This window comes from Scylla paramamosain, chromosome 2, assembly GCF_035594125.1.
Source record: "Scylla paramamosain isolate STU-SP2022 chromosome 2, ASM3559412v1, whole genome shotgun sequence".
In the NCBI taxonomy this organism is placed as follows: domain Eukaryota; kingdom Metazoa; phylum Arthropoda; class Malacostraca; order Decapoda; family Portunidae; genus Scylla; species Scylla paramamosain.
In genome coordinates, this window is record NC_087152.1 from 24,997,459 (window position 1) to 25,069,547 (window position 72,089).

The 72,089-nt window shown below is 38.4% G+C and overlaps 2 protein-coding genes and 2 long non-coding RNA genes across 5 annotated transcripts; 3 read left to right on the forward strand and 1 right to left on the reverse strand.

Moving 5' to 3' along the window:
* Window positions 1-11,076: 11,076 nt before the first annotated feature.
* LOC135112072 (uncharacterized) lies at window positions 11,077-47,003 on the reverse strand. Its single transcript, XR_010274044.1, has 4 exons — window positions 45,178-47,003; window positions 25,020-25,129; window positions 20,408-20,497; window positions 11,077-11,213 (listed from the first exon to the last, which is right to left on the reverse strand). It is a non-coding gene; the product is annotated as an uncharacterized LOC135112072 (long non-coding RNA).
* Window positions 38,762-48,386, forward strand: LOC135112077 (uncharacterized). Its single transcript, XR_010274053.1, has 2 exons — window positions 38,762-40,741; window positions 47,062-48,386. It is a non-coding gene; the product is annotated as an uncharacterized LOC135112077 (long non-coding RNA).
* A 2,300-nt stretch (window positions 48,387-50,686) lies between these two features.
* LOC135112080 (uncharacterized) lies at window positions 50,687-56,435 on the forward strand. 2 transcript variants are annotated; one of them, XM_064026019.1, is made up of 2 exons: window positions 50,687-51,616; window positions 52,067-56,435. In XM_064026019.1, the coding sequence occupies exon 2, from the start codon at window positions 52,317-52,319 to the stop codon at window positions 52,932-52,934; it is 618 nt and encodes a 205-aa protein (XP_063882089.1). In that variant the 5' UTR covers window positions 50,687-51,616; window positions 52,067-52,316; the 3' UTR covers window positions 52,935-56,435. The 2 variants fall into 2 exon arrangements, with proteins under 2 accessions (XP_063882089.1, XP_063882078.1); XM_064026008.1 differs by having other exon boundaries at window positions 52,092-56,435.
* On the forward strand, window positions 52,934-53,575 carry LOC135107303 (uncharacterized). The gene is made up of 2 exons (XM_064017000.1): window positions 52,934-53,045; window positions 53,133-53,575. Exons 1-2 carry the CDS (start codon window positions 52,934-52,936, stop codon window positions 53,573-53,575), a joined length of 555 nt encoding a protein of 184 aa, XP_063873070.1.
* Window positions 56,436-72,089: the final 15,654 nt, after the last annotated feature.

Sequence of the window (72,089 nt, forward strand, 5' to 3'; positions counted from 1 at the left end):
CACTCATTATTGTCTTTGTCTTTTTGTAAGGGATGTATCTTCTAACTCCTTCATTGTAAATTTCACAAAACTTTGAGTACTGATCATTTTATATCCAGTTTTTCTCCCCAATTTATTGAATCAAAATATTTTCATAGTTCTTCCTAATCTCCTTTTTTATAATTAAGCTGTCTTTTTGGTTCATTCCATTCCATTCCATTGGTATTATGAATTTTTTTTTTACTTTGCATTTACTCCAGTCTATATCACTGTTAAAATCTCTAGTTAATATTATTCTTTTGGATTTGTCTTCTATATTTTGAAGCATAACTTTTATGGTTTCCTCAGTTAGGTCTTCTAACTCATTGTACTCTTCCATCTCCTAAACTCTTGTCCTTGGAGGCATATATATTGGTGCTATCATTATTTTTCCTCCTTTTGTTAATACCTCAATAGCTACTAATTCAACTTTGTTTGATATGTCACACTCAACTTTTTTTTACTTTTAAGTCTTTACTGTGTGTGTGTGTGTGTGTGTGTGTGTGTGTGTGTGTGTGTGTATACACATGTGCATTACCTAGTTGTATTTACCTAGTTGTAGTTTACAGGGCCTGAGCTATGCTCATCTGGTCCCATCTCCATATCTACACTTGTCCAGGTTTTCCTTTACCTTGTGCACACTCGTTGCCAATACTACATCTTCACTTAGCTTGTTCCAAACTTATATATTTCTCTGTGGGAAACTATATTTCTTTATGTTATTCAAGCATCTCCCTTTTCTTATTTTTTTTGCTGTAGTCTTATGTGTATCTGGTATTTTATACTTCTCATACCAGTAGTTTCTCATTATCAATTTTTTCACTCTATTCCACAATTTATAAATCATTATTAAATCTCCCTGTTCTCTTCTTTGTTCCATTGTTAGCAAATTCATTTCCTTTAACCTGTCTTCATATATTAATTCTTCCAGGTCTGGTGACCACAATGATTCAGCATATTCCAGCTTTGGTCTAATTATAGTGGTAATTATCTTTCTCATCATAAAGGGGGATTCACACTTGGCAATTCGCTGCTGAATTGTCAGCCGCCGCAAGCCACATTGGCCCACTTGCTAGACTTCTGGTGTCTGGCAGCTGGAATTGCCAGCCGTGCCAACAAGACTGACAGGTTGGTCTTGTCTAGCCATGCACTGCTTTGTTTACATTGTGTCCTTGGGAAGAGTTGTGGAAGATGTAGCGTCCAGAGGCAGAAAAGTTAATGCTGGAGCTAGTGAGGGACCAACATCATCTCTGGGACCTGAAACATGATATATATATATATATATATATATATATATATATATATATATATATATATATATATATATATATATATATATATATATATATATATATATATATATATATGAGTAGCAATCGCTACAGATGGAGCTAAGTTTTTAATAATTACCAATCTCTCTCCCGTACCTCTTGCTAGATAACTCAATGTAAGTGTCAGGCATTCACCAGGGGCCACTGCATCCCTCATGTGGGTATCATCCTTCTTGATAAGGGGAGTCACAAACTGCAGGAAACCATGGTACTGCTCCTTGTTGAGGTGTATCCACTGTCTCATGATGGTGTTTGGGTCTTTCATGCTCAGCTCAAGCCAGAGAGTGTAGTAGATACTTTTATTCAGCCAGGGACGTGTCCACAGATGTTTTCTTTTCCATTTTAGTTTCCAGTACACCAAAAGAAATGCAATTATCACTTCGGCATCACTGGAGGAAGACATCTTGCTGAGTTGTTGTTTGTTTATATTTATTTCCTGTCAACCAGCAGCCCCTTCCCAGCTGCCTGTATGAACATACATCCAGCTGGGAGGTTGTATTGCTAGCTTGTGGTGGGTGGCAATCCAGCAGTGAATTGCCAAGTGTGAACCTGCCTTAACTTTATCCATGTAGTGGAATGCTGTTCATTATTTCTCAGCATTTTATGTGTATCTCTGATGATCTTTTTTACATGTTTCTCAAACTGTTGACTATCCTTTCTCTTCCTGTACTTTTATTATTTCTTCATTTCCCATTTTATACATCCATTTTGGTCTCTTTTCGCTTTTTTCCCATTTCCATTACATGACATTTTTTCACATTAAATTTCATCTCCCATTACTTACTCCAGTCCCAGATTTTATTCAAGTCCTCTTGTAGAATTTCAGTCTTTGTTGTTTCTTATATGTCTTTGTAATTTTGCATCATTGGCAAACAAACTCATGTAACTCTTTACTCCTTCAGGCACATCATTTATGTAGATCAGGAAAAGTATTGGTGCCAGCACTGATCCTTGTTGTGCTCCACTATCTACTTTTCTCCATTTTGATTTCACATCTTTTACTACCATTCTTGTTTCTCTTCCCTTTAAGTAACTTCCCATCCAGTTTTTTTTTATTTTTCCATTTAATCCTCCTGTATTTTCTAACTTCCATAGTAACCAATTGTGGGGAACTTTGTCAAAAGCTTTTTTTTTATCTGAATACACACAGTTTACCCATCCATCCCTATGTTATATCAGTCACTCTTGAATAGAAGGTCATCAAATTTGTTGCATATGATTGCTTTTGTCTAAAAACATACTGTTTTTCTGTTGTTATATCATGTTTTTCTAGAAAGTTTGTCCACTGCCTCTTTATCACTTTTTCACAGATCTTACATACTATGCTTGTCATCAATACTGGTCTATAGTTTAGTGGTTCTTCTTTCTTTCCATTTTATAAATTGACACTATGTTTGCTCTCTTCCAGTCCTTGGGCACTCTTCCAATTGATAATGAACACTTTATTATATCATATACTGGTTTGATTAATTGTTTCCTGCACTCTTTTAAAATGAAACCTGCTATTCCATCTGGTCCTGTTGCTTTTCTTCCTTTCAGTTCCTTCATCATTTTATGAACTTCTTTGATTACTGTAATTTCCCACATTTTCTTTTTTGTTCTTCTCATCTTGTGGTTCTTTAAATTCTGATTCTTCTGTGAAAAATTTGCTGAAACTTTTTTGTTTTGCAATTCACTCTTGTCTTTTGGGTCTTCATATGTTTCATTTCCATCCTTCAATCTTTCTACGTTTTCTTTTTGTTTAATTTTTCCATTTATGAATTTGTAGAATAGTTTTGGTTCATCCTTGCACTTTTCAACTATATCTTTTCATATCCTTTCTCTTCCTCTCTCCTTATTTTCAAATATTAATTTCTTGCTATCATAAAATCTTTATTTTTTGGTTTGGATTTCATTTGATTTCTATCTTTTTTTTTTTTTTGGCACATTTTGCACTGAACCTCACCTGTTTTCCTTTACCTTTAGGTTTATATAGTGGGACCTACTTATTCACTCCTGTCTTATATAGTTCCATAAAAATGTCATATTTATTAATTTGCCCTTTTCAGCTTTTCCTAGTGCATTTCTTCCTAAAGTTTCTTAAGATCATCTATATTTGCTTTCCCATAGTTTCTCCCGTTTTCTTTGTATGATTCATCCTCTTCACTGACATCATTATCAGTCTCAATTTCTATCATTACTTGGTCACTTTTTCCCATGGGGCACACATATCTTAATTCTTTAGTTAAGTTGATTCCTTTTGTTAATATTAGGTAAAGTCTTGTTGGTTCATCATCTCCCGTATATCTTGTATTTTCAGTCACCCATTGCATCATTGTGTTTTCCATAGCTTCAGAAATCTTTCTCCCCATGCAGTCTCATTTCCTCCTGTGTGTGTGTGTGTGTGTGTGTGTGTGTGTGTGTGTGTGTATTTACCTAGTTGTGGTTTATGGGAGGGGAGTAATCTCATAGTATCCCATCTCTATATCTATCCAGTTTGGTCTTAAAAGCACTGACAGTTACAGAATTGACAATGTCTTCACTGAGTTCATTCCATTTGTTCACACTTCTGTGAGGAAAACTATATCTTTTGATATCTCTTCTACAGTTAACTTTCTTCAACTTCTTACTGTGTCCCCTTGTACTCTGTGTATCTAAATTTATAAAACATTCTTTGTTCACTTTTTCCATACCATTTATCATTCTATAGATGTTTATTAAATCCCCTCTCTCTCTTTCTCTCGTATTTTCAAGGCGTAGGAGTTTCCAACATTCTTAATCTCTTCATAGGTTGACTTAACTACGGAACCATCTTTGTACTCTTTCTAATTTTATAATATTCCTAATAATAATATAATAATATGAGGAGACCACACCACTGCCGCATATTCCAGTCTTAGTCTTATCATGGAAATCAACAACTTTTTTTATCATTCCTTCATCTAAATATGTGAATGCCATTCTTATTCTTTTTAACAAATTCATCATCCCTCCAGTAAATTTATCAATGTGTCTGTCCAGAACCAAGTTCTCAGTAACTGTTACTCCCAGATCCACTTCCTTTTTTGATTTCTGTAACTTCACACCACCCATCTCGTAATAATATTGTATTCTTTTCTTTCTCTTATGAACTCCATTACTTTACATTTACTTAAATTGAATTCCATTTGCCAAGCTTTACTCCATCTATTTATCTTATTTAAATCATCTTGCAGTACCATACAGTCATTTACATTTTCTACCCTTCTCATCAGCTTGGCATCATCTGCAAATAAGTTCATATAACTGTCTATTTCTTCATTTATATCATTCACATATATTACAAACATTATTGATCCCAACACTGACCCCTGTGGGACACCACTAGTTGCTTTCAGCCAGGATGAATTCTGGTCTTGTATTACAGTTCTCATCTTTCTATCATCCAGATAGTCATCCATCCACTCCAGCAGTCTTCCTCCAATTTTTCCATAATTTTATATCTTCCATAGCAATCTTCGGTATGGTACTTTGTCAGACAGTATCTTCAAGTTTAAATAGACACCATCCACCCATCTGTCTCTCTCCTGCACAATATTGATTACCCTTGAATAAAAGTACAATAAGTTTATGGAGTATTATCTTCCCCTCCTAAATCCAAATTGACAATTTACCAAAACTTTATTTTTTTCCAAGTGTTCCATCCATCTTTCCTTTATTGTTCTTTCACATATTTTTCCTACAAAACTAGTCAAGGACACTGGTCCATAATTTAATGGGTTTTCCTTATTTCCTCCTTTGAATATTGGTGTAATATTTGCTCTGTTCCAGTCTTTTGGTACTCTTTCCTGTGATAGTGATGTTACCACTAGATTGTGAATTTTATCAGGCAGTTGTTCTCTACATACCATCAATATCCAGTTTGATACTCCATCTGGACCAGTTGCTTTATTTACTTCAAATTCTTCCATCATCTTCAGTATTTTCTCATAATTGACTGGGACTGTACTTAGTATATTCCGCACCAACTTATCCCTTCCAGTATCAAACTCCCCTTCCACAGTAAATACTGATCTGAAACTATTGTTTATAACCTCTTCCATCCTCATAGATTTTTCCTTCAGCTTTCAATCTTGATACACCTTCCTTCTTCATCTTCCCATTAATATGTCTAAAGAACAGTTTGGGTTCATTTATACACTTATCTATTATATCTCTTTCATAGTTTCTTCTCTCCATTCTTATTATCTCAATGTACTTATTTCTAGCATTAATGTATTCCATCTGCTTTCAGTTTTTCTCTTCTTCCATCTGTTCCAAGCATTTAGCTTACAATTTCTAGCCTCTATGCATTTTGTATTGAACCATTCTTTACCCTTTCTACATCTTACTCCTCCTCTAGGTACAAATTTCTCCATAGCAGAATTATATACCCTTATTAATTAATCCCATTTTTTTCCGAACAACTTTTGTGTCTTCAAAGTGTTTCCAATCCACAGCAACTAAGTATTTTCTTAATTTTTCAAAGTCAGCTTTACTATATTTAAATCTTTTTACCTTGTAATTTTCATCAATTATTACATTTTCACTTTTCAAGTTAAATTCCATCAACACATGATCATTTTTACCTAAAGGGCTATCATAGTGTATAGTTTCAATAATTTCCATGTCCTTGGTAAAACACTAGATCAAGTCTTGATGGTTTATCTCATCCACCAAATCTGGTATCACAATCAACCCATTGAGTCATTAAGTTTTCCACTGCCCAGTTTAACAGTCTATTACTCCATAAATTTTCACTTCCAGTAGTTGTCAATGTCTCCCAATTTATCTCCTTACAGTTATAATCACCAACACTAACTATATCACTACTTTCCATCACTATCTTTTCAAGATCTTTTAACACATCTACCAACATCTCTTCTTGTTCTTTTTACCAAGCATTGGTCATAGGTGGGACATACATTCCTACATAATTCATTATCCTTCCATTTCCACTTGTAATCATCACTTGTAGAATTTCAGACTTGTCTTCACTTTTTATTACCCTTTCCACTTTAACACATTTTTTAGTTAGAATGATCACTCCCCCTCCTCCCTTGTCACTTCTATTTTTCATCCATAAATCATATTTATCATCACCAATGTCAGGAGTTCCCCATTCATTTTTCCATTTTGCCTCATAATACAGCAACATCCAGTACAGTTCTGTTTAATAACTCATTTAACTCCATCTTTGTTGACATTAATCCATTTACATTAGTATAACATACTTTACTTACTGTTTGATGTACCATTTCTTTATTCTCATATCTCTCTCTCTCTCTCCAGAAAACTTCTCCTCTTCTGTTCATTGTTAATATTTTTGTTTAGCCTCATTTACCAGCTCCTTTTGCCTCAACCTTTCAGTCTCATCCATATCCTTTTTTATCCATAAATTCCTATATTCTTCATCTCCAGATGACCTCCAAGACCCATTAATTACTACTTCTGCTTGTGCCTGTGTTGCAAACCTTATTCTTATGGGTCTCATTTTTTCTTCTTCATATTTCCCAATTCTATGGAACTCTTCCACTTGCTTTACTATCTGACTGTCCTCATCCATCACTTTCTTCAGTAACTTATTGAACAGGTTCTTTTCCTTTTTTCTCTTTGAATTCTGCCTACTATTTTCTCTTCCTTTATACCAAATAATTGCTTGTTTATATTTTTCTACAGTATCTCTCACCAATTTTTTCTCTTTAATAACATTTACCACTTTCTGTCTCAGGTTTTGTTTGTCATTTTCTTGTTCTATTATTTTCTTTTGTGATTCTTGAAATTTACATTCATTTAACCACGTATTTGGCATCATTTCCACTTCCTTTACACTTGCCTTCATTTCCTCATTTCCTTTTTGAACAGTTTCAACTTTTTCCTTTATTTGCTTCTTTAAACAGTCATTTTCCACCTTTAACTTCTCATTTTTATCTTCCATTTTCATCAACTTTGCTGTAATAGTCACCAACTCCTTACCTTTCTCCTGGTGTGCCTCCAGTGTCTTTATTCTCTCCAATGACTTATCCATCATATCTTCCATTTACCAAATTTTTCTACACTACATTCTATATATTAGTTCTCTTTCTTCACCTGTAAATCTTTTTTTCACCAGTAAATCTTTCTTCATCAGTAAAACCTTCAAAGGACCCCCATTCTTTTAGGGTGCTGCTCTCCGCCATTTTTGTCCAATATAAACAAACCAACCAAACTTTCCTAGAGATGGGATAACTATACTCGTGTACTGTTTCTCCCCTCCCTACTTACCACTAGATATTCCTGTGTCTTCACAACATATCTTGTTCCACCGTGAGCAATTTGTGTTTTTCAAACCTTCTATGTGCAAAGCACTAGGAAACACGTCCTGTCAGTTCTGCCGTCTCCGTGTGTGTGTGTGTGTGTGTGTATTTACCTAATTGTATTTACCTAGTTGTAGTTTATGGGAGGGGAGTAATCTCATAGTATCCCATCTCTATATCTATCCAGTTTGGTCTTAAAAGCATGGACAGTTATGGCATTGACAACATCTTCTGTGAGGAAAACTATACTTCTTGATGTCTCTTCTACAGTTAACTTTCTTCAACTTCTTACTGTGTCTCCTTGTACTCTGAGTGTCTAAAGTTATAAAACCTTCTTTGTCCACATTTTCCATACCATTGTGTGTGTGTGTGTGTGTGTGTGTGTGTGTTTAACCAGCGCTGAGCAAAAAAGTTGTTTTCCTCTGATTTTTATTTCTGGTCCAAATTTCACACTAGCTGTGACTTCAAAAGGAGAAGGAAATGGAAGTTGTGTCACGAAATATAAACATAACACAATAATGATGAAAGGAAAGTGGAAGTGTTGCAAAAAGCTGGACTGTGGTGTTTGTGTCTATCACCTGTGTGAAGCTTATGGCACAAGATCATCAGTTGGGTATGATGTAGACGAGCAGCAGGAAAAGTTGAAGCAGCTCTTTGCTGACAATGATTCAAAGAAACATATGCATACAAAAACAATGAAAGACAAAAAGATTACAGATCATGATTGAGTAATGACAGTGATGGCATGGATATATCTGATTTGATGATGAATAAGTTAAGGGATTTTATAGAGTTTGGTGTAGAACATCACTGAGTGTACTCAGGGATATTTGCAGAGATTCCAGAAGTGCCAAGGTATTTCATTGCTTGAGGTTTGTGGAGGAAAATAATTGGTGATTGAGGAGAATACATCAGCAAATTCATCAGGCTTGTTTTACATTTCCTGTATCATGATGCTTATGTTTAATTTACATATAGCTGTTTCATTTTATTTGAAAACATTCTTTGGCACACCATTTAGGTCTTTTCAGATGTATTGGGAAGTGTATTAGAGGTGTCAATGGATAAATTTTGGTTAATCTGGGAAAATAGCTAATTCAGGATGGTTCTGGAACCAAGTATGCTGAAGTATTGATGCTTAATCTGTATATGTAATAGTAGTAGTAGTAGTAGTGTCATTATTATTATTATTATTGTTAACATTATTTTATCTATTATCTGTTCATTCATATATCTAATGCTGGTTTTTAAGAGTTCCATTTAAAAGAGGTATCTTATTGCATTTTCTTGTCCTTCCATTCCTTTTTTTGCATTCTTTAGTCTCTCTCTCTCTCTCTCTCTCTCTCTCTCTCTCTCTCTCTCTCTCTCTCTCTCTCTCTCTCTCTCTCTCTCTCTCTCTCTCTCTCTCTCTCTCTCTTATATTCACTGCATCTATCATGATTGCATATTGTTTCTTTGTATTTATTTTTTTCTTTTTGTATTGCATTTTTTCTCAATCACAACAGCCAGAGTATCCCTTGATAATCAATCCCAAGAGTTATCTGCAAAAATACCCCAAAGAACAGCTGGTCTATTTAACACCTCACTGTCAAGAGGAGCTGCTGGTGTATGACCACAATGCTGTTTACATTATTGGTGGCATTGTTGACAAGTCCTCAGGAGAACCACTGACCCTCGCCAAGGCCAAGAGGGAGGGAGTCCGAATGCAGAAACTTCCATTGGATAGGTGAGTAGTGGAGATTTTAGTCTGGTTTTGCTATTTTATTAATTTCTCCTTTTCCTCCTCCTCCTCCTCCTCCTCTTTTAAATTATCCTCCTCCTCTTGTGTTAGGGTACAAGTGTTGGATGTGCTGCATCACTGACCTACATGTGTTGTTGTTCTGTCAGGACACATGCACTCATAGTTTCTGGAATTCATAACACTAGTCTTAACATAACATAGCATAAGAAGGCACATTCTCCCTTGCTATACCAAACACCACAACATAATGGTGTTCAGTCTCTCTCTCTCTCTCTCTCTCTCTCTCTCTCTCTCTCTCTCTCTCTCTCTCTCTCTCTCTCTCTCTCTCTCTCTCTCTCTCTCTCTCTCTCCCTGCTACTTTAAGGGTGACGGAAGAAAAGATGGCATAACTTATCATATATATGTATATTAGTACCATTACCAAATTACAAATAACTTATAACACAAATAGATCCTTAACATTAATCTAAGACAAAGACAAGTGGTAGAGACAAGCATGGAAAGTGATACTCTGAGCTGAACTTCAGATACAATACCACATAATACCACGTAAAACATTTCACTTTCAACTGTAAATGAGGCTGCATGTATAGGTGTTGCTCATATGTGCTCTGTAATAATAATAATAATAATAATAATAATAATAATAATAATAATAATAATAATGATAATAGTAATAATAATAATAATAATAATAATAATAAACGGTTTATTCTTTAGGCAGTTTACAAACGGAAAATGTACAGAGGGGGTGGGGAAACACTTAACATTAATCCTAAAGCTAAGTCTAATCTAGAAGCGAAATACTATTGATTGATGGCTCACACCATGGTGGGAATTGCACTGAGTCTGTACCGGTCCGTGCGCGGCACCTTTAGGGGCATTATCTTGTTGTTGTGCCTGGTGGCACAGACCGGGCAAGGCGTGTCAGGCGGCAGCATGTGTCTGAGACGTGGATGATGCAGAAGTCCCCTTCCAAACTTCTTCAGAGCCTCTCGGTGCCTGATGGATAGTCTGGACAGACTCAGGGTGGTCAGGGCTTCATCATAGGTGGTGTAGGCAGGGCCAAGGATGACCCTGCACACTCTCCAGCTATAGCTGTTAAGTGTGTGTGAGGTAGGAGGACCACGCTGGGGAGGCATACATGAGTTTGGGGAGGATGAAAGTGAGGTACACCCTCCTTAACTCCTCTGTCAGTGTCCCCAGCAACCTGAGTCTGCACAGCACATACAGCCTGTAGGTAGCGGATCTTATGGTGCTGGCGACATGCTGCTTCCAGGTCAGCTGGTTGTCCACTGTGACTCCAAGAAGCTTGACACATCAGACCACCCGGAGGGGAGTAAGGGGCCACTGTGAGCTGGAGAGGGGGCACTGGTACAGAGGAGGTACAGAAATGCATCACCACAGTTTTGCTGTGGTTGATGGTCATCCTGCTCTCCTCCGTCCACGTCTGCATTCGCTCCAAAATTACTTGCAGTGGCAAGTAGTCAGGGTTCTTGTTGGAGACTGTTATGCCCACGGTGCAGTCGTCCACATACTTCCAGCAATGGGGGGTGTCATTGAGGGCGTTGTTAATCATGTAAGTGTTGGTTCAGACACCGAGAGGTGAGAGTCCTTCACTGTGTGGGTTGAGACTGATTTGACAGGGTGTTGGGCTTTCTTGTAAGGCTCCTGAGTGAAGCCTAGCTACTTCATGTGGAAGTGATCGATGCCAAGTGATACAAAACACTTTAGGTGAGAGGAACCAAGGCCCCAAGTGAAGATAAATGAGACATAATGCATAACAGGAGTCCAGTGGATGTTAGAGTAGTTGGTTGTCACACCTCCACCCTGAAGATGACATAACAGCGTAGGTTAGAGTAGGAGTTGGGTAATCACACCCTTCAGAAATACTGTGGAAACACTTATTCATATAAACTAATCCCTATGAGAGTCAGTTAACGGCATTTGGCACACATCAACAGTGATGTGAGGCACAGTTTAGAGAATGTTATAAGCACTACCAACCCCATTTTGAGAAAATAACATCTGAAGATGAACATTGGTAATTTCATCCATAATAAAGATAAAGGAATGATATTTATTTTAATCTGTAAGTTTTAACTTTCAAATTTTTACAGAATTTTTCATGAAAATTGCAGGTTTTTTTTTTCTTTAGCAAGAACCAGAAGTACCTCTCCTAAATTTGGATTATTTATTTATTTATTTATTTATTTATTTATTTATTTACTTATTTATTTCCATCTCTACCAGTCATTAAAGCAATGCATTAAGGATAACTGTGCTTGTATTTCGATCATAATAATCGTAAAATATGAGTGGGGTGCCACAGGGATCAGTTTTAAGGTCATTATTATTATATTTAATATGCAGTAAACCCTTGTTATAGTGGATTTCCACATTTAACAGATATATATGGCCTACAGACCATTCATCGGATTTACTGGATACATGTCTGTAAATGAAGCAGAATGTCTTTTTATGTTTTTACGTAGGAGGGACACCAGCAAAGGGCAACAAAAATCCAATAAAAAAAAAAAAAAGCCTACTGAGATGCCAGTCCCCAAATAGGGTTTGAAGCAGTAACCAAAAATTGAAGTATGTTTTGAAACGTCCCTCTTGATGGAGTTCAAGTTATGAAGGTGGAAATACAGAAGCAGGCAGGGAGTTTCAGAGTTTACCAGAGAAAGAGAAGAATAATTGAGAACACTGATTAACTCTTGAATTAAAGAGGTGGACAGAATAGGGGTGAAAGAAAGAAGAAAATCTTGTGCAGCAAGGCCCCGGGAGGAGGGGAGGCATGTAGTTAGCAAGATCAGAAGAGCAGTTGGCATGAAAATAGTGGTAGAAGATAGCAATAGCTGCAACATTCCAGCAGTGAGAAAGAGGCTGAAGACAGTCAGTTAGAGGAGAGGAGTTGATGACACAACAAGCTTTAGATTCCACCCTGTCTAAAAGAGTAGTATGAGTGAAACCCCCCCAGACATGTGAAATATACTTCATATGTAGACAGATAAGGCCCTTGTACAGAGTTAGCAGCTGGGGGTTTAGAAAAACTGAAGATATCTCAGAATGCCTAACTTCATAGAAGCTGTTTTAGCTAAATATGAGATGTGAAGTTTCCAGTTTAAGTTATAAGAAAAGGACAGACCGAGGATGTTCAGTGTAGAAGAGGGGGCAGTTGAGTGTCTGAAGAAGAGGGGATAGTTATCTAGAAGGTTGTGTTGAGTTGACAGATGGAGGAATTGAGTTTTTGAGGCATTGAACAATACCAAGTTTGGTCTGCCCTAATCAGAAATTTTAGAGAGACCAGAAGTCAGGTGTTCTATGGCTTCCCTGTGTGAAATGTTTACTTCCTAAAGGGTTAGACATCAAGGAAAAGACATGGGAAAATGCAGGGTGGTATCATCAGCATAGGAGTGGATAGGAAAAGAAGTATGGTTTAGAAGATCATTGATGAATAATAGGAAGAGGAACACCACTGTTAATAGATTTTAAGAGAAGAATAGTGACTGTCTACCATATCAGCAATAGAATGGTCACAAAGGAAACTTGAGATGAAGTTCCAGAGGGAAGGATAGAGCCGTCAGATGGTAGTTTGGAAATCAAAGCTTTGTGCCAGACTCTATCAAAGGCTTTTGATATGTCCAAGGCAGCAGCAAAAGTTTCACCAAAATCTCTAAAAGAGGATGACCAAGACTTGGTAAGGAAAACCAGAAGATCACCAGTAGAGCGGCCTTGACGGAACCCATACTGGTGATCAGATAGAAAGTTGTGAAGTAGTGACATGTTTAAGAATCTTCCTGTTGAGGATAGATTCAAAAACTTTAGACAAGCAAAAAATTAAAACAATAGGACAGTAGTTTGAGGGATTAGGAACAGACTGAATGTAGGCAAACTTCCAGCAAGAAGGAAAGGTAGATGTTGACAGACAGAGTTGAAAGAGTTTGACTAGGCAAGGTGCAAGCATGGAGAAGCAGTTTTGGAGAACAATACGAGGGACCCCATCTGGTCCATAAGCTTTCCAAAGGTTTAGGCCAGTGAGGGCATGGAAAACATCATTGCGAAGAATTTTAATACGTGGCATGAAGTAGTCAGAGGGTGGAAGAAAGGGAAAAATAAGCCCTGAATCATTCAAATAGAGCTTTTAGCAAAGGATTGAGCAAAGATTTCAGCCTTAGAGATGGATGTGATAGCAGTGGTGCCATCTGGTTGAAATAAAGGAGGGAAAGAAGAAGCAAAGTTATTGGAGATGTTTTTTCACTAGATCTTGAAAGATTTTGACACTTTCTATTAATGAAGGAGTTTTTGGCTAGTTGGAGAACAGACTTGGCATGGTTCTGGGCAGAAATATAAAGTGCATGAGATTCTGATGATGGAAGGCTCAAGTACCTTTTGTGGGCCACCTCTCTATCATGTGTAGCATGAGAACAGGCTACGCTAAACCAAAGTTTGGAATTGGAAGGCTTAGGTCAAGAAAAAGAGTGAGAAATGTATACCTCCATGCCAGACACTATCTCCTCTGTTATGCACTCAGCATACAGAGATGGTTTCTGACATGGAAGCTGTAGTCATTCCAAGGAAAATCTGCAAAATACCTCCTTAAGTCCCCCCCAACTAGCAGAGGCAAAACACCAGAGGCACCTCCACTGAGGGGGATCCTGAGGAGGGATTGGAACAATAGGACAAGATACAGATATAAGGTTGTGATCGGAGGAGCCCAATGGAGAAGAGAGGGTAACAGCATAAGCAGAAGTATTAGAGGTTAGGAAAAGGTCTAGAATGTTGGGCCTATCTCCAAGACAGTCAGGAATACGAGTAGGGTGTTTTTTTTTTTTATGTAGGAAGGACACTGGCCAAGGGCAACAAAAATCTAATAAAAAAAATGCCCACTGAAATGCCAGTCCCATAAAAGGGTCAAAGCAGTGGTCAAAAATTGCTGAATAAGTGTCTTGAAACCTCCCTCTTGAAGGAATCCAAGTCATAGGAAGATGAAAATACAGAAGCAGGCAGGGAGTTCCAGAGTTTACCAGAGAAAGGGATGAATGATTGAGAATTCTGGTTAACTCTTGTGTTAGAGAGGTGGACAGAATAGGGGTGAGAGAAAGAAGAAAGTCTTGTGCAGCGAGGCCGCGGAAGGAGGGGAGGCATGCAGTTAGCAAGATCAGAAGAGCAGTTAGCATGAAAATAGCGGTAGAAGACAGCTAGATATGCAACATTGCGGCAGTGAGAGAGAGGCTGAAGACAGTCAGTTAGAGGAGAGGAGTTGATGAGACGAAAAGCTTTTTGATTCCACCCTGTCTAGAAGAGCAGTATGAGTGGAACCCGCCCAGACATGTGAAGCATACTCCATACCTGGATGGATAAGGCCCTTGTACAGAGTTAGCAGCTGGGGGGGTGAGAAAAACTGGCAGAGACGTCTCAGAACACCTAACTTCATAGAAGCTGTTTTAGCTAGAGATGAGATGTGAAGTTTCCAGTTCAGATTATAAGTAAAGGACAGACCGAGGATGTTCAGTGTAGAAGAGGGGGACAGTTGAGTGTCATTGAAGAAGAGGGGATAGTTGTCTGGAAGGTTGTGTCGAGTTGATAGATGGAGGAATTGAGTTTTTGAGGCATTGAACAATACCAAGTTTGCTCTGTCCCAATCAGAATTTTAGAAAGATCAGAAGTCAAGCGTTCTGTGGCTTTCCTGCGTGATATGCTTACCCCCTGAAGGGTTGGACATCTATGAAAAGACGTGGAAAAGTGCAGGGTGGTATCATCAGCGTAGGAGTGGATAGGACAAGAAGTTTGGTTTAGAAGATCATTAATGAATAATAAGAAGAGAGTGGGTGACAGGACAGAACCCTGAGGAACACCACTGTTAATAGATTTAGGAGAAGAACAGTGATCGTCTACCACAGCAGCAATAGAACGGTCAGAAAGGAAACTTGAGATGAAATTACAGAGAGAAGGATAGAAACCGTAGGAGGGTAGTTTGGAAATCTAAGCTTTGTGCCAGACACTATCAAAAGCTTTTGATATGTCCAAGGCAACAGCAAAAGTTTCATCAAAATCTCTAAAAGAGGATGACCAAGACTCAGTAAGGAAAGCCAGAAGATCACCAGTAGAGCGGCCTTGACAGAACCCATACTGGCGATCAGATAGAAGGTTGTGAAGTGATAGATGTTTGAGAATCTTTCTGTTGAGGATAGATTAAAAAACTTTAGATAGGCAGGAAATTAAAGCAATGGGACGGTGGTTTGATGGATTAGAACGGTCACCCTTTTTAGGAACAGGTTGAATGTAGGCAAACTTCCAGCAAGAAGGAAAGGTAGATGTTGACAGACAGAGCTGAAAGAGTTTGGCTAGGCAAGGTGCAAGCACAGAGGCACAGTTTTGGAGAACAATAGGAGGGACCCCATCAGGTCCATAAGCCTTCCGAGGGTTTAGGCCAGCGAGGGCATGGAAAACATCATTGCAAAGAATTTTAATACGTGGCATGAAGTAGTCAGAGGGTGGAGGAGAGGGAGGAACAAGCCCAGAATTGTCCAAGATAGAGTTTTCAGCAAAGGTTTGAGTGAAGAGTTCAGCTTTAGAAATAGATATGATAGCAGTGGTGCCATCTGGTTGAAGTAGAGGAGGGAAAGAAGAAGAAGCAAAGTTATTGGAGATATTTTTGGCTAGATGCCAGAAGTCACGAGGTGAGTTAGATCTTGAAAAGTTTTGACACTTTCTGTTGATGAAGGAGTTTTTGGCTAGTTGGAGAACAGACTTGGCATGGTTCCGGGCAGAAATATAAAGTGCATGAGACTCTGGTGATGGAAGGCTTAAGTACCTTTTGTGGGCCACCTCTCTATCATGTATAGCATGAGAACAAGCTGTGTTAATCCAAGGTTTAGAAGGTTTAGGACAAGAAAAAGAGTGAGGAATGTACGCCTCCATGCCAGACACTATCACCTCTGTTATGCGGTCAGCACACAAAGACAAGTCTCTGACATGGAAGCAGTAGTCATTCCAAGGAAAATCAGCAAAATACCTCCTCAGGTCCCCCCAACTAGCAGAGGCAAAACGCCAGAGGCACCTTCGCTTAGTGGGATCCTGAGGAGGGATTGGAGCGATAGGACAAGATAAAGATATGAGATTGTCATCGGAGGAGCCCAACGGAGAAGAAAGGGGGACAGCATAAGCAGAAGGATTAGAGGTCAGGAAAATGTCAAGAATGTTGGGCGTATCTCCAAGATGGTCAGGAATACGAGTAGGGTGTTGCACCAATTGCTCTAGGTTATGGAGGATAGCAAAGTTGTAGGCTAGTTCACCAGGATGGTCAGTGAAGGGAGAGGAAAGCCAAAGCTGGTGGTGAACATTGAAGTCTCCAAGAATGGAGATCTCTGCAAAAGGGAAGAGGGTCAGAATGTGCTCCACTTTGGGAGTTAAGTAGTCAAAGAATTTCTTATAATCAGAGGAGTTAGGTGAGAGGTATACAGCACAGATAAATTTAGTATGAGAGTGACTCTGTAGTTGTAGCCAGATGGTGGAAAACTAGGAAGATTCAAGAGCATGGGCACGAGAGCAGGTTAAGTCATTACACACATAAACGCAGCATCCAGCTTTGGATAAAAAATGAGGATAGAGAAAGTAGGAGGGAACAGAAAAGGGGCTACTGTCAGTTGCCTCAGACACCTTAGTTTCAGTGAGGAAAAGAAGATGAGGTTTAGAAGAGGAGAGGTGGTGTTCTACAGATTGAAAATTAGATCTTAGACCGTGAATGTTACAGAAGTTAATGAAGAAAAAGTTGAGGGGGGGTGTCAAGACACTTAGGGTCATCGACAGAAAGGCAGTCCGACCTGGGGACATTTATGGTCCCCTCCCCAGATGGGGACTCCGAGGCTGGTGTAGGAGTCGCCATGATGATTTTAAAATTTTTGAGTGAAGGGTGTGTGTGTTATTAGGTGCTTGTAGTTTTGTGTGGAGGAAGAGAGTTGTCTTTAGAGGGCAGGCTGTGACTGCCCCCTTGTGTTGTGAGACACAAAGGGAAACATTCAGTGAGGTCACAGCTGGGTTTAATGATAAGTTCACAGCACCCCCTGAACAGTGCTTTAGACCTCACTGGGAGTAATTATTGTTTCACCAGGTGTCTACTGCCTTCTCCAGTTGCACCAATTGCTGTAGGTCATGGTGAATAGCAAAGTTGAAGGCTAGTTCACCAGGATGGTCAGTGAAGGGAGAGGAAAGCCAAAGCTGGTGGTGAACATTAAAGTCTCCAAGAATGGAGATCCCTGCAAAAGGGGAGAGAATCAGAATGTCCTCCACTTTGGAAGTTTAATTGTCAGAGGAGTTAGATGAGAGGTATAGAGTACAAATAAATTTAGTATGGGAGTGACTCTGTAGTCATAGCCAATTGGTGGAAAACTTGGAAGATTCGAGAGCGTGGGCGCAAGAGCAGGTTGTCGTTAAGCACATAAATGCAACATCCAGCTTTGGATTGAAAATGAGGATAGAGTAAGTAAGAGGGAATAGAAAAGGGGCTACTGTCAGTTGCCCCAGATACCTGTGCTTTAGTGAGGAAAAGATGAAGTTTAGTAGAGTAGAGGTGGTGTTCAACAGATTGAAAATTAGATTTAAGACTGCAAATGTTGCAGAAGTTAGTGAAAAATAGTTAAGTGGGATGTCAAGACATTTAGAGTCGATACCATAAGAGCAGTCTGACCTGGGACATTTATGGTCCCCTCCCCAGATGGGGACTCCAAGGCTGGTGTAGGAGTCGCCATGATGATTTTGAATTTTGAGTGAAAGTTGTGTGTGTAATTAGGTGCTTGTAATTTTGTGTGAAGGAAGAGAGTTTTCTTTAGAGGGCAGGCTGTGACTGCCCCCTTGTGTTTAGAGAGACAAAGGGAAACATTCAGTGAGGTCATAGCTGGGTTACTGATGAGTACACAGCACCCCGTGGTCCAGTGCTTCAGACCTCACTGTGTGTAATAATTTCAGTAGTTGTTTAGTGCATCCTCCTCTCCCGTCCTATATATATATATATATATATATGTATATATATATATATATATATATATATATATATATATATATATATATATATATATATATATATATATATATATATATATATATACTCGTATATATATATATATATAGTGGAACCTTGGTTCTAGAACTTAATTTGTTTCAGAATGTTGTTCAAAATCTGAAATGTTAAAAAACTGAGACCACTTTCTCCATAGGAATCAATGTAAAATGGATTAGTCTGTTCCCAGACACCAGTCTACTCTGTATTAGCGGCTTATGACATATGCCCCCCACAGCCAAGATGGTTGATTCACAACATTTCCAGCTCGCAAATTATTTATTCAGAGAGAATGTATTGCATGAACTTAGTGACAGAACTCATCAGAAGATTCTCTTTGTCACCAATCTAGTGAGAGAAGCCTTACATAAGGATACAGAAAGGAACAACCCACTTACTGCCAAAATGAAGGTGATCATAACACTGCTGCTGGGAAAAAATAATGGAAAAATACAGTTGTGCAGTAGAGATGATGTTGTGGGGTCATTGAGAGATAAAACTCCTGAGCACCAAAAACTGTTTGTTTACATCGAGGCTTTTCAGTGGAATCACATTTAACTTATTTCAAAGATTGAGTTACTGTCTTACAAACTGTATCTTTCCTCCAATATATAGTATCAAGATATATATATATATATATATATATATATATATATATATATATATATATATATATATATATATATATATATATATATATATATATATATATATATATATATATATATATATATATATATATATATATTACAGTCAAAACCCAGAATCAGTCAAAACTAGTTTTAACTAGGTATTTTCAATGTGTTGGTGAACAACTAGTATTACCTAGGCAAAACTAGTTATACTTTAATGTGTTTGATATAACTAGAAATATCAAAGTTTAACTAGTTAAATCTAGTTTTATCTGATCGTGTAAGTTAAAACTAGATTCAACAACGGTACTGAATGTCAAAAGTAGGTGAGGGATATGACCACTCGTGTGAGTACCATTGCTCGTTTGAGTACCATTTTTGGGGAACTCAAACATAACATCCTCATCTAACCTAACCTAACCTAACCTAATGCTACTTATACATATAAATGTTTTCTCCGGCACTACACCAGTTTCACTTTTAGTCTAACCTAGTTAGGTTAGGTTAGGTTAGGTTAGGTTAGATGGGGATGTTATGTTTGAGTTCCCCAAAAATGGTACTCAAACGAGCAATGGTACTCAAACGAGTGGTCATATCCCTCACCTACTTTTGACTTTCAGTACCATTGTTGAATCTAGTTTTAACTTACACGATCAGATAAAACTAGATTTAACTAGTTAAACTTCGATATTTCTAGTTATATCAAACACATTAAAGTATAACTAGTTTTGCCTAGGTAATACTAGTTGTTCACCAACACATTGAAAATACCTAGTTAAAACTAGTTTTGACTGATTCCGGGTTTAGTTAAAACTAGTTTTGACTGATTCCGGGTTTTGACTAACATATATATATATATATATATATATATATATATATATATATATATATATATATATATATATATATATATATATATATATATATATATATATATATATATATATAAACTATAAATTAGTAATAAATAGCAGCTTTTGCTTTGTCTTTTCATAATTGAAATAAAGTAACTTTTTTCTAAAACTGAATTATGGTATCGCAACCGAAGCAATAACATGTTCAGAATTTTGTTCAAAAATTGATTTGTTTAAAAAGGGAGGTGTTCGGTAACCGAGGTTCCACTGTATATATATATATATATATATATATATATATATATATATATATATATATATATATATATATATATATATATATATATATATATATATTTGTAAGATTAAACGAATACTTACCAAGTGTGAAGTTTGATCGTAATTTCACGAACATTTTAACTGCGTCACTTAGGGATTAAATGAGATGCCTGTGCCACCTGCCACATAGGTACTTACCCTTCAAAACAATTTATGCACTTTGGGATGCAGTAAGGAACCAGATTGACTATCACCACTTTTGATGACCACTAGTGGTTTCCTGAACTTCTGTGGAAGAGACAAGGTGTTAGATACTGATACTGATGTGCAGGGAAATAGAAAATAATAATAATAAAAATAAATGAGTTAATAAATAAATAAAAATTGCTGAAAACAAGGTAATGAATGGGGAACATATCCTGTGTGATGTGTTGCTTAACCCACTGACTACTTCCATCACTGAGGGCTACATCAATGATCTTGACTTGGATTACTTAAAAGAAACTTATTTATGCTACTAATTGTCATGGAAACAAAGAATGTTTGTAAAACCAATAAACAGAGCCTGGAGAATATATGTTTGCTATCCCTGTTGTGCTGTAACATTTGTAGACTGACTGTTGGTGAGGGTAGGTGCACACCACAGCACTTTTTGGATACTGGAGGATCTCAAGTAAGGCACAAAAAAGGCTGCTTTCATAAGGAAAAATAAGGATTAAACCTGTTACTAAATTCCATTCATTCACTGGAAGGGGGAAGCTGGAATGAGCAAGCTGAGTGGACTAAGGTGAATGTGTAAGCTGAGTGTTGGTTGGCCATTGTCATTTATTCCCCATTCAGGTATTTCTTTGTTTTTACTGCATTTTACATTATGTTGCAATTCATATGGTCCATCATATTTCATGTATACTAAAAGATGATAAGCGCAATATTCCAGCCTATAAAGAATAAAGAATTAATGAACAAAATCTCTCAAAGAATGCATCATCAATGTTGCCAAGTATGTGAGTAGTACACAAGAATTTTCAATACATTCAAATAAAAATCTTGCACTATTGCAGTATTTTTATTATAATTCATTAATACTAAAAGACAATAATAATCAAAACACTCAAACTTACCATGTGAAATAAAGGAATAAAGAGCAAAACATATTTGTGAATGTTGTGGAAATTTCCACTATTGTGCATAATACCAATGCCTTATTGGTTTATGGTGTGATCTGTATATAAATTGTAAAGTTAAATTAGGGGATAATTAAGGTTAATTTAGTAAAAACTAAGTATTAGTTGCTTTTATAAATAAATTGGGAATTAGAGATATGGAGATGATTATAGGTAGCTATTGTTTTTGATATAGGAAGGAGCCCACGAGGAGTGGAACTGCCTGACTCGCAGCTGCCTTTCAAGTCATATCTACTCCACTTTGAATATTCACTAAGTTGCTAAGAACTTAGAACCCCGGAAACCTGCACAGCTACAAATAATCTGTCTTTGCTATGAAAACACAGTTAGCCACTGGCCTGGAATGCACAGTGACATCAACTCACCACCGACCACAGCCAGCCCAAACCACAGGTAAGTTATTGGTTATTTATGATTATATTTAGTTGTGTTTTCTGTGTTTGTGTGTTAGCTGGGAGACCATAGAGTGAGTGTAAAGGTCTAAAAAGTTCCCACAAATATAATTTACCACCAATGTTAGTATCAAGTATGTGACATGTAGCACTGTCACAACACAGCTGCCACAGGCAGTGCACCCTGCAAATAGTGCAGCTAACTACAAAGCAAGAAACCAAGTTCAAATCTTGGTCATGGCTTGGATTTTTCTGGGATGTCTGCCTGTTACTTGTTGGTTCACTCAGCTTTGAAATGGGCACCAGCCACCTGTGACTGGGAATGTGACGGCAATGGAGAAAAGGAAATGGCAGCCCTACTCCATATGCCATGGCCCAGGAAGGGTGGTGCTGCCTGCCCCATGCCAATGCTCACCAAAGTGTGGCCCACCTTCACTCTTTTACACCTATGGTGAATTAGCATATATGGGCTAATACCAGGTTACAGAATAAGATTTACCTTGATCTAGGCAGACATGGGATGAGGCTAAGTACCTATCAGTGCACAGGCACAGGACTAGACAGGGTACTTAGCTGGAGTTGGGAAGGGATGTCTGCCTGTAGTAGTAAGGTTAATAGGAGAAATGATGAACTGCAATGAACACTGGCTGGAGTCTAACTGCTTGAATGGGAGGAGTATAACTCTGATCGCTCCTCAAGTGTAACTGACTGGCATATGAAGCAAACTGAGAACAGTTTTGTTCCAGAAGCCCGGATTGACAAGAACTGGATCCTTGTTAGTCTATCCACTTGTTACAGTGGATAATTGAAATTATTACCCATCAACATGAAACCCTATTGGGACAATAGTTTCGACACCACTAATAAATGTAAACTTTGGGAAGGCAGTGTGTGCTGCCTGTGGCAGTTGTGTGGTGTCACGTACATGACACAAACATTGATTAGATTACATTCATTGAGAGATTTTGCTCATTAATCTTTTATTTTACATGATAGGCTTGAATATTTTTTTTTTGGCATTTATGAAATATGATAAAATGGTCCAATTATACAAGATTTTAATTAAAATGCAGTAAAATAATATACATCGGTGAGTTGTGAATACACAGAAGCAATCAATCACTAAGCTTGCAAGTACGGCTTGGCTCAAACAGCTTGTTTAGTTCAGATTTCAGTAGTTGAATTACAGTTACATGAACTCACAGAGTGCACTTAGTACCTTGATACATGGGGTCTCAGAACACTAGCTAAAGATGTTAGTGTCTTAAGATTTCAGTGTCAAAATAAGGCATCATGTGTATAAAAGAATGAGGAAAAACTTAATTCTTGAAACTGAAAAGCCAGAGTTTTTTGCTATGGAAAGCAAAAGACAAGAAATAACACATTTAGCATTCTTAAAGTTTATACAAGAATAGTCAACTGAATAATCAAACTAAATGAATTATATAAAAATCAAATTCCTTAAGATTTATGCACTAAATCTGTACTGTTAGCTCACAGAATAATATAGTTTCTACTTAACAACATTCCTTCAATATTACATACACTAATTCTTTAGAGAGAGATGATTATTTCCAAATTTTCTTAGAGATGCATGTCAACCTAAGATGACTCAGAAGCAACTCAGCTTTTGGCCAATGTCACTGGAGATGTTTACATTCAAGAAGCAGACAACAAGGGAAACCAACTAAGCAGTGGCTCTAGGCAACACTGACCAAGCTGGATTACTACTAGGCAAGAAGATGCCTGGAACCAATGTATGAGTGGCTGAGGTTGGAGACGGACACAAAACAGATCATTTACTGAATTTGTTGATGATGAAATTGGAAAGAACAGGGAAGAAAATGTTGAGGTGCATAATAGGTGTGATCACTCAGAAAACATCAACAAAATGGAAAAAGCAAGAATACCAGCAAGAGTGAAGTGCATTACAGAAGTGATAAGATGAAAATTAGATGTTTTGGTCATGCAGTAAGAAGAGATTGAAGATCAGGAAACAATCAAAAGAGTCTGGAGAAAACCAGTTGAAGGAAGAACATTGAAAGGAAGACAGAGTAAGATAGAGGGGTGGAATTACAGTAGAACTGCAAAAAATGGGAATCACAGATGAAGATGCAAAGAAGAGGAACAACTGAAGGAGATTCATACATGGCCTCAACCCCTTATTCTAGGGAATGGCCAAAGGAGAAAAGAAGACAGTGGTCTAACAGGAAAAACTCATGAGGAAGCAATTCATTATTAATGAGAGAGAGAGGAATTCAAGAACAAGTCTGCTGCTGCTGCTGCTGTTGTTTTTCTCTCTCTCTCTCTCTCTCTCTCTCTCTCTCTCTCTCTCTCTCTCTCTCTCTCTCTCTCTCTCTCTCTCTCTCTGGGAGAGAAAAAAAGAAAAAGATAAGTCCAAAATTCTTGAGACAGTATTAAAATTATTATTTTATTATTATCATCATCATCATCATCATCATTATTATTATTATTATTATTATTATTATTATTATCATTATTATTATTATTATTATTATTATTTTTGTTATTTGATTATGCACTTTCAAAGTACATAATAGAGCAGTTCCAAAAGGGCATAGGGTTAAATAGTTGAAATAGTGCTACAAAAGACCCAGAAAAAAAGACAAAAAGAACAATGACTGGAAATAAAGGAAGATATAAACATGAAAGTAAAGAAAGGGGTAATTCAAAATTGAAAATTAAATTTTTTAAAATTGTAAAAAGAAGAGAAATTAAAAAGTCAAAGTAAAAATTAGTGATGTAAATCAATCAAAATAAATTAGACAATAGTAAAAAAAAGAAAAAACTTTAAAGAGTAAAAGTTTAAAATTTGATAAACTAAAATCAATGAATGCAAAAAAATGATTGGAAGTGAAAAGGATATCCGAACCAGCGAACCACATACAAGTATAGTACCACAGAAACAAAGCACTCTGTCAGTTTGGTAAATTTGTCAGAGGAGGTACGTAGGTCTTCAGGCCATTCCTAAAAGCATTTATATTCTCAGTATTTATAAGATTAACAGATAAGTTGTTGAAAAGCCTTAGGCCAGCAGCAGAAAATGCATGGTTAGCCATGCTCAAGGCTGTGCATGGAATACTGAGGAACTCTATTGCAGCAGTGCACAGCTGACACTGGAGCATAGTAGTGAATTACACCCACACACAAAGATATCTGAGAGAGAGAGAGAGAGAGAGAGAGAGAGAGAGAGAGACCAAACTTTTCACTAACCTCTGTCTCCGTTGTATCTTTTTTAGTAACGCTTCTTCCTTTATTTGCTGGTTCCAAGGAGGTAACGAGCTTTCTGCGAGGCACATGGCGGAAGGCATGAGGCCAGTCACCTGTAAGAGATGATAAGGGAGTTAAAAGAAGAGGCTGAGAAAAAGAAAAAAGGAAGTACAGGGAGAAAGCAGGAATACAATATATATATATATATATATATATATATATATATATATATATATATATATATATATATATATATATATATATATATATATATATATATATATATATATATATATATATATATATATATATATGAAAGGGAAGAAGGGAAATGATAAGAGGGAATGGAAAAGAATTAAGAAAATACAGTAGCACTGGTATGTAAGACAATAATATGAAATAATAGGTTATAAATGCTATTACATATGAATCAGATATTTCTAATGAGTAGTTAAGATGTAAATGTCAATGTGCATGGAAGAAAAAGCCATGCATTGGGTTATATTGGTCCAGGTTAGCTAATGAAGCTAATGCAAAGAAACATTAAAGGCTTTACCTGAGAAAGTTGGGTTAAATATGTTTTATGTAGTCTGTGTTTATATTTGGCAGAAGAATCACTAATGCAATATTCATTGTGACACATGCAGAAAACATTAATTAAAATAGAGAGATCTACACAGTCTCACACTTGGCAATGAACTGGTGCCAGAGAAAACTCACTGAATGGAAATTCACAAAATTCAAATAGTCATACCACATGATTCAAACAATTTGAACAACTCCCAATTTGAACAGGGTTGGCGAACAAATTTTGTCTTCCAATTTGAACGTGGTCTTCCAATTCGAACAAATACACCCATTCAAGCAGTCAGTTCCTCTAGCATTTGTGCCCTTCCTTCCTTACCCTTCTCTCTCTCTCTCTCTCTCTCTCTCTCTCTCTCTCTCTCTCTCTCTCTCTCTCTCTCTCTCTCTTCCTTTTCATCTGGTCTCAAACCTCCCTCCCTGTCACCTCTCCTCACCCTTATCTGTCAGAGATAAGGCAAAAGGGAGTGATACCTTGCTCTCTCTCCCCCCTCATTCATTCTATGTCATTTTTGCTTCAGAGAGAGAGAGAGAGAGAGAGAGAGAGAGAGAGAGAGAGAGAGAGAGAGAGAGAGAGAGAGAGAGAGAGAGAAAGAAAGAAAGAAAGGAAGGAAGGAAGGAGGGAACATTTATCATTTTGAGGTGGGTATTTATTTACAATGGTATTTTGCATTAAATTTTAAGGTCATTGCTTTTGTATCTGACGTATAGGACAACCCACTTTTTTTTTTGCCTTTTTAGGATGATTCAAGTGTCATCTTATACACCAAAATATGTGGTATTTCATTTTTTTTTACATTTTTTTCTATAATTTATGTTATTTTCATTCAATGATAAGTTTAGTGCACAACATAAACCCATAAAAAAAGGGGGGATTTTCTACCTGAAATGGATGAATTTTTTTACATTAATTCGAATGGGATAAATTGCTTCTCAACTCAAACACCCTAAAAGAACCAATCAAGCTTGAATCATGAGGTACCACTGTAATTATATCAACAGGAAAATGTTAATTATTACCAGAACCTTCACAAAATCAACCTTTCTTTGCTAATTTGGTGGTTTGAAACTTAGGTTTCTAACAATCACCTGACATAAGACATAAAATTGAAATTATTTAGTAGAAAAAAGCTTTTAATTCTTGTCCTTTATTTTATCATAATTACTTTGACAGCTGCAGGGTAATTACCTTTAAGATTTTTCTTTTCTTTTTCTTTTCTTTTTTTTTTTATGTAGGAGGGGCACCAACCAAAGGCAACAAAACAGTAATAAAAAAAAGGCCCACAGAGGTGCCAGTCCCCAAATGGTGTCAAAATTGGTAGTCAAAAATTACAGGATAAGTGTCTTGAAAACTCCCTTTTGAAAGAGTTTAAGTCATAGGAAGGTGGAAATACAGAAGTAGGCAAGGAGTTCAAGACTACCAGAGAAAGGGATAAATAATTGAGGACACAGAAAAGGGGTTACTGTCAGGTGTCTGAGGCAACTGACAGTAACGCCTTTTCTGTCCCCTTCAATTTTTTCTATCGTCATTTTCAATCCAAAGCTGGATGTTGTGTCTATGTGCGCAATGACTTAACCTGCTCTCATGCCCAAGCTCTTGAATTTTCTGAGTTTTTCCACCATCTGGCTATGACTACAGTCACTCTCAAACTAAATTTATCTGTGCTGTATACCTCTCACTTAATTCCTCTGACTATAAGAAATTCTTTGAATACATAACTTCCAAAGTGGAGCACATTCTGACTCTCTTCCCTTTTGCAAAGATCTCCATTATTGGAGGCTTCAATGTTCACCACTAGCTTTGGCTTTTCTCTCCTTTCACTGACCATCCTGGTGAACTAGCCTTCAACTTTGCTATCCTTCATGACCTAGAGCAACTGGTGCAACACCCAACTTGTATTCCTGATCGTCTTGGAAATACAGTAAAATCCCTCTTATCCGGCATCAACAGGACCGCCGACATGCCGGATACTTGAATATTACCAGATACTTGAATAGAAGTGAAATTATGTTCACAATCACCACCCTACACTCACGCATCTTACCATAACAAAGATCAGCTGTAATAGAAGTGAAATTATGTCCACTATCACCATCCTACACTCATGCATCTTACCATAACAAAGATCAGCTGATCTTAATCAGCAGCTGATCTGATCAGCTGCTTAAGTGTAAGCACAACACGCTTCCTCTTTCTACAACTTTGGGCATGATGAAGGCGTCAGGCGATAATCAGTGCACACGCGGGACTGAGTCACTGAGTAAACACAGTGCAGTGGGCCGTGGCTGGCGCGAAGCAGTGCGCTCTGGGGAGGGGACAAAGTATGCCTCGCGCAGGAATTTTAATCAATTTTATGAGTACACATTGATTTTTTATTGATTTTAAGGCTTGGGGAAAAATGTGCCGGATACTTGAATGCCGGATGAGAGGGATTTTACTGTATCATCTTGCAGTCACGGTTAACCTGCCCCAAGGTAGAGTGCTTGTGCTTGGTGATAGTCAGGTTAGGCACTTAGATAGTGCGTTTTGTGTCAGAGACAGGAAGCGTAGGTCAAGGGTGTGTTTGCTGGGAGCGTGGGATAGGGAAGGTTGCTGATAGGCTAGACACTTGGAAAATTATTGGACCAAGCCCATTGTTTTTCTCAATGTGGGAGGGAATGACCTTGGTAAGGTCAGGAGTGAGGAGCTGTTCGGGAAGTTTTGACAGGTTCTAGAGAGGACTAGGGACAAGGGAGGGATTCCTGTGGTATGTGGAGTCTTGCCGAGGAGGGCGTTAATGGTGACTGGCTGTCCAGGCCTATTACAGTGAATTGCAGGCTCATGAATCATTGTAAGTAATGGATAGACATTCATCAACAATTGGGACCTCTTCTAGAGTAGGGATGCCTTGTAAATCCAGGATGGAGTGCATTTATCATGCCAGGGTGCCTGGGTTTAGGCCACAATACTCGAGTGGGAGGTAACTGGACTCCAGCGCTTTTTTCATCAGTCAGTAGGGAAGAAGAGGTTATGAGGTCAAAATGAAAGACAAATTAGTTAAATCTAGAAAGGTAACTAGCTCAGAGAAGGTAATAAATAGCTTAAGTGTTTACTATAAAAATTGTAGAAGTATTTTGAATAAAATAGACTTGGCGTGTGTAGAGAAACTTGATATCATTGCTTTAACAGAAACTTGATTAGATATGTCAGGGAAAGTATTTAATCCAGAGGTTAAGATAGATGGTTATACACTGTTCCATAAAGACAGGGAAAACAGGAGAGGAGGAGGCATCGCATTATACATTAGGGACACATTACAGTGTTGTACTAATAGTAGAATTAAAAAAGATAGCAAAACATAGTCGATATGGGTAGATATTAAGGAAGGACCACAGTCAGTAGAACTGGGAGTAGTATACATCCCACCAAACAGTACAAAGGAAATTAACATCTCACTGTGGCAGGAAATAGAGCAGAAAGGTACAGTGGACCCTTGAATAATGAACATAATTGGTTATATTGAGGGGTTCGTTAAAGGAAAAGTTCGTTTTGCAATCTTAAGAACTTATTTATCTTTTTATTTATCTTTGTCCTTGATGATGGTGCCAATGGTGCTCTTATTACGATCGTAAAGGCAACACAACTGGGTGATGGTTGCTCCTTCCTCATACTTCTTGATGATTTCCTTTTTCATAGCGACTGTAATAGGCTGTCTTGTCTTCTCCAACTTCTTTGTGCTGTCCATGTTGCTGAATGCTGTCTTGCTCACAAAATGCTGCTAAACAAAGCTAAACAAGGAGCAAACACTAAGAGCAGCCTCTTGCTTATGCTTATGGCGCAAGGAACTGGAGCAGTATTGTAAGGTCACTTTAACCAGTGGTGCCAGGTCTTGTTATGCTATTTTCACTAGTTCGTTATTGAGCTTTTAGTTTGTTTTGTAGGTTGCAATATTTCAACTATTTCAGTTTGTTACTGAGATTGTTCACAGTTCAAACCGTTCGTTAGTCAAGGGTCCACTGTACAGTCAGGTATGTGAGGAAGATTTTAATTTTAGGAATATCGACTGGAGCCTGATGGTGGGTAACGGAAGCAGAGGAATTTCTTAAGGTAATTCGGGATAATTTTTTTAAACAGGTAGTTGTAGAACCCACAAGGGGAAATAATATTCTAGATTTAATTCTTACTAACAGGGAGGAAGCAGTCATGCAGATAGAGATTGGAGGACAGCTAGGTAACAGTGACCATTGGGAAATTAGGTACAAATTAAAATGGGAGGAAACTTTTAGAAGCAAAAACACTAGTAAAATACCTGACTTTAAGAGAGCAGATTTTGAGGAATTAAAAAGGTACCTCCAAGGAGTTGACTGGCAATGGATACAGGGTGATGTTAGGTCCGGGACGAACTTGAGAGAGATAAGGCAGGATGAGAGAGGTGAGGTGAGGTGTGAGGGTGTAGGACAAGAGGAGGGAAGATGTGTCCAGAAGGGGCTGAGAAGGATGAGAGAGAGAGATATGTGTGGGTATGTTGCAGGGTCAGGTCATGCTGAGATGGGAGAGGTGAGGTCGAGGCGAGTAGATGAGGGAGTGGAGAGGAGAGGATGGAAGAAGTCGAGATGAGGGGATTAGGTGAAGTAAATGTAGATGAGTTGTATAAATATTTTGTAAATTGCATACAGGACAGTTAGCAAACATCCCGTACAGAGCAATAAGATCACAGAAAAATTACCCTAAATGGATGATTGTTAGGTTAAAACACTATACGAGTATAAGGCAGAAGAAAAGTATATATGAGATTAGAAGGCAGGGGAAAAGGTTTTAAGGCCACATTATAATGAAATAGTTAAAACAGTCAGGAGATTAACAAGGAAAGCTAAAAGCAATTATGAATTAAAGGTAGCCAGCCAGGCGAAGATGTATCCCAAGGGATTTTATCAGGTATGTAGGACGAAGAATAAGGAAACTATAGGTTCATTAAAGGCAGCAGATGGGGAGCTGGTTGGTTCTGGGGAGGAGATTAGTAAAATTCTGAATGAGTATTTTTTAACTGTCATCACCCAGAAAAACATGCAGGATATGCCAAATAGTAAACAGATGTTTAGAGCAGATGAGAATAAGAAGCTGACATATTTCCATAACGAAGGAGATAGTGGAACAGGAGATAGGCTAAAAAAGTTCAAGACACCAAGACCAGATGAAATATATCCCAGACTACTTAAGGAATGCAAAGAGATTATTAGTGAGCTGTTAGTTTCTGTCTTTAGGAAGTCACTTGGGTCAGGTGAGGTGCCGGTAATATGGAGGCAGGCTAAAGTAATACCCATCTTTAAGAAAGGAGATAAAACTTTAGCATCTAATTATAGACCTGTCAGCTTAACTTCTGTTGTAGGTAAAATAATGGAATCAGTAATAGCAAAGAGCATTAGGGAGCATTTACACAAACATAGCTTGATAAATCAGTCATAGCGTGGGAAGTCTTGCTTGACAAACTTGTTAAGTTTTTACAGTAAAGTGTATGAGGCAGTAGATAATGGTGATAGTTATGACATCTTATGTCTGGACTTTAGTAAAGTGTTTGACAAGGTACCCCATCAGAGGCTCTTGAGAAAGGTTAAGGCACATGGGATAGATGGGAAGGTGTTAGGCTGGATAAAGTCATGGCTTAGTGACAGGCGACAGAGAGTTGTAATAAACGGCTCTAAATCCAAGTGGGGTCATGTAATTAGTGGGGTGCCATGGGGATCAGTATTAGGGACATTGTTGTTTTTAATATATATCAGTGACTTGGATAGTGGAATTAGTAGTGATGTTAGTAAATTTGCAGATGATGACACAAAGATAGGTAGATTAATTAGGTGAGAATTAGGATTAATTGGAATTAATTAAGTCAGAATCTGCCTTGCAGGCAGATTTAGATAGGATGAATGAATGGACAGACAGATGGCAAATGTAGTTTAGTATCAACAAGTACAAAGTACTTAGCGTAAGTAGAGGAAACCCACACAGTTGGTACACAATAAACAATAAAACTCTGGTAGGTTCAGGGTATGAAAAAGATTTAGGAGTTATAGTTAGCTCTGAGTTCCGTCTAGGAAAGCAATGCATAGAGGCCAGAAACAGGGCAAATAGGGTATTAGGATTAATTTTTAGGAGTGTTAAAAGTAGAAGGCCCAAAATAATATTAAAATTATATGTGGCGCTGGTCAGACCTCATCTAGACTACAAAGTACAGTTCTGGTCGCCAAATTACAGGAAGGATATAGGTCTATTAGAATCAGTACAAAAGAGAATAACTAAAAGGATACAGAGGATGAGGAGTATTCCTTATGAGGTGAGTTTGAAGCTGTTAAATTTACATTCTTTAGAGAGACGTAGGTTAAGAGGGGACCTGATAGAAGTCTCAAGTGGTATAAAGGTTATAACAAGGGGGATATAAGCAAAATTCTTAGGATCAGCAACCAGGACAGAACAAGAAATAACGGGTTCAAACTTGAAAAATTTAGGTTTAAGAAAGAGATAGGAAGAAACTGATTCTCAAATAGAGTGGTAGATGAATGGAAGAAATTGATTCTCAAATAGAGTGGTAGATGAATGGAACAGACTCGGTAATCATGTTAGTGCTAAGACATTAGGGAGCTTTAAGAGAAGATTAGATGGGTTTATGGATGGGGATGATAGGTGGAAATAGGTAGGTATATTTCACACAGGGACTGCCACGTGTAAGCCTGGTGGCTTCTTGCAGCTTCCCTTATTTCTTATGTTCATATGCTCTTATATGCCCAACATTCTTGACCTTTTCTTAACCTCTAATCCTTCTACTTATGTTGTTACCCTATCTTCTCTGTTGGGCTCCTCCGATCACAGCCTCATATCTGTATCTTATCCTATCACTTCAATCCCTCCTCAGGATCTCACAGAGTGGAGGTGCCTCGGGCATTTTGTCTCTGCTAGTTGGGTGGGATCTGAGGAGGTATTATGCTGATTTTCCTTGGGATGTCTACTGCTTCTGTGTCTGAGACCCATCTCTGTGAGTTGAGCACAAAACAGAGGTGATAGTGTCTGGCATGGAGGTGTACACGTGGTGATAATTGCAACAATAAAACCACGACAACTATGATTAAGCGTGGTTGGTTTTTAAGACATTGGATGGTTTAGTTGAAGGTATCATATGGTTTGGGCATGTACATACATTAGTTGATCTTGGAGGGAAAGGATTGGCTCAGCTTCACTTGTCGAATGCTCCTCGTTACTGCCAGGTATGTATTGGTGGGTGTCTTGACAGTGTGGGCTTTCATCATGTATTAAGAGTTACTTGTAGAAGGATATATACTCATGTATTACAATTTTTGGGTTGTACTCTTTACAGATTCCTGCTAAATTTTGTGTTAATTAAAGCCAATCATTTGGTCAGATGTGTTTTACTACTAACATCATTTTAATCAACATAAGATAAGGCAATCAATGCCTGGAACTTCTACCTAATGGAAAGTCTGCTAAGACCAGAGAGGTTGTATGCAAACCCAAGATCACTGACAGCAGCACAGGAATGAAAACACTGTATACAAACTTTCAAGACTCATAGCAGTTCTACCTCAAGATAAAGTGAACAAGCTTGGACTCTTTACCAATTTTATGTCACTCAGAGTGTACGAAAGTATATCTGAGGGTGCAACTTATGATGATGCCTTAAGTACACTACAGGCTTTGTGTGTGAAACTAACGAATGAAGTATTTGTGCATCACTCACTGGCCACTCATCGCCAACAGCTGGGCGAGACTCTAGATGAGTACTTCCAGGTCCTTAAGATCATGAGTAAAGAGTGTAATTTTAAGGCTGTCACTGCGATTCAGCACTGTGAAGAGTATATCAGAGACTCCTTTATTAGTGGCCTGCAGTTGCCACTGATAAGGCAATGCCTATTGAAAAACAGTACTCTTGATCTGACTACTTTGTCTAACCAAGCACGAGCTCTCGACTCTGTATAGAGGAACTTAGAGTTTTACGGTGATGTTCCTTTGTTTTGTGTGATCAGTGCTGCTGTGGATAATACTATGTAACACCATTTTTGTCTTTGACAAGCAGGTGTTATTTTCCAACTCTTTTCATTGCAAAACAATAGAAAATGTTCATTATTCCTGTCAAACTTTGCTTTTTAGAATTATTTTTTGCCCCAAATATCTAAATTTTACCATTTTTCCACATGCTGTCACAGAGAACTTCTTTGCTCTTGTCTTGAATTGACCACATATGTAGCAAAATGCATTTGGAGGATGATTGCTGCCTCTTAATGCCATTTCATCTCTTGTGATGTGTTCTCAGGCAGCCAAAGCAGAACAGATTGGTGGTCTGCAAACCCCTACTTCTATATTGTCAAGCAGTACTCTAGAATATCCTTAGTCTTTCTAAAATGTGTTCCAGAATGTTCTCAATCTTTCTAGAATATTCTTGAACCTACTTTAGAATATTCTGAATCATTCTAGAAAATTCTTGTAGATTCTAGAAAATTCTTGATACTTCTACATATTTCTACTGTATTATAGAAAGTTTTAGAATATTCTGGAAATGTTTACATTGAATAGAATGTTCTAAAATGTTCTAGAAACTTCTAAAAGTGTCTAGCAGAACATTCTGGAAGATTTGAGAAAATTTCTGAAATGTATGCAAATTCTTCTTAATATGAGAAATCTTTTGCTAGAGCTGGTCAATTCAAGAATGATCTTATTAAAATTAAAAATCTTTGGAACACTTTATATTCTTTCTTTCACTGTTTTAACTTATTTACTACATTTCAAAAGCAATCAGATAAGCAACTGAGATTTTGCAAAGATCTTTACCTGACGTGAAAACCAACAGTAACCCATACTATAATAAAATAAGCAAAAAATGTAAATTAATTGTTCTAACCACAAAAGCAAAGTTTTAGGATCAAAATAAATTTTTTATATTTTGTTTAGATGGAAATAACTGGAAAATTATGGTTTGGAGCCAAGGACAAGATAAATGTGAAATTTTGTTACATAGTGTAATAACACTAATGGAGAGCCACAATCTATTACAGTAATGGCTGCTATAAATTCAAAGTATTTCTTTTGTGGTCTTTGACGCCACCCATGTTTGAAGTGTCCTGTTTGTGAATTGTTGTGCCATAAGTGCCAGAAAAAGGGTTGCATAGCTAAAGTGTATTGGAGCGCTCATGCTACTGGGGCTTTAGCTTCTATTGATTGTATGACATTGGTGACTGTAACATCAGCTGCTGCTACTCCTAATATATTGTCAAAAGCGGTGGCTAAAATTTTGACTGAAACAGATGGACTTATTGACAGTGGAAGCTCAGAGAGTTTTGTATATCGACATAGTTAAACTCCACTTATTAAAAGTGCAACAGTCTAAGCATGGCTTCTACTTCATTTTTGACTGAAACATCTGGTTTTTGCAGTGTGGACACAAAAGTGAATGGCCAGACCTATGAAAATGTGTGTCTGGCTGTTCTTCCACAACTCTGTTCTGATGTAATTCTAGGCCAAGACTTTCAGAAGCTGCACAATAGTGTTACTTTGACTTACAGTGGAAACTTGCCCCTACTCGTAATCTGTGGACTTAGAGAGCTGAATGTAGATCCTCCAGAACTATTTACTAACCTAAAGGCTGTCATCTTATTGTCTCTAAATCACAACACTACTGCACTGTATCTTCACAGAAAAGGAAGTGGAAAGCCTGTTAAAGGAAAGAATTATTGAGCACAGCAACTCTCCATAGCATGCACAAGTGATTGTGGTCAAAAATGAGTCCCATAAGAGATGCTTGGCCATAGATTACAGTGAAACAATCAGTAAGTTCACACTCCTTGATGGCTACCCACTGCCTTGGATAGATGAAACTGTGAACAAGATTGCACAGGATCATGTCTTCAGTACGACTGACCTATGCAGTGCTTATCATCAGGTAGCCATCAGAGAACAGGACAAGCCATGCACTGCCTTTGAGGCATGTGATAAACTGTATCAGTTTACTAGAGTTTTGTTTGGAGTTACAAATGGAGTGACTTGTTTCCAGAGAATTATGAATTCACTAATTAAAGAAGAAGGACTTGTTGGTACCTATGCCTACTTGGACAACATCACCATATGTGAAATGATGCAAGAGGAACATGATGCTAACCTTGGCAAATTCCTCAAGGCTGTCAAAAGAAAGAATATGATCTACAATGAAGAAAAGTGCCATTTTTTCAACTCGTAAGTTCCACATTCTGGGCTAAATGGTGGAGAAGGGAGTGATTTGTCCTGATCCCAAATGCTTCAAGCCTCTTCATGACTTAACAGTGCTGTGTGATAGAAAGTCACTACACTGTGCTCTTGACCCATTTGCATATTATTCATAGTGAATATATGATTATTCACACAAGATTTGTCCACTTATTGCCACTAATACCTTCCCTGTGATGGAGGAGGCAGAAGCAGAGATTCAGCAACTGAAGAGTGATATAGAATCATCAATGGTTTAGGCAATCAAAAAATCTGAGCCATTTCAGATGGAGATGTATGCTTCAGACACCGCTATTGCAGCTGTTCTCACCCAAGTTGGTTATCCCATTGCCTTCTATTCTTGAACTCTGCAAGGACCTGAGGGACACCATGCTGCTGTAGAGAAGGAGGCCTTGGCTATTATTGAAAGTGCCACTGGGGGCATTACTTGATCAGTAAGCACTTCTCTACTAAAACTGACCAATGTTTGATAAACAGTATAAGAACAAAATAAAAAAATGATAAAATTTTAAGGTGGAGGATGGAAATCTCTTGCTATGATTTTGATATATTGTACAGACCAGGCCGAGATAACATTGCTCCAGATATACTCTCCAGGAGTTACTGTGCCATGGCATGCCCTGATCAGCAGCCACTGTCTGCCATTCATGATGACTTGTGCCACCTTGATGTTACTCATTTGCTTCACTTTGTCAGGTCAAAGAATCTACCTTATTCTGTGGAAGATATCTGTAGAGTTGTTACCTCATGCAGGACATGTGCAGAGTGCAAACCTAACTTCTATCAACCTACAAGAATTCCTCTTATAAAAAAGCTACCCATCTATTCAAACAGCATTACATAGATTTTAAAGGACCCCTTCCAAGTACAGACAAGAATCAGTATTTCCTAATTATTATAGATGAATACTCTAGGTTCCCATTTGTATTCCCATGTTCTAATATGTTTACATTAACAGTTATCAATTGCCTTTCTCAAGTCTTCTCCATTTTTAGCATGCCATCTTATATTCATTCAGACAGGGGAGCATCATTCATGAGCAGAGAACTAAAAGATTTTCTCAAGTAAAGGTGTCGCTTGCAGCAGAACTACGAGTTATAATCCTCAAGGCAACAGGCAAGCAGTGAGGTTTAACAGGAGCATTTGGAAGACCATTACAACTGCTTTGGTATCCTGTGGCCTGCTGATCTAGTGGTGGCAAGTTGTCCTTCCTGAAGCCCTTCATTTAATTAATTCTTTGCTCTGCATGGCAACCAATGAGACCCCACATGAATGGCTCTTCAGGTACACTCGTCGGTCTTCCACTGGGACCTCTATTCCATCTTGGCTGTCCAGTCCTGGCATTGTCTTACTTAGGCATCACGTATGGCCCAGTAAGACTGATCTGCTGGTAGATGAGGTTAAACTCCTACAGGCAAATCCCCATTATGCTCCCATAAGGTACTCTGATGACAAGGAAGACATGGTAGCTACCAAACACTTAGTTCCTGCCAGTAGTGAACCTCATGTACAGCCAAATCCTGAAATGAGCAACTGGCCTACTCATTCTGTTGATTCTACAAATATGACTCTTCAGTATAGTTCTGTTCCTGAGGACACTTCAACTACTCCTCATCAACACAAATGCAGTGAGGATACTTCAGTACTAAGGCACTCAGGCAATATGAGACATCCTCCTACTTGCTTCGAGGTATCTTGGATATAATTTTGTAGAAGGTGGAGAAAGTGGTGATAATTGTAACAATAAAACCATGACAACTATGATTAAATGTGGTTGGTTGTTGAGGCACTGGATGGTTTAATAGAAGGTATCGTATGGTTTGGGCGTGTACATTCGTTAAGTGATCTGGGAGGGAAATGAGAGGCTCAGCTTCTCTCATTGACAGCTCCTCATTACTGCCAGGTGTGTATTAGCAGATGTCTTGACAGTGTGGGTTTTCTTCATGTATTAAGAGTTACTAGTGGAAGGATAATACTTGTGTATTACAATTTTGGGTTGTACTCTTTACAAACTCCTGTTACATTTTGTGTTGATTAATGCCAATCATTTGGTCAGATGTGTTTTACTACTCACATCATTACATTCCTCATTATCTCTCTCAACCTAAACCTTCCAAACCTTGGTTTAACAAGGCCTGTTCTCATGGAACAAGCACTGAATCATACAAAAGTTTTTCGCAAAGGTTTGAACGAAGAGTTCAGCTTTAGAAATAGATGAGATGGCAGTGGTGCCATCAGGTTAAACTAAAGGAGGGAAAGATGAAGTGAAGTTATTGGCGATATTTTTAGCTTAGTGCCAAAAATCATGAGGGGAGTTAGATCTTGAAAAATTTTTACACTTTCTATTAATGAATGATTTTTAACTAACTGGAGAATAGATGGCATGATTTTGAGAAGAAATATAAAGCACATGAAATTCAGGTGATGGAAGGGTCAAGTACCTTTTATGGGCCACCTCTCTATCATGTATACCATGAGAACGGTCTGTGTTAAACCAAGGTTTGGAAGGTCTAGGTTGAGAGAAAGAGTGAGGAATGTATGCCTCTATGCTAGACACTATCAACTCTGTATTGCATTCAGCACACAGGGATGGGTCTCTGACATGGAAGCAGTAGTTATTCCAAGGAAATCAACATAATAATTAGCAGAGGCAAAATGCCAGAAGCACCTCTGCTTAGGGGGATCCTGTGGAGGGATTGGAGTGATAGGACAAGATACAAATGTGAGATTGTGATCGGAGGAGCCCAACAGAGAAGATGGGGTGACAGCATAAGCAGAAGTATTAGAGGTTAGGAAAAGGTCTAGAATGTTGGGCATATTTCCAAGACAATCAGGAATACAAGTAGGGTGTTGCACCAATTGCTCTATTTCGTGGAGGATAGCAAAGTTAAAGGCTAGTTCACCAGGATGGTCAGTGAAGGGAGAGGAAAGCCAAAGCTGGTGGTGAACACTGAAGTCTCCAAGAATGGAGATCTTTGCAAAAGGGAAGAGAGTCAGCATGTGCTCCACTTTGGAAGTTAAGTGGTCAAAGAATTTCTTATAGTCAGAGGAGTTAGGTGTGTGTATGAGAGAGAGAGAGAGAGAGAGAGAGAGAGAGAGAGAGAGAGAGAGAGAGAGAGAGAGAGAGAGAGAGAGAGAGAGAGGTTAACATGTATTTCATCTTCCCTGTGCTTCACACCAGTCTGAAGGACTAAAAGAAGGGAATATTTGAGGCAGCATGATATCATTAGGAAATGCATCGCTATATTTAGTATTACAAGTGTCTTTCGTAAACCAAACTGTACTCTGGCATTCTGTAAGGGTTAGATAAAATGCAGTTGGAATGATGAGTGATTTCCCCATTCACACATCTGACTGTGGTGTAGTAAGGACTGAAGGGGTTAAGAAGAGTAAGCAAGATGACATAGTTTGGTTCGGTCTTTTTATAAACATTCATAGCTGCAAAGGAATAGTGAACACTAGTCTATTCTAAGATCTAGAGTGAGCTACAGTTGTCCAAATAAAACATTAAAGTGTATCCTGTATTAATCCCTCACCTTATAACTAAAACCTGTTAATTCTCCCTGTCAGGCAAATGTTTTAAAACTACAAATTTGTTTTTAATTTATCAGAATGGATATATCTTATACATATTTTTTTTTCAATCAGAACCATTTATAGACATTTTTTAAGGATGAGTATCATCATTTATCTCAAACCAAGTCTAGCAGAAATTGGTTAAATCTTTAGGATCACTGCATGTGAATGCAAGGAGTTACAGGTGGTCTGAGTCCCGCAGCAAAGTGTGCCAGATGTGTGACATGGGAGAGGATGAGACGGTGGAACATGTGGTGTTGGAGTGTGTGAAGTATGCTAGAGACAGGAATGAGATGATGCAAGTGATACTGACTGAGTTAGGGCATGATAGGAATGAAAGAGTGGAGAAGACAGGAAAGGAGTGGATGGTGTTGTTGCTGGGACTGTGTAGAGAGGCCAATGAAAGGATGATTAGAACATAAGAACATAAGAAATAAAGGAAGCTGCAAGAAGCGACCAGGCTTACACATGGCAGTCCCTGTATGAAATATACCTACCTATTTCCATCTATTATCCCCATCCATAAACTTGTCTAATCTTCTCTTAAAGCTCTCTAGTGTCCTAGCACTAACAACATGATTACTGAGTCCGTTCCACTCATCTACCACTCTATTTGAGAACCATTTTTTCCTATCTCCTTCCTAAACCTAAATTTTTCAAGCTTGAACCTGTTATTTTTTGTTCTAACCTGGTTGCTGATCCTAAGAATTTTGCCTACATCCACCTTGTTATAACCCTTATACCACTTACAGACTTCTATCAGGTCCCCTCTTAACCTACGTCTCTCTAAAGAATGTAAATTTAACAGCTTCAACCTCGCCTCGTAAGGAATACTCCTCATCCCCTGTATCCTTTTAGTCATTCTCCTCTGTACTGATTCTAATAGACCTATATATTTCCTGTAATGTGGGGACCAGAACTGCACAGCGTAGTCTAGATGAGGTCTGACCAGCGCCAAGTATAACTTTGAGGCGGTGAAAGAGTTTCTGGAGAGAATGTGGCGTGCCACATGTATGAACAATTAGGATAGAGGATGCTGTTCGTTTCTTTTTTTTCCCCCCTTCTACAGGAGTTGCTAGTCCAAAGGCCTGGCTCAGGAGTGATCCTGTGCCACCTGTACCATCAAGATCTTTGCTGACCAGACTTGAATCAACAATGAGACACTGGTTTCAGAGCCTGTTAAAGCACACAAACACTTTGAGGTGGTGGTGGTGGTGGGAGAGTGGGAGTACCTTCAGTCCTCTTCCCTCACCCACCAAGACTGAGGAGCAGTGAAGGCGTTTGGCTTTTCCTGTCTTCCATGCCCTCAGCTGTGACTCCTTGATAAGTATGAACTTTCATCATAGTTAATAATAAGAATTTTGCTAGGTGACTACAGGTGGTGAACTTAATCAAATAATCATGTGTTTGTAAGTAATTTTTGAGAGTAGTTTCTTTTCAACTCTGTAATCTAGGGTAAGAGTACTGTTAATGCTGAGTTATGCAGTGTAGATAATAAATGAATGTTGCTGTATTTGTTGTATTTGAATTTGTCAGTGATTTCCTCAATCCTGGAATTTATTTACTTTGAGATTTTGTTACGATCTGATAGTCCCTACGCTCATAACATTCTCATTCATGGTGAGTTGTAACACTGCCTACACAAAGATGGTATTATAAGCTGTCAAGGGTATATGCCTGATTATACTTGTCATTCTATACTCATTCTAAAATTGTCTCATTAGTTTACAGCATCTTTAAGTTGGAATTTGTTTGATAGGAATTACTGATATATTGTAGTTGCTAGATAATATTCATACACAAATCTAAAAAAGGGATTAATAAAATCTTGGATGTCACAAAGTTTTGCGCATTACCATCCCAAGTTTTGCACTGCTTTGACAAGTATAGGTCAAATGTTGGCATCACATGTTTACATACAGTAAACACCCCATAAGTTGGATCTCTCTCTCTCTCTCTCTCTCTCTCTCTCTCTCTCTCTCTCTCTCTCTCTCTCTCTCTCTCTCTCTCTCTCTCTCTCTCTGAATGTTAGAACAATCCTAAGGATTGCTAAAATAGAATGAGACTGACTGAGAATGAAAATGAAATTACATATATGACTGAGAATGAGTGAGAAATGATGAAGCAAAGATGACATAAAATGAATGAGTTGGAGAGAGAGAGCAAGGTATAACTCCCTAATCCCTTATCTCTGACAGATAATGGGGAGGGGAAGTGACAGGGAAAGAGGTCTGAGAAAAGATGAAAGAAAGAAGAGGAAAGGAAAAAAGGGAGGAAGGTACAAGTACCTGATAGGTGAGCAGCAGCTCACACAGGTGTGTCTTGCGAGTTTTAGTTTGTTATTCTGATTAAATTTTTATTAAAATTTCAGTGCTTGCACGAATGGCAAGTTCATCTTGCTACTTTTGATTCGTTATTCCGATTAGATATTTATCAAAATACCAGTGCTCGCATGAGTGGTGAGTTTGTTATGCCAGTTTTGGTTCATTATTCTGATTAAATACTTATTAAAAATTTCAGTGCATTATTGCAGTTGTACGTTATAATGACCGTGTATTGTCGTGTACCTTACTGTACAAGTCTTGTACAATGCTTGTGTTTAGATCTTCAAGTTTTGAGTGTTGTGTTATACTCTAAGTGCATAAATCATGTGTGATTATGATCCCTCCTTCCATCTCCTTTACATCAGCCCTCCATCTACTGGCAAAATTTACATACTACAAACTGATATTGCATACTGACACAATGATATTGCATACAGTATTGTACTGGGGAGAGGGGATGGATAGGTCACAATTCCACTATTTGTGAGGGCTCATTATTCCATCTTAGATGTTTTATTCTAATAGAAAGCAATTCTGGCTACCTAAAGGGAGGCAGGCTGTAAGGAATTGATATGAGGAGACATCAAGTCAGTCTTGACACAGGTCCATGGTCCTCAGAACTTCCATCATATAGGGTCACATTACTAAGGCCATTCAAGATTACTATTCGGGGACCACAGTGATCATAGGAGAATCTATTCTCCTAAAGAAAATGCATATTCTTATTTTACTTGTGCTTCAACAGTGGTCATATGTTTAGAAGACTGTGGAAGATTTGAACAGTGAAACCTTTATACAAGCATTCCAGTGATTTAAAATGACCAATTACTGACAATACCACTATCTAAAACTCAGAGGCTTGAGGCCACTGGCAGCAAACCCTTTTCTGTTTCTCTTACTCTCTTTCAATATCATTACAGAGCTGACTGTTGTTTCTATGTATGCAACAATACAATACAGAGCTAGCTGTTGTTTCTATGTATGCAACAATACAGTGTAATTGTACCCACACTCTTGTTTTCAGAACTTTCCATCTGGCAAAGACTTCATTGCCAGTCACTAAATTCATCTGTGTTGTGTATCTCTCAACAACACTATGTAGAATGTTTTGACCATTCAATTTGTAAAGTGGAACACATATTCAACCACTTACCACTTCTCCCTTACTGAAATTTCCAATGACTAGAGATTTCAATATTCACCGCCAGCTTTGCCATTGCCTTTCACTAACTAATCTGGTAAACATGGCTTTAGTTTTGCTATTCTATACAACCCAAAGCAATTAGTGCAGAACCTACTCACATTTTTTACTATCTTGCAGATGTGCCAACCAGTGCCAGCTCATGGCTAAAATTAGTGGGGATACTGCTTCAGAAAATTTTTAGCCATTGTTTTAATATGAAAAAGAAAATTTATACGGAAATTTGATAAAATCCTGAACAAAAGTTTTTCTTGCTTAATGTTGTGTAAAATTAAACAAACATATAAGAAGAAAATTTCTAAATACATATACAGTAGAACCTCAGTCACTAAATGTCTCCCTTTCCAAACAATTTGGTTTTTGAGCAAAAATTGTAACTCTTAATTGGTTCGAATACTGTATCATAATTTGGTTTTCAAACAAAGTTACTTGATTTCAAATACTACAAGACATAGCAAAACTTGCCATTTATTACTAATTTATAGTTTCTATAAATATTTGCTTCATTTTTGTATGTTTGGAGGAGCGACACAGAGGGTAAGACAGTAATTCAATCTTCAAAATAAGTTAAATATCATCCCATGGAAGAAGTTGAAGAACCTCAATGTAAACAAACAAGGTTTGCCACTCATGAGTAATCCTGAGTCTCCTGTGGCTCTCTCTATGACCCACAATACCATCACTACTGCACAACTACATTTTCTCAGTAGCTTTTCCCAGCAGCAAGGTGCCTAAGTGTTACGATCACCTTCAGTTTGGCGGTGAGTGGGTTGCTTCTCTCTGTGTCACTCTGTAAGGATTCCCTCATTTGATCAGTGACGAAGAGAATGCCTGCATGGTCTAAACAATATCTTTTAATGAGTTCTGTGTCATCAAGTTCATTCAGTACATCCTTTATGGATGAAAATTTCTAAGCTGGAGATGTTATGGAGTGTCCATCTTAGCAATGAGATCACTGGCCACTAAGACATGGTGGGTAGGTGCATCAGAACAGATTAACCTGTTTTATATTGATTCCTATGGGAAAAATAGTTTGGGTTTTTAACATTTTTGATTTTGAACAGTTCAAGAACCAAGGTTCCACTGTATAACATTAACTTACGAAAGTCAACACAGGTGTGCACACATAAAAGACTTCTCATCACTCATCTGTCAAATCTATACTAAAACCATTAATGTGTCAATGTACCCAAGGCCACTGTCTGTCTTGAGTTGTCATGTCAGATAATATCAGAGCTTTGCTCTCCCATGCAACTTGATCAAACTAGTTGGATGGCATGCTGATTGAGATTTTTATCCCCTTTTCTGGCACAGACTGTATTTTGACTAGCAATGGATGAGAAAGACAAGAAAGGGATATGATATGACTGGCACTGGATGAGAACAATAAGGAAGTGATATACTATGACCAGCATTGGTTGAGAATGGTAAGAAAGGGATATATTATGACTGGCACTGAATGAGAATGGTAAGGAGAAGAACTAAGTGTTCTTGTGTCACTTCTGCCAATATTCTTCCTCCTCCCAGTTTTTTACTCTAAACATGAGTTTTATTTGTCCAAATATGGAATACTGTTCCCAAATATAGGGAGGTTATCTAATTTTAGTTGACAGGTAATCTTGTGGATGCATCCTGTCATACCAGTACAAGACCATCTTGAACTCAGCAGAAGGCTGCTTGAAGACTGAAGTTCATTTGCTAGGCCCCAGTGTGTAAATTATCCTCTTAACTCTTTGATCTTAAGGTTGAAGGATCAATAATAGCTGGGGTAAATCTAATGGAGTGATATGCATTATATCACATGAAAACTATGAAGTTAGACCAAGAGCAAAAAATGATACATGATGTATATAATAATATTTTGAGTTGAGTCAGTCCACCAGTGAGCCTCCTTATCATCCAACTTAAAGACTGTGCTCCAGTAATTGTTTCATACATAGAACTGAATATTATTAAGTTAATACATAGAACAGGACAGTGGAAAAAAATCCTCTTATGCAACCCAAGCAGAACAATGGACACTAGCTGGCTGTCAACATTTCCTATCTTTTTTTTTAGGTTTATTATTATTTATTATTTTCTCCTTGAATCCATAATAGTTTTGCAGCTAGGTATTATAAGCTCTAGAGAGATGGTTAAGTCTCAGAATTTAAGATCACTATCCTATTATCATTTAATTTCCACAGAGGATATGAAAACAAGAGTGTATGAGCTTAATCTCAAATCATGCACACTCACCTGTCATCTTAAAGTCCAACATGATATTAATGATCTGGTTGAGTGTAAGGCACTTATTGCCAATCCCCCATGCCAAATACCTGCAACAAAAATACAGCACACACTTAATTTATTGTAAAATAAGTAAATATAGAGAATGGCCTCATTACGAAAGGGCATGGATAAACCAGTGTATACTGTTGGGTCTTTATGTGGAAGTATGTGGCCACAAGTTCCTGGGGTGCAGTAGGGTGGTCCATGAGACTATCCCATTCTATCAAGGGCAAGTAAGGCTAAGAGTGTGAATGATGTGTGTATGAGTGTGTGGTGCTTTGTCTGGGCCAACCTGTATGGATAGATAAACAGATATACTCTTACAAGTATGATCAGTTTGGTTCCTATCTGATACATGCATAAATGTGATGCAACCTTGAGGGCTTCTTTAGGAAGCTCTCTTGCATCTTGTTTGATAAGCAGACTGGATCAGATGCAGGAAAGGAATGGATCAATGTTATGGTGTAACAGGGATAAACCAGTTCTGTTGTCAGGTCCTCATGCACAGAGAACCACATAATGCTTGTATGACTGACTCTCATAAAAGTATGGTCAATGAAGATCTGTTTTCTCCTCTAAAAAGACTACGAAATGTGGCAGTGCTGGAGGAGAATTTCACTGGTTCCCAAAGTGATGATATTCAGGTGGAGACAAAGGACAATATTGTTCTAGCAGAAAAAAATACTGATTTGCTGTCAGGGATCATATCATTCTTCTTTATTCCATGTATTTAGTTAAAAAAAAACTTTCAATAGAAAATGTGAAAATCTTACTAGATCTAACTCCCCCTGTGACTTCTGGCATCAAGCCCAAAAAAAACATCTTCAACATTTCTTCTTTATCTTTCTCTGCTTCACTCTGATGGCACCATTACTATTTCATAAATTGCTAAATCTGAACTCCTCATTCAGACCTTTATTAAAAATTCAACCTTGGATGTTTCAGGGGATGTTCTCTTCCATCCTCTGACTATTCCATGCTTCTGGTTAAGAGTCTTGTTAATGATGTCCTTCATGCCATTGCTGGCCTGATTGGGTGCATCCTGTTGCACTCCACAACTATGCCTCTATGCTTACACCTTGCCTGGTCAAACTATATCAACTTTGTCATCTACCTTTCCTTCCTGCTATAAGTTACCTACATTTAGCCTGTTCCTAAAAAGGATAACCACTCCAATCCTTCAAACTACCATCCTATTGCTTTAATCTCCTGCCTCTTTTGTTTTTAATTTATCCTCAATAGGAAGATTCCTCAATATTTATCACTTTACTACCTCATATCTGATCACCAGTACATGTTGTGCTGTTGTGCTTGCCTGACTGGTTGGGGTGCAACAACAGGAGATGCCAAGACAGGTCATTGGGCTCATGTGAAACTAGACCATATTAATGTTTTAGAACTAAAAGCTATACTATTGGGCCTCAAATCTCTATGCAAGGATTGCAGGGATACACATATCTGCTTTCGATTGGACAACACCACTGCTGTTGCCTGTATAGACCGGGGTGGCAGCATTAAACCTAACCTGAATGCTGTAATAGAAAATATTTTTGATTGGGCTGAGTCAAGAGGGATTACATTGTCAGCAGAGTACATAAAGGGACTCCATAATGTAGAGGCAGACAGAGAATCCCGAGTAAAGAACTTAGATACTGAATGGATGTTACTACCCAAGGTCTTCAAGTTACTGTGCCAGACCTTTTATACACCAGATATTGACCTTTTTGCCAGTAGAATCAATGCCCAGCTACCCATTTATGTTTCCTGGAAGCCAGATCCTTCACCTATATATGTTAATGCGTTAACGCTCAGTTGGGCTGATGGGGAATTATATGCCTTTCCACCTTTCAGGATCATCAGCAAGGTACTGCAGAAGATACAGGAAGAGCAACAGCTATGACAATTCTCCCTCTTTGGCCAACCCAAGTATGGTTCCTGAAAGCCCTCCAACTGCTGGCAGAAACTCCTCTTCTGCTCCCTCGATATTCATTAATCCTGCCTCAATATCCCTCCCTTGTACACCCACAGGCCCAAAGGTTAATTCTAATAGCAACGATCTTATCGGGCATGCCTTCCAAAATCAAGGCCTTTCGCCAGAGGTTGCCGGATTTCTGCTTAACTAGTGGAGAAAGAGCACAAAATTACAATATGGGAAACATATCGAAAGATGGATGTCATTTTGTCTCAGCAGGGATATGGATCCATTTTCACCACCTGTAAATGTTTTGCTGGATTACCTATTCCTAGAATTTAAGAAAGAGAAAGCTCGAGGCTATAGCTCTATGAACATTATCCGGTCAGGCATCTCAACAGTAGACCTTATCAAAGGTCAGCCTGCAGGGAGGCACCTCTTAGTCAGTAGGTTCATGAAAGCAGTCTTCCAGGAGAAACCTTCCTTTGCTCGCCTTCAATCTACTTGGGACCCAGAATTGGTTTTAAATCACCTAAAGAGCCTAGGCCAGAATAAAGACTTGTCACTCATCCAGTTGTCGAGAAAATTAACAATGCTAATGTTACTGATATCTGGCCAACGTGGCCAAGTGTTACACTTAATGGACACCAGGAACATGAGTACCTCAGACTCCAGAATCTCTTTCCGAATAGGAGACCCTCTCAAAACATCTAGGCCAGGTTATCATATAGGAGACCCTCTCAAAACATCTAGGCCAGGTTATCATATGTCTGAACTAGTTTTTGAAGCATATGTACCAGACAGACGAGTATGTGTACACACCACTAGTTTACACTACCTTGACAGAACGAAAGAAAAAAAGGGGGAAAATTACCAGATTCTTTCTAACAACAAAACCATCCATAAAACTGGCATTGAGACACTTTACGACGCTGGACAAGAGATATCATGAAAGCTGCTGGTATAGATCTCACTATCTTTTCTCCTCATTCCACCAGGTCAGCTTCATCCAGTAAAGCAGCCCTGAAGCTACCACTGTCCACTATTTTGTCCACTGTAGGTTGGACCAATGAGTCAACTTTTGCAAAATATTACGAGACCATTAAACAAACTTTGTCGGTTTGCAAAAGCAGTGTTGTCATAAGTTTTTGGGTATGTCGGGTTTAACTACTTTGTCTTGTGTATAAGGTTATGCACTTTTATGAACAAATGTATCTCAGTTTCTCTGTAGTTGAGTCACTTGATTAAAGAAAATCTTTGGGAATGCCACGTTTTCTTATGCATACATAAGTGTTTCAGGTTATATACCTTTCCATGAATATATATATATATATATATATATATATATATATATATATATATATATATATATATATATATATATATATATATATATATATATATATATATATATATATATATATATATATATATATATATATATATATATATATATATATATATATATATATATATATATATATATATATATAAAATTTTTCTTGTAGGTTTGAGGAACCACTCTAAAGCTCTCATTGAATCCATTGTGACGCAGTTAAAATATTGTGAAATGAAACTGTAAGATTAAACGAATACTTACCAAGTGTGAAGATTGATCATAATTTCACGAACATTTTAACTGCGTCACTTAGGGATTAAATGCCCTCCCTTCACTTCCCTTCATTCAACACTGCTTTCACAGTGTTGAGTGTAGAAATCACTAGATGATTTATGTAGATATATTTATTAATGTTTAATGCTGCTTCCTCAAACCTACTCTCTAAAATGACTAGTAGGTACCTGGAAATAATGGAATACATGAAGGGTACATGACATGGTCAGTGTGTATGGGTGAATTGTACAAAAAGATGTTTTAGGAAGAATATTGTCATGTAAGAAATTAATTTAAATCAAGATTAAAGTTTTAAATATACTTTTAAATGTACATGAGAAATATGAAATGTATGAACATATAATTATTTTGTTTTATTGTACATTTAGCACCTAGTAACAATTATTCAGGACTGAATAGCTATTTTTATTATATTCAAAATAGACCTAAAAATTTTATTTATATGTTTTCAGTCTTAAAGCTAGAGAGAAATGTTTTTTTTTTAATTAAGCAGCCTAGAGGCTAAGGTATGCAGTATGTATTTCTCAAAAGCTCCCAGAAGAGTGCATGAGGCTGAATCTTAAGAAAATTAGTCACTCCACAGTAAGCTTTTCTTGGTTCACCTTATGTTTTGACAGTACAAGAGGGGAAGGAGTTGATGATGATCATAACTGCCATGTTTGTTAAAGATTCTTTAATCCATACATCTGTCATGGCCTGAATCTGGTTTCTGCTTTATATTTGTGAATATATTGACTTACTTATCTGACAAAACCCCTTCCTTCAGTGTAGTTTTTTTTAGATCAGATTCACTAATGTAACAGGGTTTCTGTATTTCCTGTTCATCTATCCAGTTATTTGCATCTAGAACTTCTTTGTGGAAGGGTTCCAGAGGCTCACATTAGGAAACACATTTTTTTTTAGTTAACTAAATTTCTGCTTACTGCAATAAGTACAAAAAAATTTCTGCTTGCTGCAACAACTACTAGAGAATTATGCTTATTGCAACAGGTACAGAAAATATTTCAACTTATTGCAACAGGTACAGAAAATATTTCAAAGTCTGGCTATCAATCCTCATAGTGAACATTTATTTGTTAATGAAATTCACTGAAAATATGAGGCAAAGACTAGCCAAGCAGTAATATTAACACATGCAGGCTGTTCACTTGAAGCAGCACAGTCACATACACATCTCCAAGGGATGTAAAAAGCAGGTAATGCACCATATTAAAGAGGACTTTTTAAGAGATAAAATGTATATACCTATCATAATTACTAAAATGTAACTTAAAAGATTTTCCTTACTTTGAAGTCCTGTTGACTTTTGGTAATCCTTGTATAATTCCTTCATTCTTAGGGAGCAGTCACATACTAAGAGTGGGAGGGCTCAGCCATACCGTAAATCAACCCATGGGTGATGTGACTGTGTCGTCTGCTTTGGGGTACTATCAACATGATGGGTGCATGGTGGGGGTGGACAGCAGCAGGAGGCGACATTGTTGCCATTTGGGAAAGGGTCCCAATATGGACCTTCTTCATATATTTTATGGACTAATCCAGTGTTTTACTTAGATATTATAGTAGCAAATGAATTATGATTTGTTGGAATATATATCTGATAAGTTATGAAAGAGCAAATTTAACTCAAATGTTCTTATAGTTTATGAAAGACTTTGTTTATTATGGTTATAAGCCCATGGAAACATCAGTTGGCTCAACTGCTGGTTGTCTACACTTCCCTGTTTCATAGGCCATTGTGCTGATTTTTGCAGTTATCCTTGTTCATGCTTGCTTTTTCAGCTGGAATATCCTCTTGTTTATCATCTTATTGTTCTGTTGTGAGCTCCACCAGTAGTTCCTTATCACCACACCAATTTGAACATTTATCCAATTGACTCATATTAAGAAAGGCATAATCAGTTGAAAAAATCTGGTCACAAAAGTGGTGTGACAGCAGCCTGTGGCTTTACTGGATAGTTGGGAGAGAGTGGTGTGGTGACACACATGGGATTAACAAAGTTCAAATACAGCACCAGGCAGCCAGCTGCATTATTTACATTGTGTTTATGATTATGCTAATGTATTTGTTATTCAATCTATCATTACATGTATTATTATACATTACACTATTGTAACTTCAGTATGTATAAAATGCTTTAATTATGAAGTTTTCCATATGTATATGTCTGCCAGGGTTATCAACTTAGCTCACAAGCATCCCCAAGGAAGAAAAGGGAGTGGGTTCATTTGTGGTACCCAGTGGCTGGAGATCCCCATCAAAGGGAAGGGGAAGATGGTAAGGTTGATTTATAGTACAGCTGTCACCCCCCAAGGAAGCTTAATTCTCAAGGAACACAAAGCCTTAACTAAAGCTCTGATCCCACTATAGTACTGCCACCTTTAGACCATTTCCCTAATTAGCAGAGAATGGATAGACTTAATGGGAAATTAAATCATTCTTCTTACTCAATTCTTGGGACATGCAATTAGAGAAGGGCAAGAGCAGAACATTTTGCAAGAATATAATGGAAAAAAAAAGTTTTGTGGGTACATCTGTGTATGAAAATTTACTATTCCAAAGTAACAAATTTACAATTTCTCATATTCATTTCTTCTTCCCATTTAATACTCAGGGATAAAAATATTCCAAGTTTGATGGAACTGATGCCTTTGATCAGTTGCTGGGACACATGCAAAGGCAACACAAACTTACGATTGCCAAGGAAAATACATCTTTTCCCTTAGATTTCTCCAAAGTACCACACAGTACTGTTTCCATCCCTTAGAATGCTTCAATGTATTTTCAGTGGGAATGGAGAGGCCACCTAAATTCCACATCTAGTCTTTTGCTTCACTGCTTCTGTCTAACATCTAACAAGGTATCAATACTGTTTGACATTCATCAGGTTCAAAAATTCTTCTGTATGTACAATTAATTATATAGAAAAGATTATTATCTTAACAGTCTGATGTTATATGTCACTATATCTTCAAATTTAGTCAGGAACTGAAGTCAAGAGCTAATCTGAGTTTTAATTTGACCTTATGTTGTAATGTTGTTTTAACTCATCCCTTCAGTGCAGCATCCTTGAAAAGAACAGCAGTTTGGCAGTGACTAAAAACAAACTCTCAAAATCTTATTAATATGCTTTTCTTTGATAGTTAATTGTCCAGTCATCACATTCAAGTTTTACCTTTAAATTCTAGATTTTTTTGTTTTGTATTTCATTACAGTCATTACCCGTTTTATCAACTCACTGCATTATTTGCATAGGGTTTCAAGATTTGTATATTTATATCTAGTATGGTATTTGTTATATATGCTCAAGGTGTGAATCAACCTCATCCAACCAGAACACTCAACTTTCTCTTCAACCTCAACAACTGGTGACCCCTGGACAAGAAACTACTCTTCAGCAATGGAAGAAGATACCAAGCCCAGCAATGCAAAACCAACTGTTTCCACCGTCACAGTGAAGCTGTCACCCTTCTGCGCCAGTGAGGCTGCATCATGGTTTCGGCAAGCAGAAGTTCAGTTCCGACTGAGGAAAGTTACAAGCCCTCAAACCAAGGCCGACTATGTACTGGAAGCCATCCCTGAGACAATTTTTCCTCACATCACAGCATGGCTGGACAACCAGGACAAAGATGTCATCGACGACGACCTCAAGCAGTATCTCCTTCAAAGAGTTCACGATCTCCGTCAGCGCCTGGCTCCGACATCTTCTAAATCTTCGTCTAACACCTCTGGGAGACACCACAGCACATGCAGCATGGAATGAGATGCAAGCTCTAGCTACACTACTTGAACATGACTCTACTACTGACAAACCACAGCGGGTAGACTTGCTGTGGGAGCTGTGGCTGCAACGTCTTCCCTCATCTGTGAGAGCTGCCCTACACGAAGCTGATGACTGCCCCGTGGAAGAGCTCATAAATAAGGTGGACAATCTTATCAATACCGCAAAAGCGTCCTGTGCCCCCGACACTATCTGCCCTGCCTTAGTTGACAACCTGCCCAACACCAATGCTGCCAGGCCACCTGTTTGCAAGTGGCTGCCCGACAACCAGACGTGCAACTGCAAACCAGGAGTTTCCAGCCAACATGGACAGCATGGACTGTGCTACTACCATCACAAATTCGGAGCTGGAGCTTGCAAATGCACCCCAGGTTGCCAGTGGCCAAAAAACTGTTAATGAGGCCACCACTGACCACAGCAGTGGCCTCTTCGGACCCCAAGCCTGGGAATATCAATGCGCTTGCTTTACCAGCCTCTGGTTTCTTCATCACAGACATCTTATCTGGCCGTAAGTTTCTGGTGGACACAGGCACTTTTTGTTTCCTGTTTCCAGTCACAGCAGAGGACAGAAACTGCCCTTTGACACACTGATTAGACATCAAGCTCATCGCAGCCAATGGAAGTACAATTCCCACCTACAGCACCCGCACCATCCCTATCCAAGCAGCCGAACGCAGCTTTTCTTGGGATTTCGTCATCACTGATGTCAAGACGCCTCTCCTAGGAGTGGATTTCCTGAGTCATTATGGATTGCTCATTGATGTTGCCAACCATAAATTGCTGGATGTAGCAACATTCCGCTCAGCTCCTCTTGGCTCCCACTGCCGACACACAGAAATCTGTTCATTGAGAATAGATATCCCTTACGACATGCTCAGACAAAAATTCCCTGAAGTATTCTGCCTAGAACTCCATCAGCAGCATGGTCACTCATCAAAACATGGAATTTTCCACTACATCAAAACAACGGACCCCCCAGTTCATTCCAAGTTTAGACAGCTATCCCCTGAAAAACTTCAAGCAGAAAAACAAGCTTAAGCCGACATGGAACAAATGGGCATATGTCAGAAAGCCTCAAGTCCATGGGCATCTCCTCTTCACCTCGTCAAGAAAGCTGATGGCACCTGGCAGCCCTGTAGCGACACTACAGGCAACTTAATCTTTTTACAGAACCAGATCACTGGCAATTCCCAACATGGCAGACCTTATCTCCAATCGACATGGGGCCAAGATTTTCTCCAAGCTTGATCTCCTGAAAGGGTATTTTCAAGTTCCAGTTTACCTCAAAGACATACCCAAGACAGCAGTCATCACACCCTTTGGGACTTGCACATTCAATTACTCCACTTTTGGTCTTCAAAATTCAGGGGCAACCTTTCAGCACCTAATAGATGGCATCCTCAGAGACCTTCCCTTCTGCACCTGCTACGTGGACAACATACTGATCTTCTCCAAGAACTCAGAGGAACATCTCCAACATCTCCGAACTGTTCTGCAGCAACTACAGGACAATGGCCTGTTTGTGCATCAGAACAAATGCCAGTTTGGCGCTACATCAGTGGAATTCCTTGGACACCAGATATCGTCCACCAGTGTCTCCCCCCTTTTGGGTAAGGTGCATGCTGTTTCAAAATTTCCTTGTCCCACCACCATCAAAGGACTCCAAGAATTCATTGGTATAGTAAACTACTACCATTGCTTCCTGCTGAACATTGCCCAGATCATGGAACTGCTCTACAGTTCTCTCGTTGGCAAACCAAAAGAGCTGGAATGGGGACCAAAACAGGAATGAGCCTTCAAGGACACAAAGGCCGCCCTCACCTCAGCTACAACTCTTTCCTTCCTGTGCCCCAGCACTCCTCTTACACTGACCACAGATGCGAGTTCTGTTGCTGTTGGAGCAGTCATCGAGTAGACCATCAAGGGTACGACACAACCACTGGGATTCTTCAGCTGGGAACTCTGGCAAGCAGAAACAAGATATAGCAAATTCGACCATGAACTACTGGCTGTCTACCTCGCTGTTCACCACTTCAAACACCTCCTAGAAGGAATCCCATTCACCATTCGTACGGACCATCGCATACTGGTTCTTGCTTTCTCCAAACAGGGTGATGCTTGGTCAGACCAACAATGGCCAGCACCTCTCCAGCATTGCTGAGTTCAATTGCACCATTGAATACACCCCAGGAAAGATGAATCTGGTGGCCAATGCCCTCTCAAGAGTGGAAATAAACTCAGTCTACCTCGGAATCAACTATGAAGAGATAGCAACTGCTCAAGAGAATGACCCTGAGACTGCAGCCTACCGCACTGACATAACGAGTCTGCGATGGGAGGATGTTGCCTTCGGAGACAGGGGCCATACCATCCTCTGTGATGTTAGCACCGGTTGTCCGCGACTTCTCATCCCGGAGCCCAAACACAGCAAAATCTTCAATGTTGTCCATGGTTTGCCACACCTATCTGGATACTCAACTGCCCATCTCATAAAGGAGAAATTCATTTGGCACAGAATGAATAAGAACATAAGGCAATGGGCCCAATGCTGCATTACCTGCCAGACAAGTAAAGTTGGCTGCCACACTGAGTTGGGGATAGGAGACTTCCACCAGCCCAAGTGTCATTTTGGACATTCACGTCAACATGGGTGGCCCCCTTCCACCATCAGATGCCTCACAGTACCTCTTCACCACTACAGAGTGTTCCACACACTGGCCAAAAGCAATACCCATGACAAATGCTACCGCACGAGATTGCGCTGAGGCCCTCTTACATGGATGGATCAGCTGCTTTGGTGTTCCAGACGACATTACTTCTGACTGGGGCCCTGCCTTCATCTCTCAGCTGTGGACGTCCCTGGGAGAGTTGATGGGGACAAACATCCATTGCACCACGGCCTACAATCCAGCAACCAACAGCATGGTGGAGCGGACCCACCGCACCCTAAAAGCTGTGCTGATGGCACACTGTACCTGACCAGATTGGAAGGCCCAACTACCCTGGGTCCTCCTTGGGATGCGGTCATCACCGAAGGAGGGACTGCATTTTTCCCCGGCCGAGATGGTTTTTGGAGAAGCTCTTGTTGTTCCAGGAGAATTCTTTCCATCATCCAATACAGCCGTTGATGACAACAATCTCGCCAGACTACGGCACACCGTGGGGAAGTACCAGTCATGTGTCCAAACACACAAGACATCGCCTCCATGATACTTCCCCAAATCACTAAACTCCTCTAAGTACGTCTTCGTAAGGTACAACGCTTACAAACCACCCCTCACTTGCCCTTACTGGGGACCCTACGCCGCCCTAGAATGTAACTCCGTAGGCATTTTGCATCAGTATAGCCAGAGGCAGTGACTGGGTGTCAATCAACCACTTAAAACCTGCCTACCTTGAGGAAGAGGATTCCACGCCTATATTGCCACTTGTTGACAACCCAACTTCTACCTCACACCACCTGAGTGCATGTCCTCCTGCACCATCCCCTAAAGATGGACCTTGCCCCACCTCGTCCCGCACTGGACGGCTCATCCAACAGCCTGACCGTCTTGACCTCTGACCAGGCAGGGACTCTCTTGTTGGGGGAGTATTTGTAATGCTGTTTTAAGTCATCCCTTCAGTACAGCATCCTCGAAGAGAACAGAACAGTTTGGCAGTGACTAAAAACAAACTCACAAAATCTCATTAATATGCTTTTTCCTTGATAGTTAATTGTCCACTCATCCCATTCAAGTTTTACCTTTATATTCTAGATTTTTTTGTTTTGTATTTCATTACAGTCATTACCCATATTATTCACTCACTGCATTATTTGCATAGGTTTCAAGATTTGTATATTTATATTTGGTATTTGTTACATATGCTCAAGGTGCGAATAAACCTCGTCCAACCGGAACATCAACTTTCTCTTCAACCTCAACAGTGTCAAAGAGGTGTCATTCATCCAACTCATAACTAAGATGTGGGAACTGAACAAAGATCAGTCAAGCCAGAGCATCTGAAGTGCTGTCTAGTTAAAGTATCAACCAGTCCTCTGTAGTGATGTGCACATGAGGTGAACCACACATTTTTCATGCTGTTCTTACATTCCCTGCAAATTTTACAAGACAAGATTTAGCAATAAACATCTTTAAAATGAAGAGTAACTGAAACATTTCAGCAATTAAAAGGATTTATGCACCTGATATACATATACTGCATTAAGGACAGCTTCTTGTGGGAGTAGGTCTACAATGGAATGTGTGTAAATGCTTGCTGCATTTACTTTTTCTCCTTCAAAATAATGTTACTGAGGCTCTTCAAAAAATGCAATGAATCATAAGAAAAATGGATCCATTCACTATTGACAGCAAACAATGTCATGCCAAGACTGAAAGAGGAACAATGCATTCTGTCTTGGTCAGAAAGTGCAGTTACTCTAATTTCATTGCCTTGAACTTGATGAACATGTCATGATTTTCACTCTCTGTAAATATCAGTCCTTCCCACATAAGAAAAAAAAAACCTGAAAAACATTTTCACTTCTCACTAGCTCTTTAATCACAAACAAAAATGCATGATTCTCAAGTTTCCAACTCTTCAAATTCTTCCTTCCAATAATGAGATCAAACAACTGGTCAAAACTGAACGAATCTTTAATGATACTCATTACATGACGTACACTGCCACAAAGAAACTTCCTCTACAGGACTGCGAGAGTTTGTCGTTCCTGCTAACAAAATGTTTCTGAATGAGAATTGCAGTACTTAATCCTTTTAGGATTGTATTGACATATACAGTCTGAGTTACGAGGTAATGAGTTACAAATATTCAGAGATGCGAAGTCTATTCATAAAGTGAAATTGAGCTCTCGATATTGTTCCCTTTGCTAACCAAAAGTTCAAATTTGACACTGTGCACCATATTTACCTAGTATACCACTTTGCCACTACCCACACAGCACAGCAGCATAGCAAAGGTGCCCACCACCCAAGGACACAGACCCTGTAGCAGTTTATTTTGAGATGCTAGTTTAAAATATAAATTTAATTTAGAAACTTATCATATTGCACCGCAGTGAGTCTGGCTTGAGATTCCACAGCATAGGGATCTCCACCAGTCAGCTTCTGAGAGGCATAGGGATGGGAGTGTTGCACTGCATGGCACAGAAAGCCTGTTCCATTACATTAAGTCCCCGAATAGGCAAACATACCTGTTTTATTCTTTCAGCCAGCCATATTAATAAATTATATAAATAAAAGCAAGTATACTCCAAAAAGAGAGGGAGAAAGGAAAAAATGTGCATGAGAGAGAGAGAGAGAGAGAGAGAGAGAGAGAGAGAGAATGTCTCATAACTCATGGCTACACCTACTGGACTTTGGCTACACCCACTCTAAAGTCCACCAATAGGCAAACAAATTTGTCCTATGCTTTCCAACAGCCATCTTAATTAATAACATGAATAAAGGTATGTATAACCCAAAAAGGAGAGAGAGAGAGAGAGAGAGAGAGAGAGAGAGAGAGAGAGAGAGAGAGAGAGAGAGAGAGGCGTCTTATTTTAACCCGGGTCGTATGCCTGGCATGTTCAAGTCTTGCGTTTGGCAGAAGCCTCAAGCCTGTCACCACTCAGTATTATCACATCACCCATAAGAAAAGGTGTTTTCTCTCTCTCTCTCTCTCTCTCTCTCTCTCTCTCTCTCTCTCTCTCTCTCTCTCTCTCTCTCTCTCTCTCTCTCTCTCTGTTATCAAGCAAGCAAGCATTACATTGTTTGCAGAACATTGATACTGAAACGTATCTTGCTTGTAATTGTAACTCAAACACCCTCTGTACTGCTAAAGCAAACCTCCTCCTCGTCTTCTTCCTCCAGTATCTTAAAACTTTTAACTCTCATACTGATCAAAGCATGTCATGGATGGCCATTACCACATTTGCCAGCACATTAGACATGCTTTTTTTTCTTGAAAAAAGTATCTAATAATTACCCTGCGTCTAATACAGCCATAATACAGCTACCTAGGCCTGTATAACTGGGTTTATAGCTGTGGAATTGAAACAGTAGTACACTAAGCAAAAACATTGTAAAGTATAATATTACTACTAATAAAATTCTCTCTCTCTCTCTCTCTCTCTCTCTCTCTCTCTCTCTCTCTCTCTCTCTCTCTCTCTCTCTCTCTCTCTCTCTCTCTCTCTCTCTCTCTCTCTCTCTCTCCTCCCCCTTTCCTCTCCCTTGTCCCTTATCTCTGACATATAAGGAGAAGGGGAGGTCATAGGGTGGGAGATTTGAGACAAGACAAAAGAGGAAAGGACATAATCCAGGGAAGGAGAGTACATGAGTTAAGGAAGTTGAGGAAGGGTGAAGGAGGGTGATGGGAGGATAAGGAGAAAGTAGAAAGAATACATATAAGCAGCAAGTGAGAAGTGAGTGAAGAATTAGAGAGAGAGAGGAAGTATTGAGAAATTTTCTCTCTCTTTCTCTCTGTAGACACCATTACATCTATAAGGGATCAGGATGACAAACGACCCAAACGACTTGCTTTAATGCAGTTAACCTGTAGTGACAATTTGACATCAGCATGAGGAATATTGAAACACAATAAAACATTCACATGCAATTAAGGCACAGAAGCATCATAAAGAGATAACATTCCATCATAATAAAGTGCAATATAATAACCAAAATACATAATGGTTTATGCCTTAACAAGCATTCAGCATAAAAGAAAGTAAATGCAATACATGTATAATAATTCTTAGTGTATTTTAACATGTAGCAGTTACTTAGCTAATTAACCACAACTCAACACTTACGACTATGAGAGTCAGCATTTGAGGATCTATGGTTTATGGAAAAAGTCACAACACCTCTCTCTCTGATGACTGGGCACAATCTACTCCCTTCTGAGGCTGATGGACCAGATATGTGACCCCAGATGACCCATTCCTCTACAGAGTCAGCAGAATCCCTCCATGTCTTATCTACCCTACGCACCATGTCACCAACTTTACCATGTAAACACAACCCTCACTACTGCTCTACAGCTAAGCTCTCCACAGCTAGTTCCTCTCACACAACTTCACTTCTGCAACCAACTACTATATTTGATTCAATTTCCTTAATCTCTCACCACCAGCCTCACAGGACCCTGTGAGGCGACACAACTGGCAACTACTCTCTCTCTCTCTCTCACACACACACACACACATAAAGAAGAGAGAGAGAGAGAGAGAGAGAGAGAGAGAGAGAGAGAGAGAGAGAGAGAGAGAGAGAGAGAGAGAGAGAGAATGGGGGTGGATGGGTGGGCAGGTGGGATGGATGAAAGGAGGGAAGGGGGAGGGCACACACACATGGTGTGCACAGTGCAATGCATCACATCAGATGTGAGGGCAAAACACACTCTTTTAAAGATTTTGGTGAAACTTTTGATGCTGCTGTCTCAGACATATCAAAAGCTTCCAATAGAGTCTGGCACAAAGCTTTGATTTCCAAACTACCCTTTTACAGCTTTTATCCTTCTCTCTGTAACTTCATCTCAAGTTTCCTTTCTGACCATTCTATGACTGTTATGGTCAATGGTCACTGTTCTTCTAAATAGTTCAGGCAAGGAAGCCACATAACACCTAACTTCTGATCTCTCTAACATTTCTGACTGGGGCAGAGAAAACTTAGTATTATTCAATGCCTCAAAAACTCAGTTCCTCCATCTATCATCTCAACACAACCTTCCAGACAACTATCCCTTCTTCAGTGACACTCAACTGTACCCCTCTTCTACTTCTTCTGTTTTTTTACTTGTAGTCTAAACTTGAAACTCCACATCTCATCTCTTGCTAAAACAGCTTCTATTAAGTTAGGTGTTCTGTCATCTCTGCCACCTTTCCTTCCCCAAGCTGCTAACTCTATATAGGGGCCTTATATGTCCATGTATGGAGTTTGCTTCACATGTATGGGGGAGGGGGGGGATTCCACTCATACTGCTCTTTTAGACTTTTTTTTTTCCCATTAAATTTAACATGAAAATTTTTCCCTACAAAACATCCTGTAAAATAGGGGTACATCTTACGTAGAGGTGCATCTAATACGCCAGCAAATATGGTAGATAAAACATTACAGCATCCTAGGAGGCAGAAAATGTTGCTCTGTCAGAACTATTGTTTCAACAGAGAAATTAATGATGATGGGTAATAATTTCAATTGAAGTATAACAATCTCCTATAATGACTCAATGAACCAGTGAGGGTTCAGTTCTAGTGGATTTGGATTTCTGGAACAAAACTGTTCTCAGTTTTCTTCACATTCTGCAAGTCAGTCATATTCAAGAAGTGGTCAGATATACATACCCTGCTCTCTCATTCCAGTTAGATCCCAGCCAGCACTCACTTTGCATCAACGCTCCTTCCCAACCCACTACCACCTTGGTGGATATTCTAGCCAAACTCCAGCAAAGTACTCTGTTTAGCTACCTGTGTGTCCGCCTAACCAAAGGTTCTATAACCTGGCCTTAGCCTGTGTGTGCTAAGTTGTCAAACTGGTCATTCAAACTGAATCCTCATTGGTGATTTAACTTGTGCTTGCCATACGTGTCTGCATGTTGCTAAAGCATCACAGAAAATGGCAACCACACATGGATGACTTAAGGTGATATGGCTGACAATGCTGTGGTAGTTCAACACTTCACACCACAGTAATCTAACCCCCTAGTAACAACCTGTCTTGTTATATATCACTCCTTAAACTTAAAATGGAGGATCTTAAGAAACCAAAACAAATGAGAGAGGAGCTCAAGGCTGGCATCACCACTCTCACCAAGGATCCTGAAAAAATCATTCATGCCACTGACACACATGAAGCAGTCTGGGAAAACAACTATTATGAACATCCTAGCCAAAATTCAGACCAATAATGAAAAGAATCTATGAATTATTAGATCCAACCACTCAGCAGAAAACAATGGTGGATATATTACATGATGATGAAATAAATGAAATCCTCACCAAACTAGAGGACACTCAGGAAAAAACCAAACCAGAAAAGTAAGGAAACCCATTCAAACTGCTCAAACTTAATTTACCTTCCTTTAATGGCAATCTGATCAAGTGGGTCAAGTTCAGGGTACTATATGAGTGCTCCATTCATCAAAACAATGATTTAATATCTATCCAAAAGGGCCAGCTGGAGGGAGAGACAGCACAACTGATATCAGGTTTCAAACTTGAAGCCTCAAACTATGAACCAGCCATCCAACTACTTAAAAGACAATTATGGCAGGAAAGAGGCTTAAGTATGCCCTGGTGACCAAACTAGCTAGCCTGCAAAAACCTAATCATGATATCACTAGCATCAAACAATTTACAGCAAGATATGAAAGCCTATATATAAGTCACTAATTGCACACAATATTAGTAGAGAAGAAATATGTTCCAAATTCCCCATAAATGATCTTCCAGCCGCTATAAGGGAAAACATAAAAAAGGTGCTGGAAGAAAATGTGTTGAACATTGAGGAAACTTTGGACTGTCTGAGAAATGAAATATTTACTCTTAAAAATAATCTATCTATTGTTGAGGAGGTACATTAGATAGCTATAAAATAGGGAAGAAAAGCCTAAAATTCAATGTAAACTGTGCCAGAAATAAAATCATCCATGGCTTAAATGTCCCGAATATGGAAATCATGACACAAAAAGAGCTCAGCAATTAAGACTATGCAATGGATGTCTAGAACCTGGACATTGTACAAAAGGCTGCATAAACCCCAACATTAAAAACTGCAAGTACTGTGAGAAAAATACTACCATGCCCTCTGTGTAAAATAGGGTTGCCATACGTCCAGATTTTCCCGAACATATCCGGAAATCAGATAACGAAATCTGCATCCAGGGGGATTTTTGAAAATCCCTCAAATGTCCGGAATTTCACCTTCCATCATTACTAACTGTTAAAAAATCACATTTATTAAATTTCCTTGGGTTGAAACGATGGGAGAGAGAGAGAGAGAGTTCACTGAGTGGCAGCTGCTTTGGTTTGGTTTTGGTCAAGACTCTGATGTGTATGGGTCCTGTATGAAGTTGGTGCTCGCAGCCTTCCCAACACCGCCTCACTTGACGTCGCGCTTGCGCCCCAGTCTTTCACCAGCTCTGATAGGGGTCAGTTTGGATTACTGTTTGCAGCTTTGTGACCTTGTCATTACAACTATTACTTGTTCTTGTCAAGATGCCCAAATGAAAGTGTAAATTCACTGCAGAGATGCAAAACAAACTCCTGTGCTTCAAAAAGGGCAGGGATGAGTGGGAAGCCGAGTGTTTGGTGTGTGTAAACCAGGAACATTTGTCTCACTGGCACATAAAGGCATTAATGACTTACAGTCACATGTGAGCTCTGAGAAACATAAGAGAGCAGTGCAAGAAGAGGGTTCATTAATGAAGATGACACATTATTTTGTTAAACCAGGAAGTGAAGCTGAATTCAAGATTATCAGCCATATGCAAAGGTAAATAAGTTGAGTTTCTTTTAATTAATTTACATGTTTTCCAGTATCATATCAGGACCATAATCAGGTGTTAGTGAAGGTGTCTGGAATTTTGATAGTTCATATATGGCAACCCTAGTGTAAAAAACCTAAGGCAACAAATACAACAGAAACAGAGGCCAAACCAAGGGAGACAACAACATTAACTTTAACAACTCCCAAGGAAAGAACTATCTTACCAACCTTAATGTTACCCCTCAGAGGAAAAAGAGGAAAGATTACAAGATTAAGGGCCTTATTAAATCAGTGCTCACAAAAGACCTTTGTTCTACAGTCCCCATTAGCCAAATTAAAATATAAATTGATAGGCAAAGAGAATGGCTAACAAATAGTCCCAAACTACAAGATCAACTTGAAATTGACAATGTTATATAAAAAAAAACAGAACCTAGTTAAGGTTTTAGGATTAATCTGGAAACCAGGTACAGACACACTTTCAAAATCAGTGATTCTAAGGATCCAGATAAGATAACAAAAAGATCATGCTTACATATGGTGTCAAGAATTTGATCCATTATGCCTACTACTCCTTGTGACAAGTTAAGAACATTTTTACAAGGCCTGTGTAAACTAAAAACATCATGAGACCAAACCCTACCTAATGAACCTCGTGATCAATGGCATCTATTCAAAACAGCAAGTAAAACAGAAATCCTTAAGGCAACCATAATACAACAGGGAGCAGACTTGCATATATTTAGTGATGCCAAAAGTAAGGCACATGGAGCTTGTGCTTACCTTTGTAACAATGGACAAATAAATCTGATAATAAGTAAAACAAAGGTTGCCCCAACTAAAAAACCTTATCATCCCTAAATTAAAATTAACTGTTGTCCTGGCTGCTAGGCTAGCCACTTTCATTCATGGAGCCTATGAAGGTGCAATTAACATAGAGTACTAATATATGGAGTGACAGCCAGATCATCCTATATTGGCTACAAAGTCAAGAGGCATTACTTGCATACATGGCCAATAGGGTATGAGAAATCAACCAACTCATTCTCATTATAAAGGTGAACTATGTAACGACTAAAGATAATCCAGCATATATCCTAACTCAGGAAATAAGCCCAGGTGAGATGAATAATTCCTCAATGTGGTGGCAAGGCCCCTCACGGCTACCCCACAAGACTGAGTGGCCTAAATGGCAAACTGACATGGCTTAACCTACTGAAACCAAAATAATTGTAAATATAGTCATGAGATTGACACTAAACATCATGTATGTATTGCTTCAAGTACCCTGTTTGCTTATTCTGGCCTATGCTACCCTTTCAGGAGTGAGTTAACACAAGGATGTGGTTAATTTTTCATGGTGTTAGATGTGAAAATCTTTCCTTTCATTATTTAAATAACATATAACTGTGCCTTCATTTAATACATCCGAAGGCTAGTATGTCTCAAAATGAGCACAATACTTTACTCTAACATGTTAACCATAATCCAGCTGTTAGTGACCTCTTTGGTTCCATCTAAAGTTGACAACCTTCTATATTTTCTAGCATATAATAACTTATACTTTTTATAGTTCCAGTATTTTAACAATAATGTCTATATTGAAGGGTTCCAGTTAAATTGATAAAATATTCAGGTTGCAACATGTGCCAAGTACAGTCCACTGGAGATGCAGGTCCCAGCTATGATACTCATCAAGGTTAAAGCACCATAGAAGCTGGTTGTAGTAGATTTGGTTAGTAAGGATTAATTTTGATATTTTGTATTTTATTATAACTTATTTGTTCCTTTGCATTTCTGAACTTTGCTTTTAACTGGGCCTCCTGGGAAAATTTAAGTATGCTGTTTATAGTGCAACCTCATTTTGCATGCAGATATGGCTTGCTAAGTATGTACCTGGTGTGGATAAGGATAATTCTGATCAATTCCTTAATTTTTATTTCACCCATTATTGAAAATGTGTACATAATTTCATAACCCTCTCAATTATAGGGAAGGGGAAGGGTGACCAAAAAGGGAAGGAAGAAAGGGTCCTCTCTGGAGGACATTTCACTAAGGCACTGACTGATTAAAAATCTCAGAAACAAATAGTGAGATAAGGAAAAACTTACATCTTAGGACAGACATTGGAGGAATAATTCCTCTTTATTCAAGCCATCCTTGTTTGCATATAGCTATACAGTGGTGGGAATCAGCATCAGGGCAGCTGTTTTGCTTTGGCAATGGGGACTCTCTCTCTCTCTCTCTCTCTCTCTTGTAAGCCAATGCTGTTTTCTGTGACAGGCTTTTTTTTTAAGGTTGCTCAGTTTTCTTTTCCATCTTATATGATGTTCACAAAAATCTTGTGCTTGCTTCAATTTGGAAAATGTTTGCTTGCTTGGGTTTTGTGTGGCAGTTTCATTGATCTTCATTTATGCCTACTGAATTTTAATTTTCCTTTTCTTTTGATTATGTAGGTCTACTGCCTTTAAGGGATGATGGGCACAGGTATGTTTGTACCTTTGTAGATTACTTCACAAAGTTTGTGAAGTTTTTTGCACTTAAGGATAGAGTGCATGCAGTGTTGCTACATGCATAAGGTCCTTCATTCACAAGTAAATGATGCTTTATGTTCTAATAATGCATCCAAAGAATATGTCACTTGACACACTATTGCAAGATTCAAATTAAATTACACTTACTGTCTTAAGCAGATAATACAGAGGATAAGAATGAAATAGGAATTGGAGTTCTCTTCTATTTGTTACTATTAACAATGGTTTCAGATGGGGTGCACCTGGCAGGATACTGTCAGACCAAGAATGAAAGTTTTGTTCAAAGGTGAGTTAGTGTGGTGCTGTTAACCTGTATGTGTTTCACTTACTGAATAAGAGATGGTAAGAGAAAAATGATTGATAAACATGAATTGACTTATTTTTCTGTTGCCTTTTTTTTTTTCTTTTTTTTTTTAAGACGTCAAGACACTTCCATAGCTGTACAAGGCTTTTAACACTATGTTAAGAAGCTAAGAACTAGTCACTGGCCTCACATTATTTATTGAACATTTTCTTAATGTATGTTGCAGGTCAATGATGACCTATGTAGAACCTATGGAATCAAGAGGAGCATAACTTCAGCATATCATCCTCAGACAAATGGCTTAGCTGAAAGGACTAACAGAACATTCAAAGCCAGGATTGCCAAGTTGTGCAATGAGAGGATGATCAAGTGAAATAAATTCATTGAAGGTGCTTATATAATTTCCAAACACAGAAACATTCCAGCACTGGCTTCACACCGTTTCAAGTCATGTTCGGTCATTCAAAGCCAGGATTGCCAAGTTGTGCAATGAGAGGATGATCAAGTGAAATAAATTCATTGAAGGTGCTTATATAGTTTCCACATACAGAAACAGCCCAGCACTGGCTTCACACCGTTTCAAGTCATGTTCGGTCATGAACACAGGCTGCTTGATTATCATGTTTTTTCTCTTTAAATGGTTATATTTTTAATTTCTATCCATATGTAGTTAGTTGTTACCACTGAGAAAGGTTGAGTTTCATCAATGATTCTCACATCAAATTTGATGGTACTATTATTCATATGGACTGAGAAAGATCTTTAAATACAGGACAGTGGGTATGAGTGTAAAGAAAGAGTTTTATGAGAGAATAGTGGTGCCCAATGTGTTGTACAGTGCTGAAACATGGAACATAGGAATAGTGGAAAAGAAATGGGTAAATGTAACAGAGATGAAGTATTTGAGGATTATGTGTGTAGAGTAACATGAAGGGACAATAAGAAATGAGGCAAGAACTGGTGCTTTGAGAGATTTGGCTGGATAGGCAGATCAGGGTTTGTTAAGATGATTTGGGCATGTGAAGAGATCGAAGGATAGAAAATTAGTAAAAAAGAATAATGCAGTTAGATGTGCATGGTGAAAGATTAAGAGGATGCCCACACCTGGAGTGGCTGAGAGTTCTTTCTATTTTTCCCTTTATTACTTGCAATATTTCACCTTCACAGAAGGCATCTTCAGGCTAAAATATATGATTATGTTTAATATAATATAAAAAGATATAATTTAAAAAATAAGAGCAAAAAACAACACATAAGGGGCATAATAAAAAGCAAAAAAAAAAACAAAAAACTGACATATGTATAACAGTGGGTCATACTGTTAACTAAAAAAAAAAATTAATAAAAAGCAATGAAGATAATACAAGGAGCAATAGTGATATGAGTAGAAAAAACTAAGTGAGCTCTAAGGAAAACAAACCTGGTGTGCACTCACTGGTAGAAGGGTGAGGACCAAGAGGGTGGTGTTGTGAGAGTTAGCTTGACTACTAGCTCAGAAGCTGAAGCTCTAAGTAAAGGTTTATGAAAGGTACAATTGGGATGATGATAACTGGTTACTTGATTCAGGTTTTAAGTGTTTAATGTAAATAGCTTCCAGTATTTTAATGTCTGTGTGCATCTGCTTTATGTAATATTCTGAAGCCTTTTTCTGAAAAAGGATGGTCATGTTTGTGTGAGTGGGTTCTTATTGCAGAGAAAGGGGATGAGCTAGTTGTTTCTGTGAACATGTCAAATTACCTTTATGTTCACTAATTCTAAGCATAAGATTCCTCTTGGTTTCTCCAATATATCGAGTCTTACAACTCAAACAATTACATTCATAAATGATGTTGGAGATGAGTCCAGTAGGAATGCTGTCTTTAAATTTAAAGGAACAGGCAATACTAAAGTTATTAGTGAAGATGAAATTGAATCTAGTGTCAGGGTATTGTGTTTTAAATATGGTATTGTCTTTTTCTAATAGCATAACTAAGGTGCCCATAGTGAGGTAATTTCATGTATTTCTTAGGTGTCATCTGGGTGTCATCAAAGGAAGGCTTATTGAGTTTACTGTCTTGAAAGTTATAGATAGTATTATTGATGATGCTCAGCAGGAACCCATTTTTATGGAAAAATGTTCTTAAAAAGTTGATCTCATCAAGCGTAAACAAATTAGAAGATAGACTGTAGCAACAACATAAGAGATTTCTAACAGCATTAATCTTAAATAACTGAGGAATAAAAGAAAGATAATCCGCAAACCAGTGAAAAATGGTTTGCATTAAACTACTGTGTGCAATTGATCATTATTACAAGTTACCTATACATCTAAAAATGCAATAGAGCCATTGTTTTCTGTGTCGCATGTGAATTCAGTATTGGGGTGTTTTGAGTTAAGGTAACTGAGGCATTTAGGTATGTGTTGAGATTGTTTAAATAAAAGGAAGGTGTCATTAATATATCTTCTTTAAAACAGAAGTTTGTATTCACGAGGGTAATCATTCAGGCACTTGGTTTCATGGTGACATAAGAAAGCATTAGCAAGAGTGGGGCCAAAACAAGAACCCATGGCCACACCATCAACTTGAACATATAATTTATTGTTAAACAAAAAAAGGGAAGTATTTAAATGCTAAGTCTAATAAGCTGACAAATTGTTTTTTTAGTGTAATTAAAATACAGTAAAATCCCTTTCATCCGGCATTCGAGTATCCGGCACATTTTTTTCCCTTGAGCCTTAAAATCAATAAAAAATCAATGTGTACTCATAAAATCGATTAAAATTCCCGCGCGAGGCATACTTTATCCCCTCGCCACCAGAGCGCACTGCTTCGCGTCACCCGCGGCCCACTGCACCGTGTTTACTCAGTGACTCAGTCCCGCGTGTGCACTGTTTATCGCCTGACGCCTTCATCATACTTAAAGTTGTAGAAAAGAGGAAGCGTGTTGTGCTTACACTTAAGTAGCTGATCAGATCAGCTGATCTTTGTTATGGTAAGATGCGTGAGTGTAGGGTGGTGATTGTGGACATAACTTCACTTCTATTCAAGTATCTGGCAATATTCAAGTATCCGGCATGTCGGCGGTCCCATTGATGCCGGATAAGAGGGATTTTACTGTAAGTATCATGGTCTTTAAATAATTCACTAGTGGCTCATCCCCGGGCATCCTTTATGGCTTTCTGGAAACTCACAAATCCTGCAGTCCTATCAAGCCCATCCTCAGCACCATTAATACTTTCAATTATAAATTAGTTAATGAAACCTCTACCATCAAATAAATTCACCTTAAAAAATTCTTATGGTTTCGTTAAAGAAATAAATTAGAAGTCAATAACATTGTCATGACAAGTTTTGAAGTAAAGTCACTATTTACTACTATTCCCCTTGATGAAACTATTCAGATCATCTGCAATGAACTATTTAAAGACTAATGCTCCTTCTCAACCCACTACCATTTTTGATGGATACTCTACCCAAACTCCAGTTAAGTACTCTGCTTAGTTGCAGGCCTGTGTGCTGATAGGTACTCAGCCAACTGCATGTCTGCCTAACCAAAGGTAGTATCTATAACCTGGCCTTAGCTTGTGTATGCTAAGTAAGTAGTCAAAGACAGAAAGGGGAATGCCTGTGGAACAAAGGAGAATAATTATGGGTAACAAAGTGAACAGAAGGCAGCATTGATAAAGGTATGAGAAAGGATGCAGCATGAACAGTCCATAGAGGAGAAGCCCAAGTATCATGTATGATTCATGAATAAAATATATGGAAGGGGAGGCTCACTACACGATATGGCAGGATAAGCAAGCAAATTGGACCCTTCTTACCAATGACCAGCTGGCTGAGTGTGAGCAGTGAATATGCAGATATGTCTGAGCACATCTGCACTTTTCTTCCAAGGCAGGTGAAGAAGTTTTAAGGCCACAATATAATGAATTAGTCAGAGCAGTCAGGAGGTTAACAAGGAAAGCTAAGGGCAATTATGAATTAAAGATAGCCAGCCAGCTGAAGACGAACCCCAAGGGATTTTATCAGGTATACAGGATGAAGAATAAGGATACTATAGGTCGATTAAAGGCAGCAGATGGGGAGCTGGTTGGTTCTGGGGAGGAGATTAGTAAAATTCTGAATGAGTATTTTTTAACTGTCATCACCCAGAAAAACATGCAGGATATGCCAAATAGTAAACAGATGTTTAGAGCAGATGAGAATAAGAAGCTGACATATTTCCATAACGAAGGAGATAGTGGAACAGGAGATAGATAGGCTAAAAAAGTTCAAGACACCAGGACCTGATGAAATATATCCCAAAGTACTTAAGGAATGCAAAGAGGTTATTAGTGAGCCGTTAGTTTCTGTCAGGTGAGGTACCAGTAATGTGGAGGCATGCTAATGTAGTACCCATCTTTAAGAAAGGGGATAAAACTTTAGCGTCTAATTATAGACCTGTCAGCTTAACTTCAGTTGTGGGTAAAATATTGGAGTCAATAATAGCGAGGAACATTAGGGAGCATTTAGACGAAAATAACTTAATAAATCAGTCACAGCATGGCTTCAAGAAGAGGAAGTCTTGTCTGACGAACTTGTTAAGTTTTTACAGTAAAGTGTATGAGGCAGTAGATAATGGTGATAGTTATGGCATCTCATATCTGGACTTTAGTAAAGTATTTGACAAGGTACCCCATCAAAGGCTCCTGAGAAAGGTTAGGGCACACAAGATAGATGAGAGGGTGTTGGGCTGGATAAGGTCATGGCTAAGTGACAGGCAACAAAGAGTTGTAATAAACAGCTCTAAAACCAAGTGGGGTCATGTAATTAGTGGGATGCCACAGGGATCAGTATTAGGGCCATTGTTTTTAATATATATATCAATGATTTGGATAGTGGAATTAGTAGTGATGTTAGTAAATTTGTGGTTGACACAAAGATAGGTAGATTAATTAGGTCAGAATCAGATGCTATTGCCTTGCAGGCAGATTTAGATAGGATGAAAGAATGGATGGACAGATGGCAAATGCAGTTTAATATTAACAAATACAAAGTACTTAGCATAGGTGGAGGAAACCCATACAGTAGGTACACATTAAACAACCAAACTCTGGTAGGTACAGGGTACGAGAAAGATTTAGGAGTTATAGTTAGCTCTGAACTCCGTCTAGGAAAACAATGCATGAAGGCCATAAATGGCAAATAGAGTATCAGGATTCATTTTTAGGAGTGTTAAAAGTAAAAGGCCCAAAGTAATATTAAAGTTGTACTTGGTGCTGGTCAGACCTCATCTAGACTACGCTGTGCAGTTCTGGTCCCCACATTACAGGAAAGATATAGGTTTATTAGAATCAGTAAAGAGGAGAATGACTAAAAGGATACAGGGGATGAGGAGTATTCCTTACAAGGCGAGATTGAAGCTCTTAAATTTACATTCTTTAGAGAGAGACGTAGGTTAAGAGGGGACCTGATAGAAGTCTTTAAGTGGTATAAGGGGTATAATAAGGAGGATGTAAGTAAAATTCTTAGGATCAGCAACCAGGATAGAACAAGAAATAATGGGTTCAAGCTTGAAAAATTTAGGTTTAGGAAAGAGATAGGAGGAAATTGGTTCTCAGAGTGGTAGATGAGTGGAATGGACTCAGTAATCATATTAGTACTAAGAATTTAGGGAGCTTTAAGAGAAGATTAGATGAGTTTATGGATAGGGATGATAGGTGGAAATAGGTAGGTATATTTTGTACAGGGACTGCCATGTGTAAGCCTGGTTGCTTCTTGCAGCTTCCCTTATTTCTTATGTTCTTATGTATTTCATTTAGGAGAATTTTGGCCATATATATATATATATATATATATATATATATATATATATATATATATATATATATATATATATATATATATATATATATATATTTTTTTTTTTTTTTTTTTATGTAGGAGGGACACTGACCAAGGGCAACAAAAATCAAATAAAAAAAAAAAAAAACCCACTGAGATGCCAGTCCCAGAAAAGGATCCAAAGCAGTAGTCAAAACTTTAAGGATAAGTGTCTTGAATCCTCCCTCTTGAAGGAATTCAAGTTATAGAAAGGTAGAAATACAGAAGCAGGCAGGGAGTTCCAGAGTTTACCAGAGAAAGGAATGAATCATTGAGAATACTGGTTAACTCTTGCATTAGAGAGGTGGACAGAATAGGGGTGAGAAAGAAGAAAGTCTTGTGCAGTGAGGCCGCGGGAGGAGGGGAAGCATGCAATTAGAAAGATCAGAAGAGCAGTTAGCATGA

What these genes read in the sequence shown, in the direction of transcription:
- LOC135112080 (XM_064026019.1), top strand. Translation starts at nt 52,317, where the DNA reads ATGTACTGGAAGCCATCCCTGAGACAATTTTTCCTCACATCACAGCAT.
- LOC135107303 (XM_064017000.1), top strand. Translation starts at nt 52,934, where the DNA reads ATGAGGCCACCACTGACCACAGCAGTGGCCTCTTCGGACCCCAAGCCT. An exon ending in CACAGACATCTTATCTGGCC is followed by an intron (nt 53,046 to 53,132) that starts GTAAGTTTCTGG and finishes CACACTGATTAG; the next exon opens with ACATCAAGCTCATCGCAGCC.